At 48.1% G+C, this 58,498-nt stretch overlaps 1 protein-coding gene across 2 annotated transcripts; it reads left to right on the top strand.

Annotated features, from left to right (window-relative positions):
- Nucleotides 1-2,351: 2,351 nt before the first annotated feature.
- Nucleotides 2,352-55,887, top strand: uimc1 (ubiquitin interaction motif containing 1). Of its 2 annotated transcripts, XM_043703909.2 has the most exons (10): nt 2,353-2,406; nt 24,023-24,068; nt 31,807-31,931; nt 34,980-36,011; nt 38,715-38,767; nt 42,053-42,144; nt 50,947-51,023; nt 51,709-51,874; nt 53,288-53,363; nt 55,637-55,887. In XM_043703909.2, exons 1-10 carry the CDS (start codon nt 2,374-2,376, stop codon nt 55,638-55,640), a joined length of 1,704 nt encoding a protein of 567 aa, XP_043559844.1. In that variant the 5' UTR covers nt 2,353-2,373; the 3' UTR covers nt 55,641-55,887. The 2 variants fall into 2 exon arrangements, with proteins under 2 accessions (XP_087851588.1, XP_043559844.1); XM_087995462.1 differs by lacking the exon at nt 55,637-55,887 and having other exon boundaries at nt 2,352-2,406; nt 53,288-53,367.
- Nucleotides 55,888-58,498: the final 2,611 nt, after the last annotated feature.

The following is a 58,498-nucleotide window of genomic DNA, read 5'->3' as shown; positions in this document are numbered from 1 at the left end:
GTCAGAAGTGGATCAGGGTCTGCACAAAGTACTCTGCTTATAGGAGCAGGGGCAGTTTCTGAACTCAGCAGGGTTAGGGAAGAGGAGGGTTACTATTTAGCTCAAGAGGGTTGACATGCAATGTCAGGATCTGGGCACAGCAGCATGAGGGAAATGACCTGTATAAAAGGTTGTGCACAGCATTGCCCAAAGCTGGAGGATGGCAGAGTCCAGGTACAGGGACCATAAGATTAGATTTATTAGATTTCCTATAGTGCAGAAACAGGCCCTTCTGAAGAGTAGCCCACCCAGACCCATTCACCTACTCCCTACTAAAGCACCTAACACTATGGGCAATTTAGCATAGCTAATTCACCTGACTTGCACACCTTTGGACTGTGGGAGCAAACCAGAGCACCCAGAGGAAACCCACGCAGACACAGGGATTTTTGACTTAACTTGCAGTCGAAGTATGGATGTCCTCCAAAATCCGTCACTCACACCCCTCTTGGAGTCATAGAGATGTACAGCATGGAAACAGACCCTTCGGTCCAACCTGTCCACGCCAACCAGACATCCCAACCTAATCTAGTCCCACCTGCCAGTACCTGGCCCATATCCCTCCAAACCCTTCCTATTCATATACCCATCCAAATGCCTCTTAAATGTTGCAATTGTACCAGCCTCCACCACATCCTCTGGCAGCTCATTCCATACACGTACCACCCTCTGCGTGAAAAAGTTGCCCCTTAGGTCTCTTTTATATCTTTTCCCTCTCACCCGAAAACCTCTAGTTCTGGACTCCCTGATCCTAGGGAAAAGACTTTGTCTATTTATCCTATCCATGCCCCTCATAATTTTGTAAACCTCTATAAAGTAACCCCTCAGCCTCCGACGCTCCAGGGAAAACAACCCCAGGCTGTTCAGCCTCTCCCTATAGCTCAAATCCTCCAACATCCTTCTAAATCTTTTCTGAACCTTTCAAGTTTCACAACATCTTTCAGATAGGAAGACCAGAATTGCACGCAATATTCCAAAAGTGGCCTAACCAATATCCTGTACAGCCTCAACATGACCTCACAACTCCTGTACTCAATACTCTGACCAATAAAGGAAAGTATACCAAATGCCTTCTTCACTATCCTATCTACCTGCGACTCCACTTTTAAGGAGCTATGAACCTGTACTCCAAGGTCTCTTTGTTCAACAATACTCCCTGGGAACTTACCATTAAATGTATAAGTCCTGCTAAGATTTGCTTTCCCAAAATGCAGCACCTCGCATTTATCTGAATTAAACTCCATCTGCCACTTCTCAGTCCATTGGCCCATCTGGTCCAGATCCTGTTGTAATCTGATGTAACCGTCTTCGCTGTCCACTACACCTCCAATTATTGGAACAGAATTAGTTCATTTGGCTCATTGCATGTATTCTGCTATTTGATCATGACAGAATCTCATTCTCCTGCTTTTATCCCCCTATAATCCTTAATCACCTTAACAATCAAGAATCTATTTATCTCTGTCTGAAATCTACTCAATGACTTGGCCTCCATAGCTCTTTGCGGTAGTGAGTGTGGGCACAGTAGAGTCAAAGGGAAGATCAGGAATCATGCACATCATTGTAAAGGGAGGTCAGTGAGAACTTCAGGTATGTGTGAGTCAGGTTCAGGAAGATATTGGGGTGGGAGAGGTTCAGAGTAAGGTAAAGGTGCAGCCCAGGACTGACAGTGTGTTCAGGATTGGGTGAGGGTCTTGTGGCGGATCGGTGTTCTATCTTGGAGCTAAGCCTCAGGCCAACTGGAGGCAGGGTGGGAGGTGAAGTCAGAGCTCTGAGGAACAGAGGGTGTGCCTGGGGGGCTAACTCTCAGGCCAGTGATAGGTTCAAAGGGAGTACCTTGTGAAGATTCAGGAGAGATCAGGGGTTGTGACTTGGATCTGACCCTCAGGCCAGTGAGACATTTGGGAGGGTGTGGACGGTGAAGTGCCAAGGAGAGATTCAGGATTTGGAGGGGGTGAGGTGCGATGCCATGAAGAAAGTCAGGGTTTGGGTGAGTGAGGCGCCATGGAGTGGGTCAGAGGTTAGGGTGGTGAGGGATGAGGTGCCATGGAGATGGTCAGGGTTCAAGTGGGATGGGGGGTGAGGTGCGATGGAAAACGCAGGGTTCGCGGGAGAGCGGGGGGGGGGGGGGGTTGCGGTGAGGTGCGAGTTGCCATGGGGAAGGTCAGGGTTTGGGGGGGGGGGGCAGGGTGAGTAGCCGCGGAGAAGGTCAGGACTCGGAGGTGAGAGGGGAGGTGCCATGAAGAAAATGAACGTTCTTCTGGGGAGGTGAGTGGTATCCACGATATCTGTGAGGTCATATCCGGTCCGGGTGATGCAGTTTCCGGCGAGCTGATGGGGCGGTTGAGAGGGTCTCGAGCTCCGCAGGTTAGTCATTAACCACCGAATAATATCTAATTAAACCTGCAATTACCACATAGTGTAATCTATTAGTAACTACCTAATAGTGTATATTATCAGTAACTACGGAGTAATGTAACGTTATATTAGTAACTTGCAGATATTATATCATAAACTGTTAAGTGCTATAAGTGTTATATGAATAGCTATCAGGTAAGGTTATATTTCCCCATTAACTCTAATATTGTAATATTCCTCCAGTAAATACAATGTCAAGTCATAGAGATGTACAGCACGGAAACAGACTCTTTGGTCCAACTCGTCCATGCTGACCAGGTGTCCTGCATTTGCCAGCACTTGGCCCATATCCCTCTTAACCCTTCCTGTTCATATACCCATCCAGATGCCTCTTAAATGCTGTAATTGTACCAGCCTCCACCACCTCTCTGGCAACTCATTCCATACAGGCACCATCCTCTGCATGAAAACATTGCCCCTTAAGTCGCTTTTATCTTCTTCCCCTCTCACCCTGAACCTAAGTCCTCTAGTTCTGGACTCCCCCGCCCCAGGGAAAAGACCTTAGCACTTCACCCTATCCATGCTCCTCTATAAGATCACCCCTCAGCCCCTGACACTCCATGGAAAACAGCCCCAGCTTCCTTATAGCTCAAACCCTCCAATCCTGGCAATATCCGAGTAAATCTTTTCTGAACCCTCTCAAGTTTTGCATTGTCCTTCTTTGGGCAGACAGAGCAGAATTGCATGCAGTATTCTGAAAGTGGCTAACCAATGTCCTGTACAGCTGCAACATGACCTTCCAACTCCTACGTTCAATGCACTGACCAAATGTCTCCTTCACTATTCTCTACTTGCGACTCTACTTTCAAGGAACTGTGAACCTGCACTCCAAGATCTCTGTGTTCAGCAAGGCTCGCAAGGACCATTAAGTGTTTAAGTCCTGCCTTGATTTGTCTTTCCAAAGTGCAGCAACTCACATTTATCTAAATTAAACTCCATCTATCACTCATTGGCCCATCTGATCAAAATCCTGTTTTACTCTGAGGTAATCTTGGCTGTCGACTTCTAAATATGTAATATTTGACCAGTAAGTACAAAATAATGTAATATTCCACCAATATCCATTCTATAATATAATATTCTTCCTTTAACTATCACACTGATTATTCTGTTGCATAACGCATAACAGTTGAGAGTTCATACTGTGGAATTCCTTTCCCAAACCTTGTACTTCAGAAATCAGGAGAGCAAAAAGGGACATGAAATAGCCTTGGCAAATAGGGTTATGGAGAATCCAAAGAGATTCTACGAATACGTTGAAGGGAAAAATAATAAATTGAGAGAGAATAGGGACTCTTAAAGATCAACAAGGCTATCTATGTGTGGAACCACAGAAGATGGGTAAGGTACTAAACAAGTATTTCCTTTCAGTGGAGAAGGATGTGGAAGCTAGAGGACTTGGAGAAATAAATAGTGATGTCTTGAAAAATGTCCACATTACAGAGGAGGTGGTTCTGGATGCCTTAAAATGCAGAAAGGTGGATAGATACCTGGGACCTGCTCAGGTGTATCCTAGAATTTTGTGGGAAGCTAGGGAAATTATTGCTGGGCCGCTTGCTGAGCTATTTGTATCATTGATAGCCATTAGTAAGGTGCCAGAAGACTGGAGGTTGGCTCATGTGGTGCCATTGTTTAAGAAAGGTGTCTGGCATCTGCATCTCGTTGGGTCCCGGGGCACATATGTGAGATTCCGGGTCCAGTTCCTTCAGGATCTTCTTGGTGCCCTTTAGCATCTTTCTAGGGGCATGTCCCCAGGGCTGGAGGGGCTAACCGTGGAGTTCTTCAGGAAGTTCTGGAACATCCTTGGAGAGCAACTGTGGGAGTCATGAAGGAATGCGTCGCAACTGGGGAAGGTAGTGGCCTAGTGATATTACTGCTGGACAGTTAATTTAAAGTCTGTTCTGGGTAGCTGGGTTCGAATCCTGCCAAAGCAGGTGGTGGAATTTGAATTCAATAAATATCTGGAATTAAGAGTCTAATGATGACCATGAAACCATTGTCAATTGGGGCAAAACACATCTAGTTCACTAATGTCCTTATCTGGTCTGGTATATGTGTGACTTCAGACCACAAAGCAATGCGGTTGACTCTTAGCTGCCCTCTGGGTGGTTAGAGATGGTCAAAAAATGCTGGCCTAACTAGTGGCGCCCTCATCTTCTGAATGAAAAATAATGGCGAGATGCCCCTTTCTTGGCGCAGGGCCAACATTACTCTTTTGCCTAAGAAGAGGAATCTTAGTTTGTTTCAGAATTGGTGTCCACTCTCCCTCCTCAGCATGGAGTATAAAATGTTTGCCAGGTCAGTTTCCACTCCAGATCCGTCCTACGCCATCCCAGGCTGGAGCACCCATGACAACATCCACCTGATCTGGGACATGATCCATTATTCCTAGATAGCTGGGAATTTCAATCAAATCAGGGGCTCAAAGCATTCAATCAATTTGTTTTAAAGTTACAAGATTGATCATTTTAAAAAGGACATAATGTTGTACAATTTCAATGTAAAAACAAAATCTGGCCCATTACGTAACCCACAAAACACATTGAATTGAGATCCTGATTCATACAAGGCAAAACAGCTACTTAAAAGGATTTTCCGAACCAGTATTTTAGCAAACCAACATTTTTTAACATCAAACACTCTCAGCATGGCACAATTTACATTGAAACGTTCCTCCTTCAACCCAAGTACGAATACAACCTTAATTTCAGTGTTTCTCGCCTTCGTTTCATTTTTTTTCATCCTCTCACTGAAACCACACTTTCTAAAGCCCTCGCAGTGGACCACATGGTGCCGCAATCCAAGCCACACACTTCCTCCAGGACAAACACTTGCAGAGCCTCATATTTCACCACTAGGGGATTTTAACCCTTTCTCACTTTACTCCTCAAGGGGACTTGAACCTCACTTAAACACAGAAAGCTCAAACCCTAAATAAACACAGAAAACTCAATTTCTAATTAAACACAAAAAGCTTGAACCCGAATTAAACACCGAAACCTCTAAGCTCGCTTAAACACAAAGCTCGAACCTCAAACATAAAAGGCTCGAACAGCACAGTGCAGAGAATTTGAGCTACCAGTCAACCCACCCAGAAGACCCAAACCCTAGTACCGTGCAGAGGACTTGAACCTCAGTCACCACCCCCCCAACCAATGCAGCACAGAGGACTCAAACCTTGGCCTGCCAATGCGCTTGCCAAACTGTCTCTCTCAACTTAGCTAACTACCATTCGAGGAATCTGTAGAATAGATAGCGTTGAATGAGGTGACCGTCTCCGGCACACAAGAATATCGAGAGGGACCAAGGTTTAAAATCTTCCCTTGTGGGCCCATCCATCTCGAGACACCAATGTTCTGGGCGATCGCTGACACTGTCTGATCATAACTATCCATTTGGATCCTGCCGACTTTTTTTTTCACAAAACCCAGAACTTAACTTTGCCTGCTTGCTTATACCCTATACACATTTTCACTGAGAGCCCTGATTACAGAGCTGACCAGCCTGGGCTGCACTGGATGGCAGACTGGATTAGGCCGGTACAGTTAATTGCAAGGGCTTCAGTCCACCTCTGGTTCAGGACCAATGTGCCTGATAGACAAGGCACTCGGCCTTAATACCTTGCGTGTGCCTGAAGCGACACAGGCAGACTGAGGGCTTCTGGATGAACTGATCCCTATTTGTCTAGAACTCGACTTTGGCCCCACGCTGCGGATTCTCCCTTGTCACCTGGTGCCCCACAATCTGAACCGTCCCAGGGATATCCTCCCAGTGCCCTTTTTGAATGGTGCGGAGGCGTTAAATGTACGGTTGATGCAGTGCATACTCCACAATCGCACCTTCACCTGCCACCCAGATATACTGTGGTGTGACATTTTGCCCTCTGGCAGCAGAGATCCCCGGGGGAAGCACTCTCTCACATTGGAGATCTTGGTTGGAGAGTGCTGCCTGTGGTGGTCCTTAGCAACTGGTGACTAAGCAAATTTTGTGTGTGCAAGACCATTGCTGGTTTCAGTGAATCTGAGGATGTGGTCTTCCACTTGTACATCAAGTGTGTTGGTCTGCAGGCCCTTTTTAAGTTTTTGAAGGGGCAGCTGTTAAAAGTTTGTTTGCACTTCAGCCCACACTCCTGATGTATAGGCACCCAGTACGGAGAAGGGTGGACAAGCCTACATGCCTTAGAACATAGAACATTACAGTGCAGTACAGGCCGTTCAGCCCTTGACGTTGCACCGACCTGTGATATTACTCTGCCCATCTAACCTACACCATTCCTTATTATCCACATCTATGTCCAATGCCCTTAATGTTGGTGAGTCCTTTACTATTGCAGGCCGATCATTCCACGCCCCTACTGCTCTGAGTAAAGAAACTATCCCTGATATCTGTCCTAAATCTGTCACCTTCTCATGACTTTGCTCCTGGGCCTGGCCAAGAGGGCCATTAACAGGTTCAGGCAGCAGTCTGAAAAGGGGCTCATTGTTCCTCACTGTCTCTCCCTATTTTACAGTTTTTTTTAGATTAGATTACTTACAGTATGGAAACAGGCCCTTCAGCCCAACAAGCCCACACCGCCCCGCCGAAGCGCAACCCACCCATACCCCTACATTTACCCCTTACCTAACACTACGGGCAATTTAGCATGGCCAATTCAGCTTACCTGCACATCTTTTGGACTGTGGGAGGAAACCGGAGCACCCGGAGGAAACCCACGCAGACACGGGGAGAACGTGCAAACTCCACACAGTCAGTTGCCTGAGGCGGGAATTGAACCCGGGTCTCTGGCGCTGTGAGGCAGCAGTGCTAACCACTGTGCCACCGTGCCACCCACCAGTTATTGCTGTCCCTGGGGAGAGGGAGCATGCGGTCCTCACTGGCAGGTCTCAACCGCTGGCGTAGCAGGGGTTGGAGTTCTTTATCAACCTATATAATATTCTGATTTAGTTAATCGTTTGTGTTTAGCCTTTTGAGTTTGTGTTTAGACAATAAACAATAGGTGCAGGAGTAGGCCATTCTGCCCTTCGAGCCTGCACCACCATTCAATAATGATCATGGCTGATCATCCTTAATCAGTGTCCTGTTCCTGCTTTATCTCCATAACCCTTGATTCCACAATCCTTGAGAGCTCTATCCAACTCTTTCTTAAATGAATCCAGAGACTGGGCCTCCACTGCCCTCTGGGGCAGAGCATTCCACACAGCCACCACTCTCTGGGTGAAGAAGTTTCTCCTCATCTCTGTCCTAAATGGTCTACCCCGTATTTTTAAGCTGTGTCCTCTGGTTCGGAACTCACCCATCAGCGGAAACATGTTTCCTGCCTCCAGAGTGTCCAATCCTTTAATAATCTTATATGTCTTAATCAGATCCCCTCTCAGTCTTCTAAATTCAAGGGTATACAAGCCCAGTCGCTCCAGTCGTTCAGCGTAAGGTAATCCCGCCATTCCAGGAATTGACCTTGTGAACCTACGCTGCACTCCCTCAATAGCCAGAATGTCTTTCCTCAAATTTGGAGACCAGAACTGCACCCAGTACTCCAGGTGTGGTCTCACCAGGGCCCTGTACAGCTGCAGAAGAACTCCTTTGCTTCTATACTCAATCCCTCTTGTTATGAAGGCCAGCATGCTATTAGCCTCCTTCACTACCTGCTGTACCTGCATGCTTACCTTCATTGACTGGTGTACAAGGACACCCAGATCTCTGTACTGCCCCTTTACCTAAATTGATTCCATTTAGGTAGTAATCTGCCTTCCTGTTCTTGCCACCAAAGTGGATAACCATACATTTATCCACATTAAACTGCAATTTGTTTTCAGTTTGGTGCCCTGGGAAGAGGGCTATTTTATTTTCCCATTGTTTCTATTTTGGACCCCTTAGAAGAGCCAAGGGGCTTAGCCCGTACTGTCCCTGTCTCAGATGTGCTTGGTGGGGATCAGTGAGGGGAGTTTTATTTTCAGTTGAAATAAGCAGTGAAACTTCCTCTGGATTTTAAACCATTTTGTCTCTATCCCAGGAGTGTTCAATAGGGACGGAGGGGAGAGGGTTTATTTATTTACAAGGGGGCTGAGAGATAAATGGGAGGGTGGTGGTGGTGGGGGGGGATGGCACGGGGCGGAAGGTAGCTGAGAATATAGGTACATGACGGTGGGGAGAAGGTGATAGGTCAGAGAAGAGGGGGAGCAGATGGGGGGGGAGGGTGAGGGGAGTAGGAAGATGAATAGATAGGACAGTTCAAAAGGGCGGTGCCGAGTTGGAAGTTTGTATCTGGGATAAGGTGAGGGGGAGGGGAAATGAGGAAATTGGTGAAATCCACAATGAGCCCATGTGGTCGAAGGGTTCCAAGGCAGCAGATGAGGTGTTCTTCCGCCAAGTGTCAGATGGTTAGGATTTGGCGGTGGAGAAAGACCAGCACTTGCATGTTCTTGGTGGAGTGGGAAGGGTGTTAGTGTTCGGCCATAGGGTGGTGGGGTTGTTTAGTGTGTGTCCCAGAGATGTTCTGTGAAACATTCTGCAAGTTGGCGTCCTGTCTCCCCAATGTAGTGGAGACCACATTGGAGCAACGGACACAGTAGATGATGTGTGTTGAAGTACAGGTAAATCTTTGTGGAACGTGTGAGGACAGAGTAAAGGGAAAGCCATTTCTTTGGTTGGTAATTGATTTTTATTTTTCCCTAGTGAAATAGGATCTTTATTTTTGCTTAACAAAGTCAAGGCCGCTTTATTTTCTGTTTTGAAAGAGCAGAGTGAGCTTTGCTCTGTGTTTCACCCAGTGCTGTCCCTGTCGCGGGAGTGTCTGTTGGGGGGAATCTTCGCTTTTTTTATATTTGCACTTATTGTTTAAAAGAGTGGAGGCTTGTTTTTCGGACTGAAGGTCTGTGACTAGCAGTGTGCTACAAGGATCAGTGCTGGATCCACTGCTTTTTTATATTTATGTAAATAATTCAGGTGTGAATATAGGTGGAATGGTTAGTAAGTTTGCAAATGACACTAAAATTGATGAAGGTTATTTCGGAGTAAAATGGGATCTTGATCAGATGGGCCAATAGCCTGAGGAGTGGCCAATTGAGTTTAATTTTGATAAATGTGAGGTGCTGCATTTTGGTGTGGCAAACCAGGGCAGGACTTGTACGGTTAATGGTACTATCCTGGGGAGTGTTGCTGAACAAAAAGACCTTGGGGTGCAGGTTCATAGTTCCTTGAAAATTAAGTCTCAGGTTGACAGGGTAGTGAAGAAGGTGTTCAATGTGCTTGCCTTTATTGGTCAGAGCATTGAGTATAGGAGTTGGGTGGTCATGTTGTGTCGATTCAGCACATTGATTTGGCCACTTTTGGAATATTGCATTGAATTCTGGTCTCCTTGCTATAGGAAGGATGTTGTTAAACTTCAACGGGTTCAGAAATTTTACAAGGATGTTGCCGGGGTTGGAGGGTTTGAGCTGAATAGACTGAGGCTATTTTCCTTAGAGCATCGGAGGCTGAGGTTATATATAATCTTATAGAAATTATATAACCTTTTTAAAGAGGTTTATAAAACCATGAGAGTCACGGATAGGGTGGGGAGTCCAAAACTAGAGGACATAGGTTTAAGGTGAGAGGGGATAGATTTAAAAGGGAACTAAGGGGCTACATTTTCACACAAAAGGTGGTGTGTGCATGGAATGAGCTCCAATTGGTGGAAGCTGGCACAATTACAACATTCAAAAGGCATCTGGATGGGTGTATGAATAGGAAGCATTTAGAGGGACTTGGGTCAAATGCTGGCAAATGGAACCAGATTAATTTAGGATATCTGGTTGGCATGGACGAGTTGGACCAAAGGATCTATTTCCGTGCCGTACAAATCTGACTCTATAAGAAGGGAGGCAGTGGCATTGTGGTTTTGTCATAGACTGGTAAATTGTATCCCAAACCTAATTCAGATCTCACCTTGATGAATTTGTGTTCATTGAAACAAAATCTGGAATCTAAAGAGCGCCTAGTTTAATGGTCATGATTTGGTGATGCCGGTGTTGGACTGGGGTATACAAAGTTAAAAATCCCACAACACTAGGTTTAATTGGAAGCACATTAGCTTTCGGAGCTGAAGAACCAGGGCTCCGAAAGCTAGTGTGCTTCCAATTAAACCTGTTTGTGAGCGTGAGAGCATGCGTGTGAGTGTGTGTGTGAGCGAGTGTGAAGGAGTATATGCCTGTAAGAGAGTCCATGTTTGTGTGTGTATGAGAGAGAGTCTGTGTGAGAGTGTATATATAGTGTGGTGAGGTCACCTGTAGTGTGACATGAACTCAAGATCCCAGTTGACGCCATTCTCGTGGGTACTGAACATGGCTATCAGCCTCTGTTTGGAAACTCTGCATTGCTTTGTGTCCTGAAGTTCGCCTGAGAGGACGTTTACCCGAAGATCTGAGGCTGAATGTCCTTGGCCGCTGAAGTATTCCCTCACTGGAAGGGAGTATCTCTGTCTTACGATTGTTGCACGGTGTTCATTCATCCATTGTTGTAGTGTCTGTTTGGTTTTGCCAATATACCATGTCTTGGGGCATCCTTGCCTACAGAGTAGGAGATCGGCAATGTTGGCAAAGTCACATGAGTACCTGCAACCAAGTGCATGTGTCATGGCAACCACTGCAAGACATGTCAAAGCATAGACCATTACATGTGGGGACAGCACCCAGCACGTACACAGCAGGTACTCAACCAAAATTGCATATCTTATATGCTGCAGGCAGGGATGTCCAGAGGCACGGTATATTGGTGAAACCAAGCAGACACTATGACAACGGATGAATGGACACCATGCAACAATCACCAGACAGGGATGTGTGGGAACACTTCAGTGGTCAAGTGGGTACATGTCCTCCAAGGCGGACTTTGGACAGGCAACAACGCAGAGTTGCCGATCCCATGTTCAGTATCCATGAGTAGGGCCTCAACTGGCATCTTGGGTTCATGTCACATTATAGGTGATTCTACCACACTATGCACGCATACACACACACTCAAACACACACACACTCACATAGACCTTCCCCCCTCTCATACACACACACTTATACTCTCACAGGCTTATAATCCCTCGCACTTGCGTACATGCGCTCTTTCTCTCTCTCTCTCAAACACTCTCTTTCTCTTTCTCTAACCCCTCTTCTCCCCCTCTCTCAAGCACACACGCACATGCAAACACCACCACCCATATACCTACATACTCTCCCTCTCAAACTCTCTCTCTCTTTTTCTCTCTCTCTCTCTTTCTCTCCCTCTCACATACACACAAGCACACACACATACATGTACACAAATCTATGGGGTGAATTTGCAGATTTGTATTTGCAGATCCATTCTATTTTGTTCAAAAAGCACACAATCTGAAGGCAGTCAGTCCATGTGGCATTTTATAAATTCCTTCTTTGGAAATAAAGTAGGACACTCCTACACACACACACACACACACACACACTCCTGTACATAGACATGTGCGCACACACGTACGTTTGTGGGGTGAATTTGTACTTGCAGAGTTACATTGTACTTCGCTCAAAAACTGCATGAACCCATGTAAGACTCTGTTAACTCACTTTTTAGATTAGACTCAGTCTAAACATTATGGCATAGACAAGGAACACAGGGGGCTAACACCTTCAAAATCTTAACATCTTGTCTGGCTGACACCAATTGTTGCAGTTAACCTGAGAATGTAACTTCTAAAAAAAAAGTTTGTGATTTACTCATGAAAGAAGTGAAACTATCATGGTCATTCTAACAGATGAGAGACTCAACAAACAATCAAGGTATTTTTCAATGTATAATTTCAGTTACATCACACTGTAAACTTTTGCTATAAATTCTGTGTCTTACAATTGTGTCCTTCACAACCACCTGATGAAGGAGCAGCGCTCCGAAAGTTAGTGCTTCCAATTAAACCTGTTGGACTGTGACCCGGTGGAGTGTGATTTTTTTTTTTGACTTTGTCCACTGCAGTCCAACCACCAGCACCTCCACATCTCAGAGTACAACAGGATCTTGATCAGATGGGCCAATCAGCCAAGGATTGACAGATGGAGTTTGTTAGACAGATGTGAACTATTGCAGTTTTGTATGTCAAACCAGGGCAGGGCGTGTACAAATAATGGTAGTGTCTGGGCAATGTTGATGAACAAAGAGACCTTGGAGTTAAAGTTCATAGTTCCTTGAAGGTGTAGTCACAGATTGACAGTGTAGTGAAGAAGGTGTCTGGTATGCTTGCTTTCATTGGTCAGTGCATTAAGTTTAGGAGTTGGAGTGTCATATTACAGCTGTGCAGGTCATTGGTTAGGCCACTTTTAGAATAGTGCAATCAATTCTGGTCTCCCCGCTATGTTAAAGATGTGATACTTGAAAGGGTTCAAAGATGATTTCCAAGAGTATTGCTGGGGTTGGAGGGTTTGAGTTATAGGGAGAGTTTTTTCCCTCTGGAGCTTGAGAGGCTGAGGGGCTGACCTTATAGAGGTTTCGAAAATTATGAGGGGCATGGGTAGGATGAATAGCCACAGTCTTTTTCACAGGGTAGGGAGTCCAAAAATAGAAGGCATAGGTTTACGGTGAGAGGGGAAAGATTTAAAAGGGACCTGGAAGGGCAGTATTTTCATGCAGAGTGTGATGCATGTTTCGAATGAGCTGCCAGAAGACAAGATGAAAGCGGGTATAATTGCAGCCTTAAAAGGCATGTTCATGAGTACATGTATCAGAAGGGTTTAAGAGATCAAATGCTAGCAAATGGGACAAATCAGTTTGGATACATGGTCGGTATGGTTGAGTTGGACTGAAGGGTGGTTTTCAATGCTGTATAACTCTGTGACATGTGACTCCAGATGTGCAGCAATGTAGTTGACATACAATTGAGATTCAAAGGGCAATTATATCAAAATATCCACAAAACCTAAATCAAAGAATGGAACTAGACAGACTACCTGGCATCACCGAGATGGAAACTGAAACGGTCAGCCAACCCAGTTGACTCTGCAACTAAAGATTGTTACCAACTAAAGTTGGGAGAGCTGTCCAACTGACAAGTCAAGTAACAGCCTGACAGTCATACTCACAGAATTTTACCTTGTAGAATTTTACCGTGCCAGACAATACTTACACTATTCTTGTTCAGTCCCATTGGGAAGACAGGCCCACCAAAACTCGTGGCACAGTGGTAGACAGTCAGATTGGGTTTGCACTGGGAGTCCTTAACATTAACTTTGGACCCTATGAACTCTCATGGCATCAGGTCAGTTAAAGGTAAGAAAACCTACTGGAGAATTGTACTTTATGGAAAAGGCCCTTCGGCACCTCAAATCTGTATTGCCAAAATTACACTGCTACCTACATGAGGCAACATAGCTTTGAATGTTATGACATTTTAAGTGCTCATCCACGTATTTTTTAAAGAATGAAAGATTTCCCTCCCAGGTAGCGTATTCCAGTCTCCCACCATTTCACTATCTCTGGGCAAAAAGGTTTTTCATCAAAAGCCCCTGCTTTTCATTTTAAAAATATTCCTCCTGTTATTGACCCTTCTACTAAGGGGCGCAGCTGCTTTTTATTCACACTGTCTCCTCAATCTTAAGATTACACGTCTTTTTGGTCTCCTCCTTATAGCTGAAATGCTCCATCGCCGGTAACAACATCCTAGTTAATTTTCTTTGCACCAACTCCAGTCAATTGCATCCTTCCTATCAACCAGAATTGAACACAGTATTCCAGCTGTGGCCTAACCAAAGTTCAACAAAACTTCCCTGCTCTAGTAATTTGTGTCATGACTGATAAAGGCAAGAAATCCAAATGCTGCCTTAACTACCCTATTATAACCAGTCCTGTTTCCTTCAGGCATCTGTGGACAAGATCCCTCTGTTCATTTGAGATTCTTAGTGTCTTGCCATTCATTGAGTGCTCTCTTGTTCCTTCTTCCCAAGTACATTCCCTCATTTATCAGGGTTAAATTACATTTGCTACTGATTTGCTCATCTGACTAATCCATTTATTAGCTGCCTCCTGTTGTCAATCACCCAGCTAATCTTTGGGGCATCCACATACTTAATTATAAACCCCTGAGAAAAAGAACAGGATAGGAAACAACCCAAGAAAGCCCAAATACATAAATAGAAAGCAGGCTATGCCACCAGTGCTTCATCCAGAGGCTCACTGAAGATGCTACCTAGTATGGTGATGAAACATCTGAAAACCAACCTTCCAGCTCAGCGAGCAAACCTACATTCAGACCCCCTACATTCTCATCTACACCATTTATGAATATCACAAGCAATAAGCACCCAACACTGATCCACTAGACTCTAGTTAGACAAATAACCATCCACCACAACCATCTGTCTCCTGTCACTATGCCAATTTTGGTTACATCTTGCCATGTTCACCTGAATCCTTTAGGCTTTTTACCTTGTTTATCATTTGTCCAAATTGGACATTGTCAAAGGCCTAATCAAACCAATATAAACTACATCATCTGTCCTATACTCATTCAAATGCTTAGTCACCTTTGAATTCTTCCACCAGATTTATTAGGTATGACTTCCCTCAGACAAAGCCATGCTGATTATCCCTGGTCAAGCGGCACGGTGGCACAGTGGTTAGCACTGCTGCCTCACAGCGCCAGAGACCCGGGTTCAATTCCCGCCTCAGGCGACTGACTGTCTGGAGTTTGCACGTTCTCCCCGTGTCTGCGTGGGTTTCCTCCGGGTGCTCCGGTTTCCTCCCACCATCCAAAGATGTGCAGGGTTAGGTGAATTGGCCATACTAAATTGCCCGTAGTGTTAGGTAAGGGGTAAATGTAGGGGTATGGGTGGGTTTCGCTTCGACGGGTCGGTGTGGACTTGTTGGGCCGAAGGGCCTGTTTCCACACTGTAATCTAATCTAATCTAATCTAATCTAAGCCTTTACTTTCTAAATGGAGCTTATATTTTCTCTTTCAGTATTTTCTCCAATAGTTTCTCTACCACTGAGATGATTTAAATATTTGTGTCAGGACCCTTCCTTATCTTCCACAGCACCTGGAATACAACTCATATGGAGATGCGGATTTGTCCACTTTTAAATCTGCTGAACCTCCTCACTTCTTAATCTGCTTAAGAACCCCACAGTCCATCTTCATGAATTCTGTACTTACATCCTCCTCCTCCTGAGTGAAATAGAGTATGAAGTATTTGTTTAACACTCTCCACTGTGCTGCGGTCTCACTCACAGTTTGTTGCCTTGGTCCTAATATGCTTTACTCTTTGCCCGGTTATTCTCTTCCCCTTGGTATTCATGTCGAATACGTTGTGATTCTTCCTAATCTTACATGCAAGTGTTTTCTCTCTCACTTTCTTTGCTCTCCTAATTGCATTCTTGAGGTCCCCCTTGCACTTCCTGTACTCTAGGGCATCCAATGTTTTACTTCCTTTGTACCATTTATCTCTTTTTCCTTTTTATTCAGTCCTGAATATTCCTAGAAATAGTCTGGGCTTGTTGCACCTACATCTCACCTGAAAGAGAACATAGAACAGTACAGCACAGGAACGGGCCCTTTGGCCCATGATATTGTGCTGAACATGATGCCAAATTAAACTAATCCCTTCTGCTTGCCCTTGGTCTATATCCTTCCATTCGTTATATGTTCATGTGCTTACCTTATAGTCCCTTAAACGGCCCTGTCGTATCTGCCTCCTTGACCACCCGGGCAGTGTACTCCAGGCTCCTACCACTCTCTCTGTAAAGCATGTGCCCCTCACATCCCCTGTGAACTTTGCTGCTCACATCTTAAATGCATACCACTTAGTTTTCAACATTTCAATTCTGGGAAAAAGATTCTGACTATCAACCCTTTTTATGCGTCTCAAAATTTTATAGACTTTTATCTTGTCTTTCCTCAGCTTTTGCCGAAAACAACTCCAGTTTAGAACATAGAAGAATACAGCGCAGTACAGGCCCTTCGGCCCTCGATGTTGCGCCGATCCAAGCCCACCTAACCTACACTAGCCCACTATCCTCCATATGCCTATCCAATGCACGTTTAAATGCCCATAATGAGGGAGAGTCCACCACTGCTACTGGCAGGGCATTCCATGAACTCACGACTCACTGAGTAAAGAACCTACCCCTAACATCTGTCCTATACCTACCCCCCCTTAATTTAAAGCTATGCCCCCTTGTAATAGCTGCCTCCATACGAGGAAAAAGATTCTCATTGTCGACCCTATCTAAACCCCTAACCATCTTATACACCTCTATCAAGTCACCCCTAAACCTTCTTTTCTCCAATGAAAACAACCCCAAGTGCCTCAGCCTTTCTACCATACCAGGCAACATCCTGGTAAACCTCCTCTGCACCCGTTCCAGTGCCTCCACATCCTTCCTATAGTATGGCGACCAAAACTGCACACAATACTCCAGATGTGGCCGCACCAGAGTCCTATACAACTGCAACATGACCTCAGTACTCCGGAACTCAATTCCTCTACCAATAAAAGCCAGTACATCATATGCCTTCTTCACCGCACTATTTACCTGGGTGGCAACTTTCAAAGATTTGTGTACATGGACACCAAGATCCCTCTGCTCATCCACACTACCAAGTATCCGACCGTTAGCCCAGTACCCCATCTTTTTATTACTCTTACCAAAGTGAATCACCTCACACTTAGCTACATTGAACTCCATTTGCCACCTTTCTGCCCAGTTCTGCAGCTTATCTATATCCCGCTGTAACCTGCCACATCCTTCCTCACTGTCTACAACTCCTCCGACTTTCGTATCATCCGCAAACTTGCTCACCCAACCTTCTAACCCCTCCTCCAGGTCATTTATAAAATTGACAAACAGCAATGGTCCCTAAACAGATCCTTGCGGAACACCGCTAGTGACGGCACTCCAAGATGAACCTTTGCCATCAACTACTACCCTCTGTCTTCTTCCAGCCAGCCAACTCCTAATCCAAACCTCCAACTCACTTTCAATGCCATACCTCCGTATTTTTTGCAGTAGTCTACCATGGGGAACCTTATCAAACGCCTTACTAAAATCCATATACACCACATCTACTGCTTTCCCCTCGTCCACCTCCTTAGTCACCTTCTCAAAGAATTCAATAAGGTTTGTGAGGCACGACCTGCCCTTCACAAAACCATGCTGACTATCCTTGATCACATTATTCCTATCCAGATGTTCATAAATCCTATCCCTTACAATTCTCTCTAAGATTTGGCCCACAACAGAAGTGAGACTCACCGCCCTATAGTTACTAGGGTTATCCCTACTCCCCTTCTTGAACATGGGAACCACATTTGCTAGCCTCCAATCTTCTGGCACTACTCCTGTAGACAACGAGGACATAAAAATCAAGGCCAATGGCTCTGCAATCTCCTCCCTTGCTTCCCAGAGAATCCTAGGATAAATGCCATCAGGCCCAGGGGACTTATCTATTTTCACCCTTTCCAGAATTTCCAACACCTCTTCTCTACATACCTCAAAGCCATCCATTCTACTTAATTGTGACTCAGTACTCACATTGACAACAATGTCCTGTTCCTGATTGAATACTGACGAAAAGTATTCATTCAGTGTCTCCCCAATCTCTTCAGCCTCCACACGCAACTTCCCACTACTATCCTTGACTGGACCTATTCCTACCCTAGTCATTCTTTTATTCCTGACATACCTATAGAAAGCCTTAGGGCTTTCCCTAATCCTACCAACTAAGGACCTTTCATGTCCCCTCCTTGCTGCTCTTAGCTCTCTCTTCAGGTCCTTCCTGGCTACCTTATAACTCTCTAGCTTCTCCTTATACCTCATACACTCTAATCCAATGCAGCATCCTGGTAAACCTTTTCTGCACCCTCTCCAAAGCGCCTCAGCCATCCTGTAATCTGAAAGCTAGTCTGGCCCAACCAAAGTCTTATAAAGCTACAACGTGACATCCTGACTCTTGTACTCAGTTCCCTGACCAGTAAAGACAAGCATGCCATATGCCGCCTCTGCCACCCTACTTGCATGGCCACTTTCAGGGAGCAATGAACTTGAACCCCCAAGATCCCTCTGAACATCAGTGCTGTTCAGGGTCCTGCCATTAACAAAATACATTTCCTTAACAATCCTTGACAGTCAGGGCATTGAGTGAAGAAGTTGGGAAGTTATGTTGCAGTTGTGCAGGACCTTGATAAGTCCGCTCTTGGAGTATTGTGTTCAGTTTTCGTCACCTTGCTTATAGGAAGGCTGTTGTTAAACTGCAAAGAGTGTAGAGGAAACTTAGAAGAATGTTGTCAGGACTTAAGGGTCTGAGTCATTGGGAGAGGTTGGACAAGCTTGGACTTTCTCCTTTCGAGCGTGTATAAGATCATGAGAAGCATGGATAGGATGAATGCACTCAGTCTTCCCAGGGTTGGGGAACCGAGGACTAAAGGGAAAAGAATAAAAGAGAACCTGAGGGGCAACTATTTTACACAGATGGTGGTATGCATTTGGAATGAGTTGCCAGCAGAAGTGGTTGAGGTGGGTACGTTAACAACATTTATAAAGTATTTGGACAGGATAGGAAAGCTTTCGAAAGATATGGGCCAAGAGCAGGGAAATGGGGTTAACGTGGATGGGCATCTTGTTTGGTATGGACCAGTTTGGGCTGAAGGGCCTATGTCTGTGCTGTAGGGCTCTGTTACTCTATTTGATCTGCCAAAGTGCAGCACCTCACAGTTACCCAGATTAAACTCCAGTCTGCTACTTCTCTGTCCATATCTGCAACTGATCTATAACTTTGACAACCTTCTACACTATCCACAACTCCATTGATTTTTGTATCATCTGCAAACTTACTAACCCACCCATCTACATTTTCATTCAAATCATTCATATATATCACAAACAGCAGAGGTCCCAGTACAGATCCCTGTGGAATACCACTAGTCACAGACCTCCAGACAGAAAAACATCCTTCCATCCAAGTGGCTATGTTAGTCCTGTACTCTCCCCAGATCCTTTTTGAGCTCTGTTCTGCTGTAGATTTACCCTCATGTTGCTCTTCCCATTCTGTTTTGATCTTGCCTTATTTTATAACTGCCTTACCACAATCTAAGACCCTTATTTGCAAATTAATTTTCCATAACAAAATGTACAGTGGTGTGGTCACAATTGCCAAAGGGCTCCCTCACTGTCACCTGAAGCACCTGACTGGCTTCATTCCCCAGAATTGGGTCCAGCACAGCCTGTCCCTTGTTGCACCATTTACATGTTGATATAAAAAGCGCTACTATATACGTTTCAGAAAATTTGCCCCAACTGCCTTCTACCAGCTCCACATATCACTCATCTGATGAAACAGTGCTTGTTCATTTGACACCAATTAGGAGAAGCGCTGATAATAGCAAGGGTACAGAATGTAACCTGGGCAGATGGCTTCAGTGTTTCTTACCAAACTGACCAAATCATAAAGGGTAAAGCTGTCACAGACCTGGTCCAGCAACAGGTCAGGGAACCAACAGAAGCGAAAGTTTGACTTGACCTTGACCTTGTCCTTATCAATCTACTACTTGTGTCTACCTATGATAGTATTGATACGAATGATTGCTGTACAATCCTTATACTGGAAGATGTTGCAGAAATATCCCATTCAATCCTTAAGGCTTGGAAAGCCCAGCATATTAATACAAAGTATAAGATTGAAAAGTTTGCTGTAGCCAGAAGTGTCAAATGGATGAAATGGAGCCTCCTCCAGAGGTCCCCAGCATCACAGATGCCAGTCTTCAACCAATTTGCTTCACTCCATGTGATATCAAGAGATGGTTAGGGGCACTGCAAAGGCTGTGTGTCCTGACAGCATTCCAGCAATAGGGCTGAAGATATGTGTTCCAGAACCTGCTGCATCCTCGCCAAGTTGTTACATTACAGCTGCAACACTGGCATCTACTTGACCATGGAGAAAATTTTCCAAGTATATCCTGTATGCACAAAACAGGAGGAATACGACCCAGCCAATTATCACCCCATCAGTTTAATCTCCATCAACGGTTAAGCTGTGGAAGGTGTCGTCAACAGTGCTTTCAAGCAGCATGCCTCAAAGAGGTCTATAGCTCATAAAAAACCCCTTCAAACCATCAGGTCTGTGCCAGTAAAAAATAACTGTACAACGAGTAAAATCCCTTTTTTTTTTTCAGTACTTGGCCCTTAGTCTTATATGTGTTGGCAGTGCAAATGTACCTCAATACTGCTAACATGTTTTGAAGGTTTTACCTTTACCTCTACCACCCTCACAGTCAATGTGTTCGACATTCCCAGTACCCTGTGGGTGAAAAAGCGTTTCCCCACATTTGTTGTAAACCCCCTGCCCTTTACCATAAATCCGTGTGCCTTGGTTATTGATCCCTCCACCATGGAGAAAAAATTCTTCCTGTTTACCCTGTCTATGCCTCTCGATTTTATATATCTCATTCCACTCAGTCTCCTCTGCTCCAAGTTAAACAATCCCAGACTGTTCAATCTCTCTTCATAACTAAAATTTTCCAGCTCAGTCAACAGTTTGATAAAGAGGTGGCATGATGGCTCAGTAGTTAGCACTGCTGTCTCACAGTGCCGAGGACCCAGGTTCGATTCCACCCTTGGACTACCATTGTGTGGAGTTTGCACATTTTTCCCCATATTTGCATGGATTTCCTCCCGCTGCTTTGATATTCTCCCACAGTCCAAAAATATGCAGAGTAGGTGGGTTGGCTGTGTTAAATTGCAAATAGTGTCAGGGATGTGCAGACTAGGTGGATTAACCATGGGAAATGCAGAGTTACAGGGAGAGGATAGGGAGGTGGATCTGGCTGGGATGCTCTTTGCAGGATCAGTGTGGATTTGATCGGCTGAATGCCCTGCTTCCACACTGTGGGGATTCTATGATTCTAAATTTCAGCACCCTCTCCCCTGTGGTCACATCCCTTTTATAATATGAATTTTAGAACTGCACTCTGTGGCCTAACTGACTACTTATACAAATCCAGCATAACCTCCCCACTCTTAAACTACATGGCAACGCTAATAAAAGCAAATATGCCATATGCTGCTTTAAAGATTTTATCTAATTGTCCTGCTACCTTAAGAGTCTGTTGGACATGCACACCAAGGTGTCTCTGATCCTCGGTGATGCCTATGGACCTACTGTTCATTGTGAATTTCCTAGCCTTATTTTTCCTTCCCAAATGCATCACCTCACACATTGAATTTGATTTGCCACTGATCAGCTCATCTGACCAGCCTGTCTACATTTGCCTGTAATGTAAGACTATCCTTCTGTTTATCACCCCACCAATTTTTGTTTCATCCTTGAACTGACTGATTAACTGTCCTACATTAAAGTCTTTTCTGTATACCATAAAAACCAAGGGCACTAACACTGACCTACTTAGCAATAAGCTGCTCATTGGTGCCCAGTTTGGGTTCTACCAGGTCCACTCAGCACCTAAACTCATTACAGCCTTAGTTCAAACATGGACAAAAGAGTGGAATTCCAGAGCTGAGGTAAGAGTATCAGCCATTGATATCAGGCTGCATTTGATTGAGCATGGCATCAAGGAGCCCTTGCAAAATGAGTCATTAGGAAGTAGGCAGAAAGCTCTGGTCGTTGGAGTATTAACTACTAATATGACAGGTATTTTGTGAATTAATGAGGAAAAAAAAGAGAATAACAAGTTGGTCCATACAATCTACCTCTTTGATTAAATCTTTGGTCATCTGACCTAATGTCTTCTTTTAAATGTTGATCAGTTTTCAATGCTCATTCATGGGATTTGATCATCACTGTCAAGGTCAGCATTTATTTTGTGTATTTGCATATGTGTGTGACGAAAATAGAGGGCTTGTGTGTGTGAGGATGATGAAAGGGATTTTAAGCTAGATACACTGAAGGACAGAAATTCTGTTTTTGCACAATGTCTTTTGCATGTGTGGTCATGCTATGAGAATGACATTAAAGGGGACATATTAAGTCAGATATGATAGGAAAGAAAATGTCATACAGAGGTTAAGTGAGTAGTTCTTTCAAAGAGATATGAATATTTTATACTGAAAGCACTGAATGGATGACCACTCTCAGTTCTCCCAATAACACTGAAGGAATGGTGATACATTTCCAAGTCAAAATAATGAGTGGTTTGGAGGGCCACTGCAGGTGATGGTGTTCCTATGTATCCGCTCCCCTTGGCCTGCTAGATGGTCATGGTCATGGGTTTAGAAGGTACTGTTGAAGGAATGTTGGTGAATTTCTGTCCTGCATCTTGTAGATGGTACACATTGCTGCCAAATGAGCATTGGCGATGATGAGGGACTAAATGAGGGACCAGGGTGGCACGGTGGCTCAGAGGTTAGCTCTGCTGCCTCACAGTGCCAGGGACCCAGGTTCAATTCCTGCCTCGAGCAACTGTGTGTGCGCAATTTGCACGTTCTCCCCGTGTCTGTGTGGGTTTCCTCCATTTGCTCCGGTTTCCTCCCACAATCCAAAGATATGCAGGTCAGGTGAATTGGTCATACTAAATTGACCATAGTGTGAGGTGCATTAGTCAGGGGTAAATATAGGGTAAGGGAATGAGTCTGGGTGGGTTACTCTTCGGAGGATTGGTGTGGACTTGTTGGGCCAAATTGCTTGTTTCCATACTGTAGGGAATCTAATCTAATCTAAATGTTTGTGGATGCGGTGCCAATCAAGCAAGCTTTTTTAACCTGGATGGTGTCAAGCTTCTTGAGTATGTTGGACCTGCAGATATGTGGGGAGTAATTCAGCGTATGCCTGATTTGTGCCTGGTAGATGGTGGACAGGCTTTTGGGAGTCAGGAGGTGAGTTAGTCTCTGCAGGATTCTAAGCCTCTGGCCTGCTCTTGTAGCCATAGTATTTACTTAGCTAGTCCAATTCAGTTCTGGATAATAGTAACACCCGAGATGTTGAGAATGGGTATTTAGTAATATTAATGCCATTGAATGTCAAGGACAATAGTTAAATTCTCTCTCGTTAAGAATTGTCATTGGATGGCATTTGTGGGTGGCACGGTGGCACAGTGGTTAGCACTGCTGCGGCACAGTGGTTAGCACTGCTGCCTCACAGCGCCAGAGATCTGGGTTCAATTCCCGCCTCAGGCGACTCTCTGTGTGGAGTTTGCACATTCTCCCCATCTCTGCGTGGGTTTCCTCCAGATGCTCCGGTTTCCTCCCACAGTCCAAAAAATTTGCAGGTTAGGTGAATTGGCCATGCTAAATTGCCCGTAGTGTTAGGGTGGGTGCGCTTCGGCGGGTCGGTGTGGACTTGTTGGGCCGAAAGGCCTGTTTCCACACTAAGTAATCTAATCTAATCTAAAAAAAAGTGTTTTTTTACTTGCTCCTTGTCAGCCCAAGTCTGGATATTAACCAGAGCTTGCTGCTTTTGATGTGGACTATTTCATACTTTATTCAGTGGAGTGCTCTGGTGTATTTGTAGGTGCAATATAAGTATGATCTGTTATTGAATAAAAAGAGAGAGAGTCTGAAGGTACAAGGAAGATGAAGAGAGATGGGCAGAGGATAGACTTTTCTCATTTCATTCATCTCTTTTTCACAGACATTGACATCACTGCGAGGGAATTTATCCACACGGAAGATTTCACGTAAGTTCCAATTGAGTTGGTCTATCACTCATTGTGTTGATTGATAAGATCCATTGGCATTACACTGGGACAATGTTTCAATGTGCATGAGAGAGAGGATGTGGGGTGTGGGAAACTGCATCAAGAATACAGAGTGGGTGTTTGAGAAATTGATAAGAGTAAATTGGGTATGTTGGTGTGCACGAGAAGGATACAAGGAAGGGGAGTGTGTGCAAGGCTGATACAGGGAGGGTGAGTGTGCGCGAGGAAGATACAGGGTGAATGAGTATGCTAGGACGATATTGGTGTGGGTGAATGCACAAGCTAGTATACAGGGTAGGTGAGAGCATGGGCTGAATTTCACTGTGTGCGTGTGAGAAATTGCAAGGAGGATATTGTGTATGAGCAAGGTTGTATAGAGTGGGTCAAAGAGTGTCTGGTGTAGACGGTGGTTGAGAGTGTGCGAGGAAGATAGTGGGTGGGTGAGGGCAAGCGCATGAAAGTGTGTGCGCATCTGCAAGGAGGATGCAGGATGAGTGAGAGAGTGCAAGAATGATATAGGATAAATGCATGCAAGGAAGATACAGGGTGTGCGTGAGGGTGATATAGGAGGTGTGTATGTATGAGAGAGGTGCATGAATAAAGAAAATGTGCTCAGAAGGAGGAACAGAAGTCGGATGTTTGCAGCTGTGTGAGACGATAATGGCGGGTGTATCGGTGACAATGATAGAGAGTGTGAATGTGCATGAAGAAAATCGTGGCTGTGCCCGCATGTGTAAGATGCAACAGAGGGGGTGCATGTGACGGGACAATAGAGAGGATATGTATATAAGTGGACAATGGGTTGTGTGTGTGAGAGAGAGGACAGTAAGGAGTTATGTTTATGTGAAGATGACGGTGTATTTGAGTGTGTGTGTATGAGGATGATAGGGAGTGTGTGAGGACGAGAAGTGTATATGTGTGTATGAAAGAACAATGGAGTGTGTGGATGTGTGTATGAGAGAGCACAAAAGAGGGTGTGTGTGTGTGTGTGTATATGAGGCCATTAGAGCTGGTGCGTCTATGAGGGTGATTGAGCATATGTGCGCCCGTGAAGATGATTAACCTTGTGTATTTATGGTATTGATTGCGGGTGTATGTATGGAGAGTTGAGGATGGGTGTGTGTGCGTGAGAATGGCTGTATGTATACGTGTAGACGAGAGGGCTGTGAGTGCGTGGAGAGCATTGAAGGAGTTACTGTGTGAGGACAATAGAGGATTTGTGGGTGTAAGTGTACAAATATGTGTGTTTGTGTGGACAATTGAGGGTGACTGTGTATGAGAGAGAAGGAATGAGGGTCTGTGCACATGCGTGCATGTGAGAACGCCTGATGATGGGTGTATGTGCTAGAGCTCAAGATGATGTGTGTGCGCACACGCTCGAAGACAACAGAGGGTGTGTGTGGTATATGCGAGGACAACCTAGGGTGTGCACGAGCATGTGCGAGGGTGTCAGAGGGTGTATGCGCGTGCGAAGACGGTCAAGGATCATCAAAGGTGTGTGCATGCGCGTGCAAGGACCATGGAGTGTGTGAAGACGGGCGCGACAGTGATCACTGAGCTTGTGTGTGTGCGAGTGTGCAATGACGACCAAGTGTGTGTGAGCCAGTGTGCGATGGTGACCATGTGTGTGAGAGTAGGCTCAAAGAACATTGAAGACGAGTGTGCATGAGACATAGGTCGAGTGCGTGTGAGCACATGCGCGAGGCCGACAGAGGGTGTGTTTGTGTGAGAGACTGACAGAGGGTGACTGTGCGAGACTGATTGACAATGATCAAGTGTGTGTATGTGCGCACGCAAGAGGACCAATGAGGGTATGTGGGAGAGCGCATGATGACCATTGAAGCTGTTTGTGAGAGCGTGCAAGAGGACCGGGGAGTGGGGGTGGGGGTGGAGGTGGAGAGATGTGTGTGTGTGTATGTGGGCATGCGACGATGCTCGAACGTGGATGCAAGCGAAGACCATCGTGGGCGACCATCGAGGGTGTGTGTATCTGCGCGTGAGAGGGCCATCGAGTGTGTGTGAGAGATAGTGAGCGAGCGCGCGTGCGAAGACCATCAAGGCTGTTTGAGAGCGTGATCGTACCATTGGGGTTGGGGGTGTGTGTGTGTGCTGACGATCAAGGGTGTGTGTTTGTGCAAGCATGCATGAGGACCATGTGAGAGTGTGCAAAGACCATAGAGGTTATGTGAGAGAACGCGCACGAGGACCATCGGGGTGGGCGGGATGGTGGTAGTGGCGGGATGGGTGGGTAGGGGGGGGTGTGTGCGTGCATACATGTGTGCGAGGACAGTTGATGGTGTGTGTGTGCGCGCGCGAAGGCCATCAAGGGTGTGTGTGCGCGCGTGTGCCGTGAGGGCCATCAAGGGGTAGGTGGGGGTGGGTGTGAGCGCACGAAGACCAAAGGGGGGTGTGGGGGGAGGTGTGTGTGTGTGTGTGAGAGAGAGCATGCGAAGACCATCAAGGGTGTGAGAGAGCGCGCAAGGACCATCGGGGACAGGGAGTGTGTGCGCGCGCGCGTGAGAGGGCCATTGAGGATGTGTGTGTGAGAGAGAGAATGTGCGAGGACAATCGAAGGTGTTTGAGAGCATGTGAGGGCCATCGGGGAGGGTGTGTGTGTATATGTGTGCGCGAGAGAAAGATGTCCTTCGAGGGTGGGTGTGTGTGTGTGTGCGCGCACGCGCGTGTGCACATGAGAGCACCATCAAGGGGGGTGGGGTGTGCACACACGTGAGAGGACCATCGAGGGTGTATGTGTGCACATGCACACATGAGAGGACCAATTGGGGGGGGGGGGGGGAGGAGGAGAGAGTGTGTTAGTGTGTGCATGAGAGAGGGCGCCGTCGAGGGTGGGTGTGTATGTGTGTGTGTGAGAGGACCATCAATAGGTATACGTGCATGTGTGCGCGCGCGAGGGCCATCGAGGGTAGGGGGGTGTGTGTGTGTGAGAGAGAGAGGGCCATCGATTGTGTGTGAGAGAGAGTGAGTGAGCATGCGTGCGAGGACCATCGAGAGAGGCGGGGAGGGTGGGTGTGTGTACAAGAAATTGCGCGACCGGACCATCGAGGGTGGGGGTTGGAGGTGTGTGTGTGTGTGCTGACGATCAAGGGTGTGTGTTTGTGCAAGCATGCACAAGGACCATGTGAGAGTGTGCAAAGACCATAGAGGTTATGTATGAGACCGCGCACGAGGACCATCAGGGGTGGGGGGGGGGGTGGGTGTGCGGTGGCAGGATGGGTGGGTGGGGGTGTGTGTGTGTTCGTCAGTAAGAGAGAGCGCGTGCGACAATCATCAAGTGTGTGTGCACACACGAGGACCAATGAGGGCGTGTGAAAGAGCGCGTGAAGACCATTGAAGCTGTGTGTGAGAGCGAGCAAGAGGACCATTGGTGGGGGGAGAAAAGGTGTGTATACGTGCATTGCACGCAAGCGCACAGACCATGGAGGTGTTTGTGTGCACAAGGACAATCGTGGGTGTGCACATGCGTGGGTAGGATCAAGGGTATGTGTGTACTTGCATGCGTGAGGATAATACAGGGAGTGTGTGCGCGCAAGGACAATGAAGGGTATGTGTGCACGATTGAGAGTGGGGTCTGTGTGTACACACGTGAGGGCGATTGAGGGTGGGGTGTGGGGGTGTACGTGCGTACACCTGCTTGAGGACGATTGAGGATGTAAACGCACACGTGAGCACAATTGAGGGTGTGTGCACACGCGCATGCATGTGAGGGTTTGTGTGTGTATGTGTGCGTGCATGAAGACGATCAAGGATGTGTGAGTGCACGTGAGGATGATCAAGGATGTGTGTGCGCGTGCGAGGACAATTGAGGGTGTGTATGCACGCGAGGACACTCAAGGGTGTCTGCATGTACATGAGGTTGTTTGAGGATGTGTGTGCATGTGAGGACAATAGAGTTGTGTTTGTGCACGCGTGAGGATGGTAGAGAGGTTTGCGCATTCGCATGTGAGAGGACAATTGAGTGTGTACGTGCACGAACACGTGAGGATGATTGAGTGGATGTGCTAGCGCACGCATGAGAGGATGATTGAGGGTGTGTGCGTGCGTGAGAGGATGATAGAGGGTGTGTACGCCTGCGTGAGGACGATCGAGGGTGTGTGTGTGTGTGTTTATACATGCGAGAGGACCATCGAGGGTGGGGGGGGGGGTGTGTGGGTGCGTGCGAGGACCATCAAGGATGGGTGTGTGTGTGTGCGCATGCACCATCTAGGGGATGTATATGCGTGTGCCTGCGCGAGGACCATAGAAGGGGGCGTGTGTGCCAGCATGCACGAGGAGAATCAAGAGGGTGTGTTTGTGTGCCTGCAGATGGTCGAGGGTTAGTTTGTGTGCAAGTGTGAGGATGATGGAGGGTGTGCACACGCGAGGACAATGGAGGGTATGTGTGCGCACATGAACACAATTGAGGGTGTATGTGTGCGTGCGTGAAGATGATTGAGGATGGGGGTGTGTTTACACACGTGAGAACGATTGAGGATGGGGTGTGGCAGTGTGCGCGCTCGTGGATAATCGAGGGTATGTGCGCATGCATGAGGACAATCTAAGGTGCGAGAGAACGTTCGAGGGTGTGTGTATATGTGTGCACGTGAGGACGATCAAGGGGTTGTGTATGGCTGCGCGTGCATATGTGAGGACGATAGGGGGGAGCATGTGCACAAGTGAGCATGATAGAGGGCGTACGTGTGTGCGTGCACAAGCGTGACGAAGATCGAGGCTGTATGCATGTGCGCACGTGGGCAATCGAGGGCGTGTGTGTGTGTGTGTGTGTGTACACGTGCGTGCATGCCAGAGCACGATCAAGGGTGTGTGTATGCACGCATGAGGACGATTGAGGGGGTGTGCACGCAAGAGTGTGAGGTCGATCGAGAGTGTGTGCATGCACGAGGTCGATTGAGGGGAGTATGTATGTGCCCATGCGTGCATGAGGACAATGTGCAAGGGTGTGTGTGTGCACTCGCGAGAGGACAACGATTGAGGATGTGCACACGGGCATGCGTGTGGACGATCGAGGGTGCATGTGAGAGTATGAGTGAGGGTGTGTGTGTATGCACGTGAAGATGATTGAGGGTGGGCGTGTGTACACACTAGGACGATTGAGGGTATGTGTATGTGCGCACATGAGGCCGATCAAGGGGATGTGGGCGTGCACGTGAGAGGACAAACAAGGGCGTGTGTGCATGCGTGAGGGCGATCGAGGGTATGTGTGTGTGTGCGTGTGTGTGTGCATGCAAGCATGAGGATGATCGAAGGTGTGTTGTGCGCACATAAGGACAATCGATGTGAGTATATGCGCATCAGGATGATCAAGGGTGTGTGCGCACGTGCTCATGAGGACAATCTAGGGTGTGTGTGAGTGCATGTAGGCACAAGGGGAATCGAGGGTGAGTGCGTGTGCAATTTGGTACAACTGAGGGTGTGTGCACGCATGCATGCATGAGGACGTCTGAAGGTGATGTGCACAAGTGCACATGAGGGTGAATGATGGTGTGTGCATGCGCGCACGTGTGAGAGGATGACTGGTATGTGCGCGTGTGCACGCGTGAGGACAACTGAAGGTGTGCTAGCGTGAAGATGAATGAGGGTGTGCGCGCGCAAGTGCGCGAGGATGACCGAGGATGCGCATGAAGGCGATAAAGGGTGTGTGCACGTGTGCGGGCACGAGGACAATCGAGGGTGTGCGCCCACACTTGCATATGACTGACGCTGCGTGATTGCGCACGATGACAACAGAGTGTGTGCACGCGTGTATGCATGAGGATGACCAAGGGTGTGCACGTGAGTATGATTGGTGGTGTATGCTTGCACATGAGTACAATCGAGGGTGTGTGCGCACATGCATGTGTGCTTGGGCGATGGAGGGACTATGCATAAGGATGACCAAAGGTGTTTGCGCACGCGTGTGTAATGACAACTGAGATTGTGCTCGTGTGGAGGACCAAGGGTGTGTATATGTGTAATGATCGCGAATGTGTGCACGAAGATGATGGATTATGTGTATGCGTGAGGATGAGAGGGGTATTGGTGTGTGGAGAGGATTGAGGTGTCTGTCTCTCTGTCTGTGTGTGTGTGTGAGAGAGAGAGAGAGAGAGACATGATTGAAGATCTGTGTGTCTGTGGGAAGACAATAGGGAATGTGTGTATTTGAGAGAGTGTATATACAACAAAATGTGTGTGTGTTTGTGAGGACCATATGCGTCTTATTGTGGTCAATCCCAAGCTTGTGCATGAAGGTTATACAGAAGTATGTGATACATTTTAAGTTGTGAAGGTGCCAGTGTTGGACTGGGGTAACAAATTTAAAAATCACACACCAGGTTATAGTCCAATGGATTTATTTGAAAGTACAAGCTTTCAGCACTGCTCCTTCATCAGGTAACTAATGCGGCAGGATCATAGGACACAGAATTTATAGTAATGCAAATCCACCCCATAGACTTGCGAGTGTGTGTGGGACAGAGGGAGAGAGTGTGTGTGTGTTTGATTGAGTGTGATGGAGTATATGCTTGTGAGAGGGTGTACTCCATCACATTCGCACACACTCTATGAACCGTGTGCACACTCTCTCCCTTCTTCCCCCACACAGTCACTCCCTACCTCTCACACTGACACACACACAGAGTCTCTCTCTCTCTCGTGCGCGCACACACAGTCAATGGGATGAATTTGCATTTTCACATTTGTATTTGCAGATACATTCTATTTTGTTCAAAAAGCGCACAATCTGTAGGCAGTCAGTCCATGTGACATTTTACAAGTTCCTACTTTGGAAATAGAACCAATCTGACTAAGGTTGGGATACAGACTGACTCTAACCTTGCACCTTCAATGCATTGTCTTAGCTGAGATGTCACTCTTTTTGGACTGATAAAACCTTAAGTTATGTTGGGACTGTGACTTGAAAGAAGTGCTGAGATTTACACATTAGTCAATCGAAACCTTCATCCCCATTCTAAGACTTAAACAGCAAACTATATTAAGTTCTTTTTCCTGAGGTCCGTACACACTTGATGCAACTACAACACACCATCCTCTATGAACAAGCAACGTTTTATTAAGCACAGTGCAATACAAACTTTGGAGAAACCCTGACCACTCTTTGCCATACTTCCTTTATACAAAATCTTTATATTACAGTCAGTAATGGCCACAGAACAACCCCCAGTCACATTCCACTCAACACACAATGCAGTGACAGCCTCACTCCAGAAACTATGTAATGCAAATCATCCCTTCATGGTCAAATCTGTTGCAAATTGTTTTTTTTTGTAATTATAGGGCATTAGTCAAATTCCAACTGTAATGTCCTTACTGATTTCTGAATAGGAGACTAGGAAATGGCCATGCCAATGACTTTGAATGCCAAGAGATGGAAATGTGATTTCCATACACTATACCTGCAAATCAGAGGCATCCCACCCTAGCCTCAGGACTTCCAATCTCCTGCAGGTCAGCAGAGCACATTAACTCTTTACTATCACTTCTAGGTTTGTCTAATACATCGCATCAGTTGTATGACACTTTGATCTTTTTCTATAAATTCTTTGCCCTATGATCCTGCCCCACTGGTTACCTGATGAAGGAGCAGCACATCGAATGTTTGTACTTTCAAATAACCCTGTAGGGTTTCAAATAACCTGGAGTTATATATATTTCAAGTGCACAGATTCCATGTTAAGTTCAGGCTCTTTACTCCAAATTGCAGAGATGAGAGAGGAGGAACAGCTAGCTCTGGCTTTCATGATGAGTGCAAAAGATGCTGATGAGAAATGTACCGCTGCTCGGGATGAGGAGGAACTGTTCAAGAAAGCCATCAAGGAAAGTCTACAGGTAATGTGATGCTACAGGCATAGCATGGCAGAGGAGGTCCATTTCTGACCAATTTGGGTCTGGGGTTTGGATGGTGTGCGTTGTTTTCGATCAGATACTTGGATGGTGTGCATTACTCCAGTCTGGCGTTTGGACTGTGTGTTGCTCTGGTATGGGGTTTGGACATTGTGTATTACTCTGGGTCGAGAGTGTGTACATTGTGTATTGCTCTGGGTCTGGGGTGTGTACATTGTGTATTGCTCTGGGTCTGGGGTGTGTACATTCTGTATTGCTCTGGGTCTGGGGTGTGTACATTCTGTATTGCTCTGGGTCTGGGTTGTGTACATTTTGTATTGCTCTGGCTCTGGGGTGTGAACATTGTGTATTGCTCTGGGTCTGGAGTGTGGACATTGTGTATTGCTCTGGGTCTGGAGTGTGGACATTGCATATTGCTCTGGGTCTGGAGTGTGGACATTGCATATTGCTCTGGGTCTGGAGTGTGGACATTGCATATTGCTCTGGGTCTGGAATGTGGACATTGCGTATTGCTCTGTGTTTGGGGTGTGGACATTGTGTATTGCTCTGGGTCGAGGGTGTGTTCATTGTGTATTGCTTTGGGTCTGGAGTGTGGACATTGCATATTGCTCTGGGTCGTGGGTGTGGACATTGCGTATTGCTCTGGGTCTGGAGTGTGGACATTGCATATTGCTCTGAGTCTGAAGTGTGGACATTACATATTGCTCTGGGTCTGGAATGTGGACGTTGCATATTGCTCTGTGTCTGGGGTATGTACATTGCGTATTGCTCTGCGTCTGGGTGTGTACATTGTGTAATGCTCTGAGTCGAGGGTGTGTACATTGTGTGTTGTTCTGGGTCTGGGGTGTGTACATTGTGTGTTGTTCTGGGTCTGGGGTGTGTACATTCTGTATTGCTCTGGGTCTGGGTTGTGTACATTTTGTATTGCTCTGGCTCTGGGGTGTGAACATTGTGTATTGCTCTGGGTCTGGAGTGTGGACATTGCGTATTGCTCTGGGTCTGGAGTGTGGACATTGCATATTGCTCTGGGTCTGGAATGTGGACATTGCGTATTGCTCTGTGTTTGGGGTGTGGACATTGTGTATTGCTCTGGGTCGAGGGTGTGTTCATTGTGTATTGCTTTGGGTGTGGAGTGTGGACATTGCATATTGCTCTGGGTCGTGGGTGTGAACATTACATATTGCTCTGGGTCGTGGGTGTGGACATTGTGTATTGCTCTGGGTCGAGGGTGTGTTCATTGTGTATTGCTTTGGGTCTGGAGTGTGGACATTGCATATTGCTCTGGGTCGTGGGTGTGGACATTGCATATTGCTCTGGGTCGTGGGTGTGGACATTGCGTATTGCTCTGGGTCTGGAGTGTGGACATTACATATTGCTCTGGGTCTGGAATGTGGACATTGCATATTGCTCTGTGTCTGGGGTGTGAACATTGCGTATTGCTCTGCGTCTGGGTGTGTACATTGTGTAATGCTCTGAGTCGAGGGTGTGTACATTGTGTGTTGTTCTGGGTCTGGGGTGTGGACATTGTGTATTGTTCTGGGTCTGGGGTGTGGACATTGTGTATTGTTCTGGGTCTGGGGTGTGGACATTGTGTATTGTTCTGGGTCTGGGGTGTGGACATTGTGTATTGTTCTGGGTCTGGGGTGTGGACATTGTGTATTGTTCTGGGTCTGGGGTGTGCACATTGTGTATTGTTCTGGGTCTGGGGTGTGCACATTGTGTATTGTTCTGGGTCTGGGGTGTGGACATTGTGTATTGCTCTGGGTCGTGGCTGTGGGCATTGTGTCTTACTCTGGGTCTGGGTGTGTACATTGCATCTTGCTCTGGCTCTGGGGTGTGGACATGGTATATTGCTCTGGGTCTGGAGTGTGTACATTGTGTATTAGTCTGGGTCTGGGGTGTGTACATTGTGTATTAGTCTGGGTCTGGGGTGTGTACATTGTGTATTAGTCTGGGTCTGGGGTGTGTACATTGTGTATTAGTCTGGGTCTGGGGTGTGTACATTGTGTATTGTCCTGGATCTGGGTGTGTACATTGCATCTTGCTCTGGCTCTGGGGTGTGGACATGGTATATTGCTCTGGGTCTGGAGTGTGTACATTGTGTATTAGTCTGGGTCTGGGGTGTGTACATTGTGTATTAGTCTGGGTCTGGGGTGTGTACATTGTGTATTAGTCTGGGTCTGGATTGTGTACATTGTGTATTAGTCTGGGTCTCGGGTGCGTACATTGTGTATTAGTCTGGGTCTGGGGTGTGTACATTGTGTATTAGTCTGGGTCTGGGGTGTGTACATTGTGTATTAGTCTGGGTCTGGGGTGTGTACATTGTGTATTAGTCTGGGTCTGGGGTGTGTACATTGTGTATTGTCCTGGATCTGGGTGTGTACATTGCATCTTGCTCTGGCTCTGGGGTGTGGACATGGTATATTGCTCTGGGTCTGGAGTGTGTACATTGTGTATTAGTCTGGGTCTGGGGTGTGTACATTGTGTATTAGTCTGGGTCTGGGGTGTGTACATTGTGTATTAGTCTGGGTCTGGATTGTGTACATTGTGTATTAGTCTGGGTCTCGGGTGCGTACATTGTGTATTAGTCTGGGTCTGGGGTGTGTACATTGTGTATTAGTCTGGGTCTGGGGTGTGTACATTGTGTATTAGTCTGGGTCTGGGGTGTGTACATTGTGTATTAGTCTGGGTCTGGGGTGTGTACATTGTGTATTGTCCTGGATCTGGAGTTTGGATGATGTGTATTTGGGGGTCTAGTTTTGAGCTGTGTTACTCTGTTTGTGATTTGAATGGTGTATGTGACTCTGTGGGGTTTCGATTGTGTCTGTTACTCCAATGTGGGGTTTGTATGGTGTCTGTTTCTTTGATGTGGGGTTTGAATGGTGTCTGTTACTACCTCTGTGGGGTTTGGATGGTGTCTGTTACTCTGTCTATGGGGTTTGGACAATGCTGTGTTACTCTGGGTCTGGGTTTGAACAGTGGTGTGTTACTCTGGGTCTGCAGTTTGGATGGTGATGTGTTGCTCTGTTTTAGATGCACAACCCACTCAGTAAGCATGCTGCTGCTAACTCCTTGTCCCCTGAGAGTCAACATGACCTGGAGCCCTGCACCCCTTGTGGATTGACCGAGTCAGACACGTCTGATGTTGACCTCAGCCCATTGGTGGTACTGGAAAAGTTGAGTGAAGATATCGTCCGCTGTTCGCAGGAGTCCAGCATTGTCTTGTCTCCAGAGAAAGAACTGTCTCTCAGCTCCAGGTCCCTTGTGAGGAACCTTCGAGTTGGCAGTAATTATTCTCCTCCTGTAAGTGTCTCACCCTGTCAATGTGTTGACAGCTCTGTACAACTTACACCCACGAAGGCAGTGAAGAAGCTGAAAAAGGCCACCAGTCAACTGAGTGTGCAGAACTGCAGGTCCAGCACACTGTCAGCATCAGACCACTTCAGCAATCCTGAACCAAAACTGGTGGAGAAGCAGGACAAAGTGAATTGCACTGGCTGCCATCAGTCTGTAGTGGAAAACTTTCAACAGACATTGCCTATCCTAAAGGACAGAAGAGGCAGAGAGCTGCAGTCTTTTGAGCGGCTGTGCATACAGAGTGAATGCTCAGGGTCAGTCCCCATAAAGAACCCTTCTCTAGAGGGACACTCAAATGGCCGTAATGGAGTGGTTCATTATTTCTGGGGTATTCCATTTTGCCCAGGCGGTTTGGACCCAGATCAGTACACAAAGGTTATCCTATGCCAGCTGGAGACATACGAGCAATGTCTGAAACGTGCACAAAGCCAGCTTCTGCGGAAATTAGAGTTTGGACCCCCTGTTCTGCCAGCGCCAGTGCCCAGGGAGGGTCAACGGCCAAGAAGGAAACTGCTAGCATCAGAGCAGACCATTGCTGCAGCAAATGAGGACCAAGAGTCTGATGGAGAGAGCAAACAGTACAGGGAGCAACAAGAGGAGCAAGGTGCACCAGAACGTTCATCAGATAGTGAGGAATCCACTGAGGAGGCTCAAAGAGATCGTGAGGCAGGAGAAGGGTGGTCAATCGATGGAAACAGTCAACAGAAGGTAATGACATTGCTCTTCCTGTTTTATACAGACCTTTTATGTATTTCATATACTGACGCAGCTCTCGTGATCCATGCAGACACCCCGGTCTCATGTTTCGCACAATAAACCTGCTCTTGTGTTTCATACGTTGACGCTGCTGTCCATGTTACACACGCTGACCAACTCGCCGTATTTCACGCTCTGGCTCCACTGTGTTTCACACATCGACCCAGTGTTTAGCACATCTATCCCACGCATGTGTTACTCATGTTGAATCCGCTCTTGTGTTTTGCTCATGAAGCCTGTTATCATGTTTCCCACACTGACCCTGCTCGCAAGTTTCCCACAGTGATCCACTTTTCTGTGTTTCGCACGCTGACCCCAGTTGTGTGTTTTGCACACTGATTGAGATTTCGGTGTTTCACACGCTGACCCCGCTTGCTGTTTCGCACGCTGACTCCGTTTGCATGTTTTCTACACTGATCCAAGTTTTTGTGTTTCGCACGCTGACCCCGCTCGCGTGTTTCGCACGCTGACCCCGCTCGCGTGTTTCGCACGCTGACCCCGCTCGCGTGTTTCGCACGCTGACCCCGCTCGCGTGTTTCGCACGCTGACCCCGCTCGCGTGTTTCGCACGCTGACCCCGCTCGCGTGTTTCGCGCGCTGACCCCGCTCGCGTGTTTCCCCGCGCTGACCCCGCTCGCGTGTTTCCCCGCGCTGGCCCCGCTCGCGTGTTTCCCCGCGCTGGCCCCGCTCGCGTGTTTCCCCGCGCTGGCCCCGCTCGCGTGTTTCCCCGCGCTGGCCCCGCTCGCGTGTTTCCCCGCGCTGGCCCCGCTCGCGTGTTTCCCCGCGCTGGCCCCGCTCGCGTGTTTCCCCGCGCTGGCCCCGCTCGCGTGTTTCCCCGCGCTGGCCCCGCTCGCGTGTTTCCCCGCGCTGGCCCCGCTCGCGTGTTTCCCCGCGCTGGCCCCGCTCGCGTGTTTCCCCGCGCTGGCCCCGCTCGCGTGTTTCCCCGCGCTGGCCCCGCTCGCGTGTTTCCCCGCGCTGGCCCCGCTCGCGTGTTTCCCCGCGCTGGCCCCGCTCGCGTGTTTCCCCGCGCTGGCCCCGCTCGCGTGTTTCCCCGCGCTGGCCCCGCTCGCGTGTTTCCCCGCGCTGGCCCCGCTCGCGTGTTTCCCCGCGCTGGCCCCGCTCGCGTGTTTCCCCGCGCTGGCCCCGCTCGCGTGTTTCCCCGCGCTGGCCCCGCTCGCGTGTTTCCCCGCGCTGGCCCCGCTCGCGTGTTTCCCCGCGCTGGCCCCGCTCGCGTGTTTCCCCGCGCTGGCCCCGCTCGCGTGTTTCCCCGCGCTGGCCCCGCTCGCGTGTTTCCCCGCGCTGGCCCCGCTCGCGTGTTTCCCCGCGCTGGCCCCGCTCGCGTGTTTCCCCGCGCTGGCCCCGCTCGCGTGTTTCCCCGCGCTGGCCCCGCTCGCGTGTTTCCCCGCGCTGGCCCCGCTCGCGTGTTTCCCCGCGCTGGCCCCGCTCGCGTGTTTCCCCGCGCTGGCCCCGCTCCCCGTGTCACTCGGGCTGGCCCCGCTCCCCGTGTCACTCGGGCTGGCCCCGCTCCCCGTGCCGCTCGGGCTGGCCCCGCTCCCCCCCCGTGCCGCTCGCAGACTGGCCCCGCTCCCCCCCCGTGCCGCTCGCAGACTGGCCGCGCTCCCCCCCCCATGCCGCTCGCAGACTGACCGCGCGCCCCCCCCGCCGCGTTCTCCGTGTCGCTCACACTGACCAGTGTTACTGGCACAAACCACGCTATCTGTGTTGCGTGCGTAGTGACCAATGCACACTCACCATGCTCCACGTGTTGCACACAGACTGACCACGCTGTCCCTGTGTAGCTCACACTGACCACACTCCCCGTGTTACTCACTCTGTCCCCGCTGTCCGTGTCGTGTGCCGACCAACCCCGCTGTCCGTGTCGCGTGTCGCGCACCGACCGACCCCGCGGTCCGTGTCGCGCGCCGACCGACCCCGCGGTCCGTGTCGCGCGCCGACCGACCCCGCGGTCCGTGTCGCGCGCCGACCGACCCCGCGGTCCGTGTCGCGCGCCGACCGACCCCGCGGTCCGTGTCGCGCGCCGACCGACCCCGCGGTCCGTGTGTCGCGCCGCGCGGACCGACCCCGCGGTCCGTGTGTCGCGCCGCGCGGACCGACCCCGCGGTCCGTGTGTCGCGCCGCGCGGACCGACCCCGCGGTCCGTGTGTCGCGCCGCGCGGACCGACCCCGCGGTCCGTGTGTCGCGCCGCGCGGACCGACCCCGCGGTCCGTGTGTCGCGCCGCGCGGACCGACCCCGCGGTCCGTGTGTCGCGCCGCGCGGACCGACCCCGCGGTCCGTGTGTCGCGCCGCGCGGACCGACCCCGCGGTCCGTGTGTCGCGCCGCGCGGACCGACCCCGCGGTCCGTGTGTCGCGCCGCGCGGACCGACCCCGCGGTCCGTGTGGCGCGCCGCGCGGACCGACCCCGCTCTCAGTGTGGCACAGACAGCGTGGTCAGTCTGTGTGTCGCATGCAAAGTGACCACGCTGTCCGTGTCGCTCACACTGACCACGCTGTCCGTGTCGCTCACACTGACCACGCTGTCCATGTTGTGCGCAGACTGACCCCGCTCTCCATGTCGCACGCACAGTGACCACACTCTCCGTGTCGCGCGCAGTGTGTTGCACACACTGACCCCACTCCATGTGTCTGTTTGCAGTCTCCAAATTTGTTTATTGAAGAATCTCCGGAGGTGAACGATAAAGCGAATAGGTATGGAAATTAATTGCTCATTATGAATCATTTCTCCTATTGCTTAATTTATGTGGTGCTGTTTATATTGTGACGGTTTACTTCTGCCGGCTTCAGTTACAGTTCATATATCTACTCTCTCTGCATTCTGAGACTTTAGGGGGATGCTTTTATGAGCCCTGTTCTATTTTTCCCAGGGTTGGGATGTCACTGGCTACTGTTATAGAGCGGGGTTTGACACCCCTCTGAGAGCTTATATCCTAAATATCCAAAAGCAGCACCTCACCTCATAATCTGTGAAACAAATGTTTAAATTAAACGAATCTCTGGTCTCCACTTTAGAAGTAACAAGTAACAATTTATTTATTTAACCCTAACAGTGAACTAGTTAACAGAATTACTAATAATTCCCCCAACTACAAACTATTCCCTTACTGATCTAAATTCTACTTGTATGCTGTTCCAATAAAATCCAGTTAATAAGAAAACTAACTTAAAACTTAGACTCTCAAAGTTCACATAGGATGTATCTTATGGAATGTTCCGCTGTCTCTCCAGCCATAAATGTCTTTCTTCTGCTGATCCTTCTTTCAGGGATGCTTTCTCTGGGAATTCTTCTGCTCTGAATGCGTCTCTGTTGAATTCTGGTGTCAGGAACATTATCTAAGAGAGCTGTCTACCATTATGAATAGGTGGTGCTTTTTTAGAGAGCGTGAAGATTTCAGTGAGGGGGAGATGTTTTTCTCAGATGACAGTTTACTCTCCCCCTCCGTCCAATTACCCCCTCTTTTATACCCATGATGACATATTAATTTCTTTTCATTCAGATTGAGTTAGTCAAAATGGAGAGAAGATCTTATTTGCCATTTCTACAATATACAACTGATACAGTAAAAAAAGAGTCAGCATTCCTCCAGGGCCAAGGTGTCACATGCATAGCACAAACTACATGTCGGCACAGTGGCTCAGTGGTTAGCACTGCTGCCTCACAGCACCAGAGACCCAGGTTCGATACGTGGGTTTCCTCTGAGTTTGCTCCTACAATCCAAAAGATGTGCAGGTCAGGTGAATTAGCCATGCTAAATTGCCCACAGAGTTAGGTGCATTAGTCAGAGGTAAGTGTAGGGTAGAGGAATGGGTCTGCGTTGCTTCCTCTTCGGAGGGTCAATGTGGACTTGTTGGGTCAAAGGGCCTGTTTCCACACTGTAGGGAATCTAATCTGCACGATTAAACAAATGGCAGCATAAAGTGCGTGAGAAGTGCAAAACACACAGGTTACAGTGTAATAAAAGAATGATAAATAATAGACATTTTTCTAACAGTAATTCGAAGTCATGCAAAGAATTTCAGATGGAAAAGAATCCGATCATAGTGTTAAGGAGCCTGATGGGTGGGGGGAAGAAACTGTTGCACAGTCTGGCCATGAGAGATCAAATGCTCCGTTATCTATCAGATTTAAATTTAATTGCGTTTTGGTATCTAGGGCCTGGTTAAATTAATTGGCTAATATTCAAGCTGGTTGCCTTAACATCAAAACAAGTCTAAGTTGCCAACCACACATCCAGTTGATACACATAGAACAATACAGCGCAGAACAAGCCCTTTGGCCCTCAATGTTGCGCCGACCTATGAACTATTCTCAACTCATCCCCCAACACTATCCCATCATTATCCATGTACTTATCCAAGGATTGTTTAAATCTCCCTAATGTGGCTGAGTTAACTACATTGGCAGGTAAGGCATTCCATACCCTTACCACTCTGAGTAAAGAACCTGCCTCTGACATCTGTCTTCAATCTATCACCCCTCAATTTGTAGTTATGTCCCCTCGTACAAGCTGACGTCATTATCCTAGGAAAAAGACTTTCACTTTCTACACTATCTAATCCTCTGATCATCTTGTATGTCTCTATAAAATCTCCTCTTAGCCTTCTTCTTTCCAATGAGAACAGACCCAAGTCTCTCAGCCTTTCCTCATGAGACCTTCCCTCCAGTCCAGGCAACACCCTGGTAAATCTCCTCTGCACCTTTTCCAATGCTTCCACATCCTTCCTGAAATTTTGCGACCAAAACTGTACACGATATTCCAAGTTTGGCCGCACTAGCATTTTGAGTTTCAGCATGATATTGCGGCTCCGGAACTCAATCCCTCTACCAAGGAAACCTGATGAGACCGTATGCCTTCTTAACAGCTCTATCAACATAGGTTAAAACGTTCAGGGATCTATGTACATGGACTCTGCACATCCACACTACCAAGAATCTTTCCATTGACCCAGTACGCTGCCTTCTTGTTATTCTTCCCAAAGTGCATCACCTCACATTTAGCTGCATTGATCTCCATTTGCCACCTCTCAGCCCAATTCTGCAGCATATCCAAGTCCCCCTGCAACCTGTAATATTCTTCCAAACTGTCCACTACTCCACCGACTTTAGTGTCGTCTGCAAATTTACTAATCCATCCACCTATGCATGCGTCTAAGTCATTTATAAAAATGACAAACAACAGTGGTCCCAAAACAGATCCTTATGGCACACCACTAGTAACCGGACTCCAGGCTGAATATTTTCCATCAACCACCACTCGCTGCCTTCTTTCACAAAGCCAATTTCTAATCCAAACTGTTAAATCACCCTCAATCCTCTGCATTTTCTCCAACAGCCTACCATGTGGAACCTTATCAAAGGCCTTACTGAAGTCCATGTATACCACGTCAACTGCCCTACCCTCATCTACATGCTTTGTCACCTTCTCAAAAGATTCAATGAGGTTTGTGAGACACAACCTGCCCTTGATGAAACCATGTTGACTATCTGAAATCAAATTGTTGCTTGCTAGATTATTACAAATCATCTCTTATAAGCCTTTCCGAAACCTTTCCTACAACAGAAGTAAGGCTCACTGGTCTGTAATTACCTGGGTCATCTCTACTACCCTTCTTGAACAAGGGAACAACATTTGCAATCCTCCAGTCCTCTGGTACTAAACCTGTAGACAATGACGACTCAAATATCAAAGCCAAAGGCTCTGCTATCTCCTCCCTAGCTTCCCAGAGAATCCTCGGATAAATCCCATCCGGCCCAGGGGACTTGTCTATTTGTGAGGAATATTGGTGTGTGAGGAGATTGTGGCATGACGTGATGGTGGGAGATGGTGCTGTGGGATATGGAGGGCTGGAGGCAGTGCTGTGGCAGGGTATGAGGGGTAGTGGAGATATGCTGCGCGGGTTTTATATTTCTATTTGTATAGGGTGCCTCATGATTTTTCTCTTCGTGTCTTTAAACCATCCTGTTTGTGTTCTCAGCGAGCAAGTGGAGTCTGAGGAAAGCAGAGGTGTGAGTTCCAATGTGAGTGGTGATGTTCAACCAGAGGATGATGTTATGTTTATTTGTGCAGGTGAGTTCTAAGTATGTGTTTAGTTACTGTAAGGTGCATGCGATGTAGTTTAAATATCTCAAGCTGACAGGTGACTAACAGCATGTGGCCCATCACTGGAAGTATGTTGGAAGTATTTGATGTGGGCAGTGTAAAGAGTTTTTTTTTCAGTTTAAAAGGGTAAAGGGAAGCTTTACTGTCTAGCTGACTCCATGCTGTTCCTGTACTGGAAGTGTTTGTGGGGACAGTACAGAGAGTTTTACAGTCCGTATAAAAGAATAGAGCAAGCTTTACACTGTTGCTGTTGCTGCTAATTGTGAGCTGGAAGATGGAGGCTTGCTTGCTGCTGGTGCTACTGATTGGGCCTGCAGTCTGGAGCCACTATTGCTGCTGCCTGGAGCATCTGCTGCTGCTGACTGAGTTCTAGAGCTTGGGGTATCTATTGCTGAGTGGCATGTGCGATTCTGGAGTCTCTCCTGTTGCTGTTGGTGAATCTCCATTTTAAGATACAATCTGGATTGAGTTGTGAATTGGACATTTTTGTCACGTGAAGATCACAGCAGCCAACTGCCTTGATTGGCTGGGGATTATCTGAGGGCCTGGGAACTGCGAAGCAGTTCTGCCTGAAGAACTGGCGATTGGACGGCTGTTAATAACTGAAGGACTTCACTTTTTGGAAGAGGAGGTGGAGTGAGATCCTTTGAAAAAATGATGATTCTAGGACATTCACACATCAATACTAGGCCACACCTATGCGGGGGTGACTGCATACACTCAGCCCCTGTGCTTCCAGGGACCTTGTTGCATTTCTTCCTTATCACTAAAAAGCTACACTCATCCCATTATTACAATTAAAGCTTGCCATGGTGGTAGTCACCCCTACCATGGCACTGTGCCCATCGTGTATGGGAAGACTGTGTTCTCCCAGGGGAGCAAGCAGTGGTGCATCTCACCCTGGAGAAGGGGCTTAGTATGGGTGCGACGGCCCAGAGGGTTGTTTTATTGAACGTCCCACGTTTCATTCTATTGGAGCTCCAATGGCAGCTTGGAGAGGTGAGATCGGGGAGTGGCACTCATACTGCTCTGTCCTCAGGAGGCCTGCCGTTGTTACATATATTGCTTCCTGGCCCAGGAGGACGGGGATTTACAGTGGGGCTGCATACTGTCCACTGTCAGTGAATGGTGTGTGGTGCCACACATGTAAAGAGGTGAAGCACCTCAGAAGAGGCTGCTTCACCTCCAGAGGTGCTGCACCCACCCAAGGAGCCACTGTTGTCACTGCTGGCCCTCCCCCTGTGGACCCACCTCAGCCCCTACAAGAGGGAACTGGGCCAGCTGTGAATGACACCACGTCACCAGTCAGGTAGGGGGCAGAGTATCCAAGGGGCAGGAAGGCCCATTGTAAGATGTGCAGACGGTACCCCAGAAACACTGCAAGTGATCCTAGTGGGCGGCACGGTGGCACAGTGGTTAGCACTGCTGCCTCACAGCGCCGGAGACCCGGGTTCAATTCCCGCCTCAGGCGACTGACTGTGTGGAGTTTGCACGTTCTCCCCGTGTCTGCGTGGGTTTCCTCCGAGTGCTCCGGTTTCCTCCCACAGTCCAAAGATGTGCAGGTTAGGTGAATTGGCCATGCTAAATTGCCCGTAGTGTTAGGTAAGGGGTAAATGTAGGGGTATGGGTGGGTTGCGCTTCAGCAGGTCGGTGTGGACTTGTTGGGCCGAAGGGCCTGTTTCCACACTGTAATGTAATCTAATCTAATCTAGTATTGTTTCATCTCTGCTTGGCCCAGTATCCATGTTGCCATCCAGTCACCTCAGGCCAATCGAGATAGCACGATGTATGGAGCCCGGCCTGAAGCCCATTAACAAGACCTGCAGTCCTGGGGCCATGGTGCCTCTGGTTTCTGCTAGCCCCACACACTGCTTCAAGATTGTTGGGACGACCCTGGACCACACCCACTCCCCTGCCATTCCCATCCCCTTTCCCCACCATCTCCCACCATTACCTCCCCCTTCCCCCTCCTCCTCTCCACCCTCCCTCTCTCCACCCTCCCCCCTCCCCCACTCAACCCTTCTCCCTCCCCCACTCAACCCTTCTCCCTCCCCCACTCAACCCTTCTCCCTCCCCCACTCAACCCTTCTCCCTCCCCCACTCAACCCTTCTCCCTCCCCCTCTTCTCTGTCTCCCTCCCCCTCTTCTGTCTCCCTCCCCCTCTTCTCCGTCTCCCTCCCCCTCTTCTCCGTCTCCCTCCCCCTCTTCTCCGTCTCCCTCCCCCTCTTCTCCGTCTCCCTCCCCCTCTTCTCCGTCTCCCTCCCCCTCTTCTCCGTCTCCCTCCCCCTCTTCTCCGTCTCCCTCCCCCTCTTCTCCGTCTCCCTCCCCCTCTTCTCCGTCTCCCTCCCCCTCTTCTCCGTCTCCCTCCCCCTCTTCTCCGTCTCCCTCCCCCTCTTCTCCGTCTCCCTCCCCCTCTTCTCCGTCTCCCTCCCCCTCTTCTCCGTCTCCCTCCCCCTCTTCTCCGTCTCCCTCCCCCTCTTCTCCGTCTCCCTCCCCCTCTTCTCCGTCTCCCTCCCCCTCTTCTCCGTCTCCCTCCCCCTCTTCTCCGTCTCCCTCCCCCTCTTCTCCGTCTCCCTCCCCCTCTTCTCCGTCTCCCTCCCCCTCTTCTCCGTCTCCCTCCCCCTCTTCTCCGTCTCCCTCCCCCTCTTCTCCGTCTCCCTCCCCCTCTTCTCCGTCTCCCTCCCCCTCTTCTCCGTCTCCCTCCCCCTCTTCTCCGTCTCCCTCCCCCTCTTCTCCGTCTCCCTCCCCCTCTTCTCCGTCTCCCTCCCCCTCTTCTCCGTCTCCCTCCCCCTCTTCTCCGTCTCCCTCCCCCCTCTTCTCCGTCTCCCTCCCCCCTCTTCTCCGTCTCCCTCCCCCCTCTTCTCCGTCTCCCTCCCCCCTCTTCTCCGTCTCCCTCCCCCCTCTTCTCCGTCTCCCCCCCCCCCTCTTCTCCGTCTCCCCCCCCCCCCCCTTCTCCGTCTCCCCCCCCCCTTCTCCGTCTCCCCCCCCCTTCTCCGTCTCCCCCCCCTCTTCTCCGTCTCCCCCCCCTCTTCTCCGTCTCTCCCCCCCCCTCTTCTCCGTCTCCCTCCCCCTCTTCTCCGTCTCCCTCCCCCTCTTCTCCGTCTCCCTCCCCCTCTTCTCCGTCTCCCTCCCCCTCTTCTCCGTCTCCCTCCCCCTCTTCTCCGTCTCCCTCCCCCTCTTCTCCGTCTCCCTCCCCCTCTTCTCCGTCTCCCTCCCCCTCTTCTCCGTCTCCCTCCCCCTCTTCTCCGTCTCCCTCCCCCTCTTCTCCGTCTCCCTCCCCCTCTTCTCCGTCTCCCTCCCCCTCTTCTCCGTCTCCCTCCCCCTCTTCTCCGTCTCCCTCCCCCTCTTCTCCGTCTCCCTCCCCCTCTTCTCCGTCTCCCTCCCCCTCTTCTCCGTCTCCCTCCCCCTCTTCTCCGTCTCCCTCCCCCTCTTCTCCGTCTCCCTCCCCCTCTTCTCCGTCTCCCTCCCCCTCTTCTCCGTCTCCCTCCCCCTCTTCTCCGTCTCCCTCCCCCTCTTCTCCGTCTCCCTCCCCCTCTTCTCCGTCTCCCTCCCCCCTCTTCCCCGTCTCCCTCCCCCCTCTTCCCCGTCTCCCTCCCCCCTCTTCCCCGTCTCCCTCCCCCCTCTTCCCCGTCTCCCTCCCCCCTCTTCCCCGTCTCCCTCCCCCCTCTTCCCCGTCTCCCTCCCCCCTCTTCCCCGTCTCCCTCCCCCCTCTTCCCCGTCTCCCTCCCCCCTCTTCCCCGTCTCCCTCCCCCCTCTTCCCCGTCTCCCTCCCCCCTCTTCCCCGTCTCCCTCCCCCCTCTTCGTCTCCGTCTCCCTCCCCCCTCTTCCCCGTCTCCCTCCCCCCTCTTCCCCGTCTCCCTCCCCCCTCTTCCCCGTCTCCCCCGTCTCCCCCTCTTCGTCTCCGTCTCCCCCCCCCCCCCCCGTCATAAATGTGTTGAACATTTATCTTAATCTAAGATCAACCTAACCTACATACCCTTCAATTTACTGCCGTCCATGTACTTGTCCGGCTGTCACTTAAATGTCCCTAATGTCTCTGACTTTACTACCACCGTTGGCAGTGCATTCTTCGCACCCACCATTCTCTGCGTAAAGAACCTACCTGTGACATTTCCCCTATACCTTCTTCCAATCACCTTAAAAGTATAACCCTTCATCATGGCCATTTCTGCCCTGGGGAAAAGTCTCTGACTATGTGCTCTATCTATGCCTCCTATTATCTTGTGCACCTCCATCAAATCACCTCTCTTACTTCTATCCAGTGTGAAAAGCCCGAACTCACTCATAAGACAACTCTCCTCATAAGACAAGCCCACCAATCCAGGCAGCATCCTGGTAAATCTCCTCTGCACCCTCTCTAAAGCATCTACATCCTTCCTTTAATGAGGCGACCAGAACTGAACACAATATTCCAAGTGTGGTCGAGCCAGGGTTTTATAGGGCTGCAGCAGAACGTCCCAGCTCTTAAACTCAATCCCCCTGTTAGTGGAAGCCAAAACACCATATGCCTTCTTAACAGTACTATCAACTTGGATGGCAACTTTGAGGGATCTGTGTACATTGACATCAAGATCCTGCTGTTCCTCCACACTGCCAAGAATCCTGTCTTTAACCCTGAATTCAGCATTCAAATTCAACTTTCCAAAATGAATCACTTGGCATTTATCCAGGTTGAACTCCACCTGCCACTTCTCAGCCCAGCTCTGCATCCTGTCAATGTCTTGTTTCAGCCTGCAACAGCCCTCAACATTATCTGCAACATCACCGACCTTTGTGTCATCGGCAAACTTACTAATCCACCCTTCCACTTCTTCATCCAAGTCATTTATAAAAACTACAAATAGCAGAGGCCCAAGAACAGATCCAGCGGTACACCACTGGTCACCGATCTCCATGCGGAATACTTTTCATCCACTACCACTCGCTGTCTTCGTTCGGCCAGCCAATTATGTGTCCATTCAGCCAAACTTCCCTGTATCCCATACCTCCTAACTTTCTGAATGAGCTTACTGCAGGTAACCTTATCAAATGCTTTACTGAAATCCATATACCCTACATACCCTACCCTACCTTCGTCAACTTGTCTCATCACATCCTCAAAGAACTCAAAAAGGCTTATGAGACATGTCCTGCCCCTCACAAAGCCATGCTGACTATCTTTAATCAAACTATGCCTGATGGGCCAGGTATTCAGCCCCAACGTGTTGTGTGAGTTCGTGGGGACTCAGGAGTGCGATGGGTTTCCAAATGAACTGACTCCTATCTGTCTGGAAGTTGACCATGGCCCCATCCAACAGACCCTTCCCTGGGATGCAGCACTCTAGATCTGAGCCATCTCAGGGAAATCTGCCCCATGACCTTTAGAATTGCACCAAGGTGTTTCATGTATGGGAAGCTTCTGCACTCTCCACTTCCTAACCTTTTTCTGTTGCTGAGCATAATGTTTTACACTCTGGTGGTAGAAATCCCCAGAAATCCCTCTTTTCCATTGAGGAATTGGAGTGGAGAATGCTGCTTGCAGCAGCTCTATATAAGTACTCTAATTGCAAGGCAACGCATAGTTTAGGTGACCTGGACAAAACAGTAAAGCACATTTACACTGAATGTTTTCACTTGCAGCCCCTTTGTAATTCCTTGGTGGCTGCTCCTCAAGTTTTGGTTGCACTTCAGTTCCACGCTTGTGATATGTGGGCATCCTGTGCCGAGAGGGGTGGACAGTGGAATTCATTGCCACAGAAAGCTGAGGAGGCTAGGTCATTGAGGATATCTAAAACAGAGAAAAGTTCTTGATTGCCATGAAGATCAAAGGTTGCAGAGAGAAAGCAGGAAAATGGAGTTGAAAAGCCTATCAGCCATGATTGAATAGCTGAGCATATTTAATGGATCGAATGGATCTAATTTCTGCTCCTATGTCTTATGGCCTTATAGTCTAAGTGAGACAGCCTTCTTGGGGATCTGCTCCTGGGCCCGGCCAAATTGGCAACAAACCAGTTCAGGGCAGCAAATGGTGGAAGGGCTTATTGTTCCAGACTGTCTGCTCCTCTTTCACAGTTACATCTGTGCTCAGCTATCCCTGGAGAGAGAGCATGCAGTGCTTACTGGTATGATAGAAATCATCAGAGCCTTGTCGGCGCCACAGAGACTGGGTATTCTTCTATTCCCTTGTTATCCATGGCCCCTGAATCCTGCCATTCCTATCCTTCAGTTTTGCAGGGACGTGCATGTTCTGTACTTTAATCAACTGGTTTTTAAAAGATGTAGGTTTGCCCTCAAATAACTGCTCCTAATCCATGTTCCCCAGTTCCTGTCTACTTTGGCTGTAATTGGCCCTTACCCAATTAAGCACCATCACCAAGGCCACTCTTGTCCTCATCCATAACTATTCAAAATCTTATGGAGTTATGGTCACTTAAGCCCAAAATGCTGTCCTACTGAAACATCGAACACCTGTCCCAGCTCATTCCCTAATACTAAATCTAGTATGGCCTCCTCTCAGGTTGGATTGTCAATATACTGTCTCAAAAATCCCACCTGAAAACATCCAACAAATTGCGCTCCACCTGAGCCCCTAGCTCAAAGGAGTCTCAGTCGTAAGAGGAAAGTTGAATTCACCCATGACAACTACCCTACTTTTTTCACATCTTTCCAGGTTCTGACTACATATCTGCTCCTCTGTCTCCTGTGGCTGTTGAGACGTCTATAGAAAACTCCCAACATTGTGATTTCACCCTTCCTATTCCTGAGCTCCACCCATAATCCTTCCAATGCACGATCCTTCCAATGTGAGCTCCCTCAACACAGCTGTGATGTGACCCCTAACCAGGAATGCAACTTCCCCCATCCTGTTTGTTTCCCTTTCTGTCCCATCTGAAACTGATATCCTGAAATGTTGAGCTGCCAGCCCTGTCTCTCCTTTAACCATGTCTCAGTATTGGGAATAACATCATAATTCCATGCAGTAATTCAAGCTCTTAGTTCATCTGTCTTACCTGTTATCCTGCAGACCTCCAGTCACTCTGAACTCTGCAACATTCCTCTGCCTGCTTTTACTCTGCACTCTGCATATCTTTTTTACCCAGTCCCTGCACTTATTGGCCTGTTGTTCCGATTCCCCACTTCAGCCTCACACTCCTGACCAACAGTGCAAGGAGTGGCGAACATAGGCTTTCTTGGGCCTCATCAAGATGGCCATTAACAGGTCCAGGCAGGGGATCAAAGAAGTGCTCATCATTCTGTGTCTGCCCCTCTTTCATGGTTACACCTGCATTTGGGCATCCCTGGAGAGGGAGCACCTGGTGCTCATCTGCTTGGTTGAGGGCTTTCAAGACTGTTGGGTGCCATGGGACCTGGAATGCAGTATCAACCTAGATAATGATATTCTGAGTTAGTTCATTGCTTCTGTTTCCGTTTTGCCCTTTAAGTTTGCTTTTGGTTTGGTGCTCTGGGAAGAGGACTATTTTATTTTCTCTTTGCATTGATTTTGGATCCCTTGGAAGAACCAAGGAGGCTAATAATTTAGTCCCGAACTGTTCCTGTGCCAGGTGTACCTGATCCGGATCAGTGTAAGGGGAATTTTATTTTTAGTTGAAATGAGCCGGAGAGCTTCCTCTGGATTTTAAACCATTGTCTCTGTCCTAGGAAAATTCAGTGAAGGGGGAGCAGAGGGGGTTTATTTATCTTATTTTTTGTTCCCTTTGATTTGCTTGAGTTGTATTTTATATTGGCCCCTTGTGGTCCCTGCTCCAAAAGAGGTTGGTGAGGTCGGGGTCAAGGGCGAGTTATTTTTTTGTTTGTTTATTTTTGGTTATTCCCTAAGTAATAGGGTATTATTTTTATTTAACAAAGTCAAGAAAGCTTTAGTTTCTGTTTTGAAAGAGTAGAGTGTGTCTTACTCTATATTTCACCTGGTGCTGCCCCTATCCCAGGGGTATCTGGTGGAGGCATTTTCGGCGGGGTTTTTGCTTTTTCTGTTTATACCCTTTGTTTAAAAGACTTTCGAGTCGGGAGAGCTTTACTTCCATTTCACTTTCAGTTTATGGGTAGAGAGATTTTCTCAGTATTTAGCTATGTGCTGTCTCTGTCCTGGGAATGTTTCACCGGGACCATCTGAAGGGAGCTTTGCATTTAGTTTAAAAGAGTAGAGAGAGCTTTCTTTTATATCTAACCCTGTGCTGGGAGTGTTCGATTGTGACATTGCAAAAGGTGCTTTACCTTCAGTTTAAAAGAGTAGCGGTCACTTCAATTTTAGTTTTAAAAAGTAGAGAAAGCTTTACTGTGAATGTAAGTTTGCTCATTGAGCCGGAAGGTTTGTTTTCAGACGTTTCGTCACCATACTAGGTAACATCATCAGTTAGCCTTCGGTGAAGCACTAGTGGTATAGCCCACTCTTTATTTCTGTGTTTAGGTTTCATTGGATATCCTTGGGAAGCTTTGCTGTGTATCTAACACCGTGCCTGGATGTACTGGATGGGGACTGTGTTGAGAGTTTATTTTCTGTTAAAAGAGTAGAGGGAGCTTTGCCTTCAGTTTGAAAATGTGAACGGAGCTTTGCTGTGTAATTAACACTGTGCTCTCCCTGTCCTGGGAGTTTTTGATGGGGACAGTGTCAAAGAAGTTTTACTTTCAATTTAAAAGAGGCTTCATTCTGTGGAACTTGACATCAGGTTGGTCAGTATCTCCTGTGTTGTTCCTGATGATGCGGGGTGTCACAATGTGTTTATGTCGGGGACTCTTGCTGAAGTTATAGAATGTTTCCCTGTTATTCCGCAGAGACACAACAGACCTCCTCTGAAGATGTGCAGTCAGAGAGCAAGAGCTTGCAGGAACCTGAAATCGCCACAGTGCAGGTTAGTCAGAAGAGAGAGCTCCAGTGAGGATACTGTAGCTTAAAACTGTTGTTGTTTTCCTTTTGTTGTACTTCTTTATATTTGAGCCCTATCATTTCTAAGACCACATGAAATAATGAGCTTTTCATCCAAGTTCATAACTCTTAGATCCAGTAAGAATTTCAGATGTGAATAAAAAAGAGCATTTAGGAAGAATATTTTCATAGAGCATGGAGAATGTAGAACTCACTGCCCCTTTAACTGATTGCTAACACAACACTTCCTCATTTCAGAGAAGGTTTAATGTATAAATGAGGGCATCGGGGCAAGGTCGCTGGTGGGGGAGGGAACATGTGAAGTTTATAAACCAGGCACAGACTAGTTGGGTCATATGGCCTAATCCAAAGATGTGCAGGTTAGGTGAATTGGCCATGCTAAATTGCCCGTAGTGTCAGGTGCAGGGGTAAATGTTGGGAATGGGTCTGGGTGGGTTGCTCTTTGGAGGGTCGTTGTGGACTTGTTGAGCCGAAGGGCCTGTTTCCACACTGTAGGGAATCTAATCTAATCTAAATATAAATTGGGTAACCTAACATTGTAATGGAGCGATGGTAAAAAGTGCTCTGTGGTGCCGTTTCTGTGAAAATGTTGCCTCTCTGTTACTTGTTTTGCTGAATATCGCTCATTCTCTCCTCTGCAAACCTCCCAGGAGCCTGCAGATGTGGTACTAATCGATGATGATTCTGAGGAACTTTGTCCTGTCATACCTAAGAAAACTTGTGTTGAGTGTCCGCTTTGTGGGCAGCGCTTCCCATTGGAAAAAATTGAGGTGCATGCAGCCGATTGTAATGGGACCAGACACGGAGACTGGCAAGGTACGAACATCTGTGTTTCTGGATGGGGGCAGTTGTTTGCTGGGTGTCCACCAGTTTTCTCTTTAAGCAGTTGCAGTGCTACTTAACACCTCTGGGTGAGCTGCGTTACCGTGGGCGGCATGGTAGCTCGGTGGTTAGCACTGCTGCCCCACAGGAACCGGGGTTAGCACTGCTGCCAGGGATCCAGGTTCGATTCTAGCCTTGGGCGAATGTCTGTGTGGAGTTTGCACATTCTCCCATGCTTGCATTTCCCCCGGGTGCTTCAGTTTCCTCCCACAATCCAAAGATGTGCAGATTAGGTGTATTGGCCATGCTAAATTGTCCCATTGTGTTCAGGGATGTGCAGGTTAGATGCATTAGTCAGGGGTAAATGTAAAGTAATTACATTTACTTTACATCCCAGGGAATGGGTCTGGGTGGGTTACTCTTTGGAGGGTCAGCATGGACTTGTTGGGCCGAAGGGCCTTTTTCACACTGTAGGGATTCTATGATCTTTTGTAGGGATTCTTTGAGTGCACAGTGGCTCCACCTGCATTTTAGGCATCAACTGTGCAGGAAACATAACACAATATCGACCATGTATGAAAGAACAGATATTAGAAGAGCCAGTTCAGCGTTTATTGTTCATTGCCACTGTGTGGGCTGGGGATGTCTCGACTGTCCCAGTATTCAGTGGGTAGGTGTCTGAACTGTATCCAGTGGTGGAGTTTCTCAACTGTCCCAGCATTTGGTGTGGTGGCTGTCTAGACTGTCCCAACTCTCGGGATAGGGTTGAGACTGCCTTAGCATCTGAGGTGGGGACTGTCTATACTGTCCTAGTACCCAGGATGTGGTGAGTCCAGGGTAGGGGCTGCCTAGACTGTCTCAGTGTCTGGTATGGGAGGATGTCTAGACGATCCCATAACCTGGGATTGGGTGTTAAATTATCTACTCCTGTTAGCTTCCTGCAGCTGTGGTGGATCATCCCTTCACCTGCTGTGCTCAGACATGGAGACACTGGTGGAATTTCTCATTAATCTGCACTGCCAGACTACCAAGCATATGCATCCTTCCTAAGCTGCTGTGTCCACAGGTGAACATGTAATTCCTGATGAAGGGCTCTTGCCTGAAATATCAGTTCTCCTGCACCTTGGATGCTGCCTGACCTGCTGTGCTTTTCCAGCACCACATACTCAACTCTGATCTCCAGCATCTGCAGTCCTCACTTTCTTCTAGATATTCCAGCTAGGTCCATATGAAGTTTTATATAACTGCAACGATGCCCCATCCTTTTGTATTGCAGACTCTGGAGATGGAGACCAGTGGGTTTAGGGTTTGAAGCTTGATGTTATTTTTGATAGCTACTCAAATCAACTTTGAAGGAATTTAAATATTTGGAACCTTCTACCATGTTCTTGTCTCCTCTACTCACAGTGCGGATCCGCAGCAAACCACGCAGAGCAAGCAAACAGAATGACATAAATGGATGCAACCCTTCAGTATTCAAACAGTGAGTCCTGGGCCAGCTCACCAAATACTCAGGGAGAGACTATGGACCAGTGTCACAGTGTAACTGGGAATATCTGCTGTGATGAGCCTGTGTAGATGTGTTGGTGCCAGTGCGCATGTGTTTTGTGTGTGGCTATGTATCCATGCCTTTGTGTGTAGGTGTGTGTCAGTTTATTAGTTGATAGTAGTGTGCAGTTGGCGGTGTCTCTTTGTGTGAGGGTATGCTGATGTATGCCTTGCTATGAGTTTTAGTAAGTGTCATGAGCCTGTGTTCTGAGAACGTCTGTTTTGATTGTGTTGGTTTGGATGTGTCATTGTGCATTGGATTGATGTGAATCTGGGAATTGTGACAATGTCTCAAGTTCATTGTGACATAAAAGTTCATTTGACTTAGAAATTTTATACTTGCATTCTGGAGAGCAACCCAGTTAGTTCCATTATTACTCACCTTGAACAATTGAAATTTAAAGAAAGCCAGTATGGAGGAGTTAGAATAGTTCTCAACTAACTTACTGGATTTTTATTGATGAGGTAACAGAAAGGGTTAATGTGATATTCATGGACTTAGAAAAAGCATTCGATGTAGTGCCATGCAGAGTAAAAGTAGAGCTCATGGAATTAAAGCCACAGTAGCAATATGCATACAAAATTGTCTGAATGACAGGAAACAGAGACTAATGGTTAATCAATGTTTTTGAGGCTGCAGGAGCATCAGTAGTGGAGCACTGCAGGAGTCAGAACTGGAAATCTTGTTTTTTTCTGATATATATTAAAGATCCTGGTGTTTGGGGTATGGGGCACAATTGGAAAATGATATGAAACTTAGAGTTGTAAACTGGGAGGAGGACATTCACAAGTTGGGGGAGCAGGCAGACAGGTGGCTGATGAAGTTCAGTGCAGAGAAGTGTGGTAATTTACTTTGGCAAGTTGAACATGGAGCGATGTTATAAAACAAAAAGATCAGAAGGGCATTGGTATATAAATATGCCTAAGTCATTGAAGGTGGCTAGACAGGTTGGGAGAGCAGTTAATGAAATATCGGGGTGTGAGCTTTAGAAACTGGCACAAAGGACAAAAGCAAGGAAATTAAGATAAACTAGTTCAAAGCACCAGTTCAGGCTCATCTAGAGTATTGTGTCCAGTTCTCAAGCGTTACACTTTAGGAAGAAGGTGACGACATAGAGAGGATGTGGAAATGATTCACAAGAATGTTCCAGGAATGATGAACTTAAATTTATTGGAGAAGTTGGGAGAGTAAGAGAAGAGAAGCAAGACGAAATTTGGGAGAGGCATCGAAAATTATTTATGGTCTGGACAGAGTAGGGAGGGACAAACTAATTGTATTGATCGAAGAATTGAGAACTAAGTAAGGCAGTGAAATAACATTGGGTGAATTGTCCTATCAGAAGACCGTCAGGCTAAGTGGCCTCAGTCTATGCTGATTCTATACCTTCATCCTATTGAAGTTAGTCTTTTTCTAATTTGGACGTTCCACCTTGGATTGTACCTAGCCGTTAATCTTAGCTGAGTGCTCTCCCTATAAACACTTGGTCCATCTCAATCCATGTCCACTTGGTTGTCCATGTGGATTCCCTATTGTTACAGCAAATATCCTTCCTTACTATTGCATTAATTTCCTCTTTAATAAGCAATGCAATTCTGCCACCTTTTCCTTTTTATCTGTGGTTCCTAAATACTGCGTACCTCCGGATATAGAGTTTCCACCCTTGCAAACATTTCTCTGTAATCCCAACTATATTATGTCTATTTTCATCTGCTTGTATGATTATTGCAAATGCTCCATGCATTGTTTCTTGTCCCATTCTCATTATTTTTCACTGTGGCCCTGTTTGATCCTGGCCTTTGATTTCTCTGCCTATCACCTTTCTTGTTCCCCTTTATGTCTTTTGTTCTGCTCCTTGATTCCCCTTTCTCTCACTCCTTGAACAGGTTCCCATCTCCCTGCTATCCCCCTACTGTTCAGTGTTGTAGTTCGCCAATCCTATATGAAGACACTCTGTGATGCATTGTAATCCTATCCATGCTCCTCATTGTCCTCCTTTGTCTACCCCTTTCTAAAATGAAGCTACTCCCTTTGCTATGTTGAGGCATGAGCATTGACAGGACCGTCACCAGCTTGGAGGAGAGGGGGTTAGAGAGGAAGGGCATCACCAGGTCAAGGTGCGGGACTTTCCCTGTGTCTTGTTCTGTATGTCAGTGATTAATTACTAAGATTTTATGATGTTCATATTTGCCCTGTTGATTTTCCCACAGGTAATGGGAGTTGAGTAAATGTGTGGAGTTTAACTGAATCTCATACACTTGCCTCCAATCCAAAGGCCTTGTCCTGATTGACGGACTCTGAATCCTCTGTTAATACCGACCAGAGATATACACTACTCAAAGTCCAGCACTGTGAGGGGCCCTGCCTATACAATCACTGCAGCCTGGAGATTACCACCAAGCACTTCACATTCCAGGACCAAATGCCACATGTAAATAGTCTTTCATTAAAATCTTCACTTATACTACGTCTAAATGTTCATTTTGTACAGTGATAGGCAAATGAGTTACTTAATATCACTTAACCATTTGGGTTCAGAACATGGCTGGGTCTGCTCATGGTATGTCTGCAGGCCGCTGTCTGGCTGGGTCTCTGACATGGCACCATCTGGCTGGGTCTGCGGCCAGGCCGCTGTCCGGCTGGGTCTGCGGCCAGGCCGCTGTCCGGCTGGGTCTGCGGCCAGGCCGCTGTCCGGCTGGGTCTGCGGCCAGGCCGCTGTCCGGCTGGGTCTGCGGCCAGGCCGCTGTCCGGCTGGGTCTGCGCCCAGGCCGCTGTCCGGCTGGGTCTGCGCCCAGGCCGCTGTCCGGCTGGGTCTGCGCCCAGGCCGCTGTCCGGCTGGGTCTGCGCCCAGGCCGCTGTCCGGCTGGGTCTGCGCCCAGGCCGCTGTCCGGCTGGGTCTGCGCCCAGGCCGCTGTCCGGCTGGGTCTGCGCCCAGGCCGCTGTCCGGCTGGGTCTGCGCCCAGGCCGCTGTCCGGCTGGGTCTGCGCCCAGGCCGCTGTCCGGCTGGGTCTGCGCCCAGGCCGCTGTCCGGCTGGGTCTGCGCCCAGGCCGCTGTCCGGCTGGGTCTGCGCCCAGGCCGCTGTCCGGCTGGGTCTGCGCCCAGGCCGCTGTCCGGCTGGGTCTGCGCCCAGGCCGCTGTCCGGCTGGGTCTGCTCACAAACTCCATTGAATGCAGATTTACAGGATGAATTCCAAACGAAGACAAATAGGTTGAATCCCAGCTTTTCTACCAAACTCTGAACCAATGAAAATTAACATGAATTAACAGACGAATGATACTTTGCACCAATTGGTACATTACATTTAAAGTCGATAAAACAAATATATGCCTTAGATGCGGAAGGGGAATGCCTGTCATTGTGTAAGGTGCTAAATAGTTACACGGTTCTATATTATGCCAATCTTTATTCACAAAGGGAAGTTAGAAATTTTAATGTGCAACAGCTTTTACCTGAGATTTGTGGTTACAATTATGTTCTATGTGAATGATATTGTCTGGTTGCTTGTGTCTTGGTATCAGACTGGTTGGTTGGGTCTGTGGGACAGTATCTGGTTGGATGGGTCTCTCTGTGGCCACTGTAGGGTTAGTGGAATCTGTGTGGAGGAGCCTAAATCAAAAACAGAAATTTCTTGACAATAGACAATAGGTGCAGGAGTAGGCCATTCTGCCCTTCAAGCCTGCACCAAAATCCAATATGATCATGGCTGATCATCCTTAATCAGTATCCTGTTCCTGCCTTATCTCCATAACCCTTGATTCCACAATCCTTGAGAGCTCTATCCAACTCTTTCTTAAATGAATCCAGAGACTGGGCCTCCACTGCCCGCTGGGGCAGAGCATTCCACACAGTCACCACTCTCTGGGTGAAGACGTTTCTCCTCATCTCTGTCCTAAATGGTCTACCCCGTATTTTTAAGCTGTGTTCTCTGGTTCGGAACTCACCCATCAGCGAAAACACGTTTCCTGCCTCCAGAGTGTCCAATCCTTTAATAATCTTATATGTCTCAATCAGATCCCCTGTCAGTCTTCTAAACTCAAGGGTATAGAAGCCCAGTCGCTCCAGTCTTTCAGTGTAAGGTAATCCCACCATTCCAGGAATTGACCTCGTGAATCTAAGCTGCACTCCCTCAATAGCCAGAATGTCTTTCCTCAAATTTGGAAACCAGAACTGCACCCAGTACTCCAGGTGTGGTCTCACCAGGGCCCTGTACAGCTGCAGAAGAACCTCTTTGCTTCTATACTCAATCCCTCTTGTTATGAAGGCCAGCATGCTATTAGCCTTCTTCACTACCTGCTGTACCTGCATGCTTACCTTCATTGACTGGTGTACAAGAACACCCAGATCTCTCTGTACTGCCCCTTTACCTAAATTGATTCCATTTAGGTAGTAATCTGCCTTCCTATTCTTGTCATCAAAGTGGATAACCATACATTTATCCACATTAAACTGCATCTGCCATGCATCTGACCTAACTTGTCCAGGTCACCCTGTAACCTCCTAACAACCTCATCACATTTCACCCTGCCACCCAGCTTAGTATAATAGAAAATCAGCAGATCTGGCAGCCTCTATGGAGAGTAAGCACAGTTATTATTTTGAGTTCAAGTGACTCTGTCTGGTTAGTTGGTACCATAGGTTGGGCCCTGGCTGGTTGGTTCCATACGTCGGGCACTGTATGGTTGGTTGGGTCTGTGTGTAGGATGCTGTCTGGTTGGTTCGGTCTGTGTGTGGGATGTTGTCTGGTTGGTTGCATCTGTGTGTAGGATGCTGTCTGGTTGTATCTGTTTGTCAGATGCTGACTGGTTGGTTGGGTCTGAGTGTAGGATGCTGTTTATTTGTTTAGATCTGTGTGTAGGATGCTGTTTAGTTGGTTCGATCTATGTGTGGGATGCTCTGTGGTTGGTTGTACCTGTGTAGGGTGCTGTCTGGTTGGTTGGGTCTGTGTGTAGGATGCTGTCTGTTTGGTTGCATGTGTAGGATGCTGTTTAGTTAGTTAGATCTGTGTGAAGGATGCTGTTTAGTTGGTTAGGTCTGTGTGTGGGATGCTCTGTGGTTGGTTGGGTCTATGTG

The sequence above is a fragment of the Chiloscyllium plagiosum genome, unplaced genomic scaffold (genome assembly GCF_037043375.1).
Source record: "Chiloscyllium plagiosum isolate Xiang-an unplaced genomic scaffold, Cpla_swu_hap1 HiC_scaffold_16, whole genome shotgun sequence".
Lineage (NCBI taxonomy): Eukaryota > Metazoa > Chordata > Chondrichthyes > Orectolobiformes > Hemiscylliidae > Chiloscyllium > Chiloscyllium plagiosum.
Note: the sequence above shows the minus strand (reverse complement) of the source record. Positions and strands in the feature narration are given on the sequence as shown.

Coding starts and splice junctions, on each gene's coding strand:
- uimc1 (XM_043703909.2), top strand. CDS start 2,374: ATGGGGCGGTTGAGAGGGTCTCGAGCTCCGCAG. Junction 24,069..31,806: donor ATCCACACGGAAGATTTCAC/GTAAGTTCCAAT, acceptor TCCAAATTGCAG/AGATGAGAGAGGAGGAACAG. Junction 51,024..51,708: donor CTGAAATCGCCACAGTGCAG/GTTAGTCAGAAG, acceptor CAAACCTCCCAG/GAGCCTGCAGATGTGGTACT.